Source organism: Macaca nemestrina, chromosome 15 (genome assembly GCF_043159975.1).
Source record: "Macaca nemestrina isolate mMacNem1 chromosome 15, mMacNem.hap1, whole genome shotgun sequence".
In the NCBI taxonomy this organism is placed as follows: domain Eukaryota; kingdom Metazoa; phylum Chordata; class Mammalia; order Primates; family Cercopithecidae; genus Macaca; species Macaca nemestrina.
In genome coordinates, this window is record NC_092139.1 from 13,989,597 (window position 1) to 14,051,408 (window position 61,812).

The following is a 61,812-nucleotide window of genomic DNA, read 5'->3' on the forward strand; positions in this document are numbered from 1 at the left end:
CACAGGGCAAGTTTCCAGATGCTCCCTGAGTGTCGCGTTTAGCCTTACGGCAGAGCTTCCCCGGCCTTGAGAAGCGAGAGGAGAGTGACTTAGTTGGAGGGCGAAGGAATGTTCTCCCTTCCAGGTACTGAAATTGTGTCCCTACTTGTTTTCTCTGCCTCTATCTAAACAGTAAGTGGCGGAAACTACTGGCCCGATGCAGGGACATTAGAGGTCCCCCGAGGTATGAGTTTCAGTGCTGTCCATGGATTCTCATTCACTGCTCTCAGCTACCTCTGGGTGTTACAGGTGTTACTCCTCATCCAAGACCGCTGGGGCCAGATGTGTTTCAGAATCCGAACTCTTTGGAGTGTAGAAGGCTAATACAAAGTACATACAAGTCCCAGGGGAGCTGGGGCAGCATCCTCTTATCTAATCATATTTCTCAGAAAAATATGTGGATATTCACCTTAATTGAGCTAAATAAAAGCCTTAAATAACCCCCCATCTCTTCACCTCAGTGAATTTCTGCCAAACTGATGGGAAAGAGAGCTAATGGTTTTGGCGTTTCCTGGATTTCAAAATTATAAAAAAAGAATTGACTTGTTTTCCAATCCCACAGCTGAAGAAAATGAGGCCTTCACACATAACCATGAAGTGGAGCGGTTGAGCTTTGCACCTATTATATCACATAGAGATAGATCAGAATCTTCTAGAAAATTGCTAAATACCCTAGTAAAAACCGTATTCTTTAGACTACATGAGACATTTGTTTTCTTGTTTCAGAAACTTGTGTTTTTGTTCATTAAGATTCTAAGAACTTCTTTCTCTCTTCTTTCATTAAGATTCTTTTTTTTTTTTTTTTTTTTTTTTTTTAATAAAACGAGGTTTCACCATGTTGGCCAGGCTGGTTTCAAACTCCTGACTTCATGTGATCCACCCGCCTAGGCCTCCCAAAGTGCTGGGATTACAGGCATGAGCCACCGCAACCAGCCTTTCATTAAGATTCTAAGGACTTATTTCTCTCTTTTCTTTCTCCCTTTCTCTCCCCTTCCTTCCCTCCCTCCCTCCCTCCCTCCCTTCTTTCCTCCCTCTCTGCCTTGCCTTTCTTGCCTTGACAGGGTCTCACTGTGTGGCCCAGGCTGGAGTGCAGTGGCACTGATCTCGGCTCACTGCCGCCTGGACCTCCTGGGCTCAACCCATCTTCCCATCTCAGCATCCCAGGTAGCTGGGACTACAGGCACGTACCACCATGCCCAGGTAATTTTTGTAGAAACAGGGTTTCGCCATGTTGCCCAGGCTGGTCTCGAACTCCTAAGCTCAAGCCATCCTCCCACCACAGCCACCCAAAGTGCTGGGATTACAGGCATGAGCCACGACACCCGGCCTTTCATTAAAATTCTAAAGACTTCTTTCTTTCTCTCTTTTCTTCCTTTCTCTTTCTTTCCTTCTCTCTCTTTCCTTCTTTCTCTTTCTTTCTCCTCTTTTTCCTCTTCTCTCTCTCTCTGCCCCTCTTTCCTCTCTCCCTCTCCTTTCTTTTCTTTCTTTTTTTTTGTAAGATGGAGTCACTCTTTCACCCAGGCTGGAGTGCAATGGCACAATCTTGGCTCACCACAACCTCTGCCTCCTACATTCAAGTGATTCTCCTGCCTCAGCCTCCCAAATAGCTAGGACTACAGGCGCACACCACCAAGTCCGGCTAACTTTTTTTGTATTTTAGTAGAGACAGGGTTTCACCGTGTTGCCCAGGCTGGTCTAGAACTCCTGAGCTCATGCAATCCACACACCTCGGCCTCCCAAAGTGCTGGGATTACAGGTGTGAGCCACCACACCCGGACTTTTCTCTTCATGCCTTGACAGGGTCTCAGTCTCTTTGGCCCAGACTAGAGTGCAGTGGCACTGATTTCGGCTCACTACAGCCTTGACCTCCTGGGCTCAACCAATCCTTCCACCTCAGCCTCCCAGGTAGCTGGGACTACAGGCACACACCACCATGCCCAGCTAAATTTTGTAGAAACGGGGTTTCACCATGTTGCCCAGGCTGGTCTTGAACTCCTGAGCTCAAGCCATTCTCCCACCGCAGCCTCCCAAAATGTTGGGATTACAGGCATGACCCACCATGCCCAGCCTCAAAGGACTTTTCCATCTTTGGAGTCCATGGCAAGGCTGTGTTCTTTGTAAATGAGGTGCTGCTCTATATGAAATCTGCAGTCATACCAATAACATAAAAAACTGAGCCAGGCCTCTGGTTGTAACAGTGGCCAAAAGCAACCACATTAAAAAATTTAGCAAAAAAAAAAAATTTGTTAATGCATTTACCTGCATGAGGATGTGGGAAATCTTGTTTTCAGCAGTTCATGTGACAAACACAGATCTTTTAAAGGGACTCTGAGTTCAATTTAAGGCAATGAAATAATATAGCTGATATAAAGCAAATGGGAATGAGGATGTTTACTTAGAAGAACACCGCATGCAAAACAGAGGGCCAAGAAAGAATGACCCTGGCTCTGGGACACCCCCTTCTGGGTACAGAGAGTGGCTTTGGGAGGGAGCATTGCATAGGACTAACTACACAGGTCCTAGACTCAAACTGCCTGGGTTCGAATTCTGGCTCCCCACACAGAATGACTGTGTGATCTTGGTGGAGTTACTTAACTTCTTTGTGCCTGACTTTCCTCTCCAGTAAAATGGCATGATACAACTCAAAAGGTTGCTAAAAAGATTCAACGAGGCTAGGCATGGTGGCTCACACCTGTAATCCTAGCACTTTGGGAGACTGAGGCAGGTGGATCACTTGAGGCCAGGAGTTTGAGACCAGCCTGGCCAACATGGAGAAACCCTGTCTCTACTAAAAATACAAAAATTAGCCTAGCATGGTGGCAGGCACCTGTAATCTCAGCTACTCAGGAGACTGAGGCCTGAGAACTGCTTGAACCTGGGAGGCAGAGGTTGAAGTGAGCGGAGATCATGCCACTGCACTCCAGCCCAGGTGACAGAGCAAGACCCTGTCTCAAAAAAAAAAAAAAAATTCAATAAGAACAATCTCATTATGTACGCTGCTTCAAACAGTGTCTGGCAAAGAGTGAACACTCAATAAATACTACATTTTAAGTGAAATTTTGACAAACTAGGATGTTTTCAAGGAAGGGCAAAGAGGATGGCCAGATAAACAAGAGAGCAGGTGACACTGCCAGGCAAAGTATTTGCCATTGTTAAATCAAGATTAGCCTAAAGCTGCCTCCTGACATATTTTAAGTTCCGCTTAAAGGTTTCTCTGTACATGGTGAATAAATGGAGGTGTTGCCTGGGCATGGTGGCTCACACCTGTAATCCCAGCACTTTAGGAGGCCGAGGCGGGAGGATCACTTGAGGTCAGGAGTTTGAGACCAGCCTGGCCAAACATGGTGAAACCCCATCTCTACTAAAAATACAAAAATCAGCTGGGCGTGGTGGCAGGCGCCTGTAGTCCCAGCTACTCGGGAGGCCAAGGCACGAGAATCGCTTGAATCCAGGAGGAGGAGGTTGCTGTGAGCCAAGATCAAGGCCTGGTGATAGAGTGAGACTTCATCTCAAACAAAACGAAACAAGGCTGGGCACGGTGGCTCAAGCCTGTAATCCCAGCACTTTGGGAGGCCGAGACGGGCGGATCACTAGGTCAGGAGATCGAGACTATCCTGGCTAACACGGTGAAACCCCGTCTCTACTAAAAATACAAAAAACTAGCCGGGCGAGGTGGTGGGCGCCTATAGCCCCAGCTACTTGGGAGGCTGAGGCAGGAGAATGGCGTGAACCCGGGAGGCGGAACTTGCAGTGAGCTGAGATCCGGCCACTGCACTCCAGCCTGGGGGACAGAGCAAGACTCCGTCTCAAAACAACAACAACAACAACAAAAAAAAAACAAAAAAACGAAACAAAACAAAGCAAAACAAGGCCGGGCGCAGGGGCTCACACCTGTAATCCCAGCACTTTGGGAGGCCGAGGCAGGCGGATCACAAGGTCAGGAGATCGAGACCATCCTGCCTAACACGGTGAAACCCCGTCTCTACTAAAAATACAAAAAAAAAAAAAAAAAGCCGGGCGTGGTGGCACGCACCTGTAGTCCCAGCTACCTGGAAGGCTGAGGCAGGAGAATTGCTTGAACCCGCAAGCCGGAGCTTGCAGTGAGCCACGATCGTGCCCCTGCACTCCAGCCTGGGTGACACAGAGAGACTCCGTCTCTGGCCAATCAAATGTCGCCAACTGTTTGAACCGTGTTCAAATAAAGCAAACGCTGAGCTGTAACCAATCTGATTGTTTCTGTACCTCACTTCCATTTTCTTTTTTCTTTTCTTTTTCTTTTCTTTTTTTTTTTTTTTTTTTTTTTTTTTTTTTTTTTTGAGACAGGGTCTTGCTCTGTCACCGAAGCTGGAGTGCAGTGGCGCAATCTCGGCCCACTGCAACCTCCGCCTCCTGGGTTCAAGTGATTGTCATGCCTCAGCCTCCGTGCAGCACCACACCCAGCTAATTTTTAGTAGAGACAGGGGTTTCACCGTGTTGGCCAGGCTGGTCCCAAACTTCTGGCCTCAAGTTATCCATCCGCCTCCCAGAGTGCTGGGATTACAAGAGTGAACCACCACTCCTGGCCACCACTTCCGTTTTCTATCAGTCACTTTCCTTTTTCTGTCCATAAATCTTCCACCATGTGGTTGTGCTGGAGTCTCTGAGCCTATTCGGGCTTGAGAGGCTCCCGATTCACAAATTGTTCATTGCTCAATTAAACTAGCTTAAATTTAATTCAGTTGAAGTTTTTATTTTATCATCACCAACTGTGCATCTGGGTCTGTTGAGAAACTGAATATGAAGTCATCTCATGTTGGCTGGGCACGGTGGCTCACGCCTGTACTCCTAGCGCTTTGGGCAGCTAAGGCAGGAGGATCACTTGAGCTCAGGAGTTCAAGACCAGCCTGCTCAATATAGTGAGACCTTGTCTCTATTATTTTTAAAAACTTTAAAAAGAGAAAAATTAAAACTAAAGTCATGTCACGTGGTGCCAGTTTGAAGAAGCTGGAGCTGTTTTGCCTGGAGAAAGCTTGAATGATCTGAAGGAAGATCATGAGGAAAAACAATTCAGTGAGTTCTATGAGGCTTCTAAGGAAAGAAGTCCAACTGATCCAGAGAGACAAAAGCCGTAGAAGCACCATTGTCGTGGGTGTGCAGGCTGGTCGCCGCACCACTCATATAGATGACCATCTGAGTGGCATCCCTTGGTGCTGTGCTACACAGGGGCTGAGGGAAGTGGGATTCCAAAATGGCCCCCGAGATTCCTGCCCCTTGGTGGACATGCCCTGTATAACACCCTCCCCCTGGGGTGGGCTGGATCAGTGGATACATGGGATATCACTCCTGAGTTTAGATTCCTGACAAGCTTATTTTGAGTTACTCAAAAGGGAGATTATGGCTGGGTGCAGTGGCTCATGCCTGTAATCCCAGCACTTTGAGAGGCAGTCAGGAGGATCGCTTGAATTCAGGAGTTCAAGACCAGCCTGGGAAACATGGTGAAACCGTGTCTCTACAAAAAATACAAAAATTAGCTGGGTGTGGTGGTGCACGCCTGTAGTCCCAGCTACTTGGGAGGCTGAGGTGGGAGGACTGCTTGAGCCCAGGAAGTTGAGGCTGCAGTGAACCATAATTGCACCACTGCACTCCAGCCTGGGTGACATGGTGAGACTCTGTCTCAAAACAAAACAAAACAAGCCGGGCGTGGTGGCTCACGCCTGTAATCCCAGCACTTTGGGAGGCGGGTGGATCACGAGGTCAGGAGATCGAGGCCTTCCTGGCTAACACTGTGAAACCCTGTCTCTACTAAAAAATACAAAACCAAATTAGCTGGGCATGGTGGTGGGTGCCTGTAGTCCCAGCTACTCGGGAGGCTGAGGCAGGAGAATGACGTGAACCCGGGAGGCGGAGCTTGCAGTGAGCCGAGATCGCGCCACTGCACTCCAGCCTGGGCGACAGAGCGAGACTCTGTCTCAAAAAAAAAAAAAAAAAAAAACCAAAGATTATCCGGGGTGGGTCTGACCTAATCAGGCAAGCCCTTAAAAGAGGGTTTAGAGGTGGAGGAAGGCAGAGAAACAGGCCTTTGCTGGCCTGGAAGAAAGGGAGCATTCATGCTATGGCCTACCCTTGGGGGCCACATGGCAGGGAGTTGCAGGTGCCTCCAGGAGCTGAGGTCCCGAGACCTGCAACTGCAGGAACTAAGTTCTGTCAACTACCTGAATGCACTTAGAAGAGGCCTGGAGCCTCAGACAGCCCCAGCCAACACCCTGATGACAGCCTTGTGAGACCCTGAGCCAAGGACCCAGGTAACCCGTTCCAACACCCCTGACCCAGGGACACTGAGATAACGTGTGTGTCGTTTCTTTGTTTGTTTCTTTTGAGATGGAGTTTCGCTCGTGTTGCCCAGGTTGGAGTGCAATGGTGTGATCTTGGCTCACTGTAACCTCTGCCTCCTGGGTTCAAGCGATTCTCCTACCTCAGCCTCCCAAGTAGCTGGGATTACAGGTGCCCACCACCACGCCTGGCTAATTTTTTTTGTATTTTTAGTAGAGACGGGGGTTTCACCATGTTGGCCAGGCTGGTCTCGAACTCCTGACCTCAGGTGATCCACCTGCCTCAGCCTCCTAAAGTACTGGGATTACAGGCATGAGCCACCGCACTTGGCTGATGTGTGTCATTTTAAGCTGCTAAGTTTGTGGTGATTTGTCAGGCAGCAGCAGAAAACAAATACAGAGGCACTGCCAAAAGGAAGCCAACTTTACCTGGAAATAAGGAAAAGGGTGTCTAAAGGTGAAATGGCCAGGCGCAGTGGCTCACGCTTGCCATCACGCTGAGGCGGAAGAATTCCTTGAGCCCAAGAGATCGAGACCAGCCTGGGCAACATAGAAAGCCCCTATCTCTACTAAAAATTAAAAAAAAAAAAAAAATAGCCAGGCATGGCGGTGTGCACCTGTAGTTCCAGCTACTTGAGAGGCTGAAATGAGAGAATCGTTTCAGCCAGGGAGATGGAGGCTGCAGTGGGCTATGTTCATGGCACTGCACTTCAGCCTGGGTGACAGAGCGAGGCCCTATCTCAAAAATAAAAATAAAATAGTCTTGGTGCGGTGGCTTACGCCTGTAATCCCAGCACTTTGAGAGGCTGAGGCGGACGGATCACTTGAGTTCAGTCGTTCTAGACCAGCCTGGCCAACATGGCGAAAACCTATCTCTACTAAAATTACAAAAATTAGCTGGGCATGGTAGCCTGTGCCTATAATTCTAGCTACATCGGCAGGCTGAGGCATAAGAATCACTCGAACCCAGGAGGCAGAGGTTGCAGTGAGCCGAGATTGTGCCACTGCACTCCAGCCTGGGCAACAGAGTGAAACTCTGTCTCTAAGTAAATAAACGAATAAGTAATGGCTGGGCATGGTGGCTCACGCCATAATCCCAGCACTTAGGGAGACCGAGGCAGGCAGATTACTTGAGCTCAGAAGTTCAAGACAAGTATTTTCTTTGCAAGGATGTAGAATAGAGTTCCAGAGGAAGTTCACCAGAATAGCAATCCCGTGAAGACAAGAACGGCACTGGTCTTGTTCAGGGCCGTGTTCTCACCATCTGGCAGAGTAGAGTTGACATATTTTGAATGAGTAGAGTTTATGAATCATTCTTAACAGCTTCATTGAGATATAATTCACATACTATACAATTCACCTATTTAGAGTGTACATTTCAATGGTATATTTAGTACATTTGTGGAGCTGTGCAGCCATCATTTTCATGCCCCCAAAAAGAAACCCCACACACCTTATCATCACTCTGCAACCCTCCCATTCCCCTATACCTCCAAGGCAACCACTAATCTACTTTATGTCTCTAAGGATTTGGCTCTTCTGGATACTTTCATGTAAATAAAATCATATACTATATGCCCTTTGTGTTTGCTTTCACTTACTGTAATGTTCTCAAGATTTATCCATGTTGTGGCCCGTATCAGTACTTCATTCCTTTTTTTTTTTTTTTTTTGAGACAGTCTCACTCTGTCACCCAGGCTGGAGTGCAGTGTCACCATCTTGGTTCACTGCAACCTCTGCCTCCCGGGTTCAAGCGATTTTCCTGCCTCAGCCTCCTGAGTAGCTGTGATTGCAGGTGCGTGCCACCACGCCTGGCTAATTTTGTTTTACAGAGTTTCACTCTTGTCCCCCAGGCTGGAGTGCAATGGCACGATCTCAGCTCACTGTAACCTCCGCCTCCTGGGTTCAAGCGATTCTCCAGCCTTAGCCTCCTGAGTAGCTGGGACTACAGGCACAGGCCACCATGCCCGGCTAACTTTTGTATTTTTAGTAGAGACAGGGTTTCGCCATGTTGGCCAGGCTGGTCTCAAACTCCTGACCTCGAGTGATCCACCTGCCTTGGCCTCCCAAAGCGCATTACAGACATGAGTCACTGTACCTGGCATCCTTCTATATTTTATAAATCTGTGCAGTGAATATATATTACTTTTGCAAGGACAAACATTAATCTGTTATTTAAAAAGTTATTCATTATGAAATACGGGTGGTATTTTTGTAAAAAGGAAGCATCCTCTATTGTCTTATCCCTCTGGAAGTATTAATCAATTGGAAATAGTGAGGAAGCTGTTTACAAATAACTTTACACAAAAAGAAGCAGGAGGGGAAGTTATAAACCAACAATAACCAGTTAGGGGACACAGTGGTAAAAATACCTCCTTCATATGAGAACAAAGACCAATCCCTAGAAATATTCCTAACAGGAAATGTATAGGAGCCTGAAGAAGAAAACTATGAAGAAACATAAAAGAAGAAGAAATGGGGAAACATCATATTTGCTGAAGAGAAGGCTCCACTTCATAAAGCTACCAGCTCTTCCTGAAAAGAATCTACAAATTTAGCCTGGGGCAGTGGTTCACGCCTGTAATCCCAGCACTTTGGGAGGCTGAGGTGGAAGGATTACTTGAGGTCGAGAGTTCGAGACCAGCCTGGTCAACATAGTAAAACCCCATCTCTACTAAAAATACAAAAATTAGCCAGGCGTGGTGGTGGGCACCTGTAATTCCAGTTACTCGGGAGGTTGAGGCACGAGAATTGCTTGAACTTAGGAGATGGAGGTTGCAGTGAGCTGAGATCCCACCACTGCACTCCAGCCTTCTCCTGCCTTGGCCTCCCAAAATGCTGGGATTACAGGTGTGAGCCACCATGGGCGACAGAGTGAGACTATGTCTCAAAAAAAAAGGAAAAAAAAAATCTACAAATTTAACAAGATCACAAACTAGACCTGCAGTGGGATTTTTCTTGTATAATGTAAAGACATCCCACAGTTGATCTGCTGAAAGAAGCATGCATTATCCTATTGGTTCTAAGACCCTTTCCTTCCCCTACATTTTAACATTTTTGAGCTCAACTTGCATCTTAGGTTTAGTGAACTTAGCTGTCAAGATTAGCCAGCAAAGTTTTGAATAAGAGTAATTGAAATCACAAAATTATAATAATTACTCCTCTTACATCATGACTGATGAAGAGGACAGAAATAAGTAAGAATGTAAAAGATCAGAATCCTACAAATATTTTAAGCTGAGAACCTGGAAAATATACAACATACTCTGCCTCTCAAGTACCAATGGAACAGTCCCAAATACTGACCCCACAGTGAGCTATTTGGAGGAAAATTCCACAGAATGAAAATAGCACAGATAGCACTCTGTGATCACAAAGCAATGATACAGGGCAGTTCTTAAAATACCATAATAACGGGACTTTCTTCTTTTCTTGCTTTTTATGACAGGGTCTCCTTCTGTCCCCTAGGCTGAGTGCAGTGGTGCGATCACGGCTCAGTGCAGCTTCATCCTCCCGGACTTAAGTGATCCTCCCACCTCAGCCTCCCAAGTAGCTGGGACTACAGGCATGCGCCACCATGCCCAGCTAATTTTAAAGTTTTTCTTTTGCAGAGACAGGGTTTTGCTATGTTGACCAGGCTGGTTTCGAACTCCTGGCCTCAAGCAATCCTCCTGCCTCAGCCTCCCAAAGTGCTGGGATTACAGGTGTGAGCCACCCCTCCTGACCAAGACTTTCTTAAAGAGGAAGCACAAAGCAAAGTTGCAGCACATTAAATAAAAATAATAAAAACACAACATATAGAACCTGTGGGGTTCAAATAAAAATGTCCTCAGATGAAAATTTATATCCTTAAAAACCTACATGAGTAAATAAAGAACAGAAAGCATAAAATATAAAGAAATAAGAAAAGAATAAAATGAATCAAAGGAGAATGGAGGAATTAATAAAGATAAAGCCAGACAGTATTAAAATAGAAAATAGCGGCCATGTGCAGTGGCTCACGCCTGTAATCCCAGCACTTTGGGAGGCCGGGGCAAGTGGATCACGGGGTCAAGAGATGGAGACCATCCTAGCCAACATAGTGAAACCCCCTCTCTACTAAAAAAAAAATACAAAAATTAGCTGGGCGGTAGTGGTGCACACCTGTAATCCCAGTACTTTGGGAGGCTGAGGCGAGTGGATCACGAGGTCAAAAGATGGAGACCATCCTGGCCAACTTGGTGAAACCCCATCTCTACTAAAAAAAAATACAAAAATTAGCTGGGCATGGTGGCATGCACCTGTAGTCCCAGCTACTCGGGAGGGTGAGGCAGGAGAATCAGTTGAACCCAGGAGGTGGAGGTTGCAGTGAGTTGAGATTGCACCATTGCACTCCAGCCTGGCGACAGGGCGAGATTCCATCAAGAAAGAAAAGAAGAGAAGTTTTTCCATGGCCAAAACAACTATACTCATATTCTAAAATAATATTAGAGTCACAGAAATGTTCTGTGTCTTGTGTTGGTAGTTACATGGGTGTATTACATTTGTCAACATTCATCAAACTGTACTTTCAAAGCACATTTTATTATTAACATAAATCATACCTCAATAAAGCTGATTGTTAGGAAAGTAATATGATAAGATGGGGGAAAAAGACAAAAGAAAAGTAATATGATAAGATGGGAAAAATATTTGCAAACACATATCATAGTCAAAGTAACATGACAAGCTGGGAAAAAAGTATTTCCCAACACATATCATAGTTAAAAGTTAATCTCGTTTGGGCTGGGTGCAGTGGCTCATGCCTGTAATCCCAGCACTTTGGGAGGCAAGGCGAGTGGATCACAAGGTCAAGAGATCAAGATCATCCTGGCCAACATGATGAAATCTCGTCTCTACTAAAAACACAAAAATTAGCTGGGTGTGGTGGTATGCACCTGTAGTCCCAGGTACTCCGAGGCTGAGGCAGGAGAATCGCTTGAACCCAGGAGGCAGAGGTTACAATGAGCCGAGATTGCGCCACTGCACTCCAGCCTGGGTGACAGAGCGAGACTCCAACTCAAAAAAAAAAAAAAAAACTTTCTCTCTTTCATATTTAAAAGGCTTCTAGAGGCCAGGCATGGTGGCTCATGCTTGTAATCCCAGCACTTTGGGAGGGCGAGGCGGGCAAATCATGAGGTCAGGAGTTTGAGACCAGCCTGGTCAACATGGTGAAACACCATCTGTACCAAAAATATAAAAATTAGCTGGGAGTGCTGGTGGGCGCCTGTAATCCCATCTACTTGGGAGGCTGAGGAAGGAGAGTCACTTGAACCCGGGAGGCGGAGCTTGCAGTGAGCCAAGATCACGCCATCGCACTCCAGTGGGGACGACAGAACAAAACTCCATCTCAAAAAGAGAAAGAAAGAAAAGATAATTCAAGTAGCTCATAATCATATAAAGAGATGTTCAATCTCATTCCTAATAAGATATATTTTATTTTTAGATGAAGTCTTGTTCTGTTGCCCAGGCTGGAGTGCAGTGGCATGATCTCAGCTCAGTGCAACCTCTGCCTCCTAGGTTCAAGCGATCCTTCTGCCTCAGCCTCTGGAGCAGCTGAGACTATAGGTGTGTACTATCATGCCTGGCTAATTTTTGTATTTTTAGTAGAGACGAGGTTTCACCATGTTGGTGAGGCTGGTCTCGAACTCGTGACCTCAAGCAATCTGCCTGCCTTGCCCTCCCAAAGTGCTGGGATTACAGGCGTGAGCCACCACAGACGGTCATAAGATACATTCTTCAACCATCAGATTAGTGAAAATCCACAGGATTGGCAAAGCTGTGGGGAAACAGGCACTCTTGTCTTTGGCGGATGGGAGTAGAAACTGGTGCACCCCAAAGAGGACAAGTTGGCAGTATCTATCAGAATTAGAAAGTCATATGCTTTTGGACTCAGTAATCCCTCTTCTAGGAATGTATTTCCACATGTGCAAAATGACTTCTCAATACAACCACTGATTGCCATATAGCCCCTCCCTTCCCCCAGGTCTTCCGTATCACTCTCTCCCAGCCTGCAGGCCTCACAACCAAGCTACCTCCTCAGAGAGGTCCTCCCTGATCCCCTTGGCTAACGTGGCCTTGCCCCTCACCCGTATCCTTCAAAGAACTCATCACGGTTCTGACTGTCTCATTCATCAGTTAATCAAGTATCCTTCTCAAGAATATTAGCTCCAGAGGGCAGGGAGTTTTTCTGTCTTTAAAACAAAAAAATTTGGGGGGCTGGGCACATGCCTGTAATTAGGGGTTACGCCTGTAATCCCAGCACTTTGGGAGGCTGAGGCGGGCGGAACACCTGAGGTCAGGAGTTCGAGATTAGCCTGGCCAACACGGTGAAACCTCGTCTCTACTAAAAATACAAAAATTAGCCGGGTGTGGTGGCCGGCTCCTGTAATCCCAGCTACTCAGGAGTCTGAAGCAGAATCGCTTGAACCCAGCAGGCGCAAGTTGCAGTGAGCTGAGATCACACCATTGCACTCCAGCCTGGGGGACAAAGCAAGACTTCATCTCAAAAAAATGTCACCCAGGCTGGTCTCAAACTCCTGGCCTCAAGCGATCCACATGGTGTGAGCCACCATGCCCGGCCTGCTTGTTTTTAAAGAGTGTATTTAAATGAAAAGAGACAAATTTAAAGGACCCTTGGTTTAAATAGAGCAGGTTGGAACCACCCTCACGGCAGCCCATGGTCCTGGCTCTGCCATCCTCCAGAACCACCTGGAGCCAGGCGGGGACACCCAAGGTGTCTCCATGCAGAGGACAGCGGCCTGATGGACAGACGATGAGTGCCCTGATTTCTGATTTAGGAGAAGAACAAGCAACTCCTTGGGAAGCCCCAGTGTCCCCTGCGGTCCACTGTCCCAGGACTGCAGGCAGAGGGACGCCTCCTGCCCGCAGACCAGTCAACAGCAGGCACGGGAGTGAGGACCGGCGTCCAGGGAGGCCACTTCCCTCTGTCTGTCAGTCTGCAGCCCTGGGTCCCAGCCCACTCCACTGGCGTTTCCCCAGATAAAGATGACTCATGAATTTCTGTGAATTATCTAGAGGGCGTTTTAATTCAAATGGCCCCATCACTGCCCCGTCACCACTCCCACCAGCCATGTTAGGGGTCAGGCAGGGGTCACCTTGAAGACAAAGTCTCTCTTTGGGAAAGAAGCGGTTTTTTTTTTTGAGACAGAGTTTTGCTCTTGTTGCCCAGGCTGGGGTGCAATGGCACAATCTCGGCTCACCACAACCTCCACCTTCCAGGTTCAAGCGATTTTCCTGCCTCAGCCTCCCGAGTAGCTGGGATTAGAGGCATGCACCACCACGCCCGGCTAATTTTGTATTTTTAGGAGAGATGGGGTTTCTCCATGTTGGTCAGGCTGGTCTCGAACTCCTGACCTCAGGTGATCCAGGTGATCCGCCTGCTTCGGCCTCCTAAAGTGCTGGGATTACAGGTGTGAGCCACCACGCCTGGCCGGGAAAAAAGCCTCTTGAGGCCACTATGGGGGTGGCTGTGTATCAGGGTGCCAGGTGGGAAGGCAACTGGGGCCTGCCCAAGCTGGGGAAGAGAGCGTGGGGAAGTAGGGGGTGATGGGGTGGTGGGAGGGAGCCAGGGAAGCTGGGCCTCCAAGAAGCATAGGCTGACTTGGGAATCCCATCTCAAACGTGCCCCACCCTGGTCTCCAGCTGTAGGAGCAGTGATAAGGATGGGGACAGGCAGGAAGGGCTGAGGTGAGGTGAGAGCAATTGGGGACTGCAGACAGACCCCTGACACTGAGGGAGTGAGGTAACCTGGTGGTTGCTGTTCCAGGCCAAGCACCTTTGTTCAACTGTCAAAAACTGGAAACAGGCTGGGCACGGTGGCTCGTGCCTGTAATCCCAGCACTTTGGGAGGCTGAGGTGGGTGGATAACTTGAGGTCAAGAGTTCGAGACCAGCCTGGTCAATATGTTGAAACTCCATCTCTACTAAAAACACAGAAATTAGCCAGGCGTGGAGGCACATGCCTGTAATCCCAGCTACTCGGGAAGCTGAGGGAGGAGAATTGCTTGATCCCAGGAGGCGGAGGTTGCAGTGAGCGAAGATCGCACCACTGCATTCCAGCCTGGGTGACAGAGCAAGGCTTGGACTCAAACAAACAAACAAACAAACAAACAAACCTGAAGACTGCAATAATGCCAGTGGTACCCAACATGGCTACAGGAGTTGTGCAGTGCCAGGCATTGCTCAAAGAATTCACTCATTGAATTCCTGGTACCCAGGAAGTCTGGCCTTGAGCCTGTGCTCTGCCCCCACTGAACAGACCCCCTCTTTCTAAATCCCGGACACTGGGCTGGACACATAGGCTGTCACTCACCCCCACAGCTCCACGTGGGGAGGGCACTGTTACCAGTGATTCAAACCCAGGTGGGCTGAACTCCGAAGCACACTTCAGCCAACCACTGGTCACTGGAGTGAACTGCCCCCAACCCTCTGTCATCTCAGAGACAAAACCCTGCCCCCTCCACAGGGCTGGACGTCAGAGCAGCTTCCCTCTACAAAACAGTCAAAAAAACAAAGACAGACTTCCAGGCCTGCCGCTGCCTGGGAGAACCCTGAGGTTCCTTTTTGGAGTGACCTCTCCATAAGACGCACAGGCCATGCATGGGCCCACGAACATGTGAATTACTTCTAGGATCAGAAGACAAAAAATGATTCTTTAGGTCAAAGAAAATGTGTTATTATATAATAGTAATGTATTCATTGTTATAACAAGTTGTAATATCCCCTTCTCCTTTTTTTTTTTTTTTTTTTTTTGAGAGAAAGAGAGAGGGTCTCGCTCTATCATCCAGGCTGGAGTACAGTGGTGGGATCACAGCTCATTGCAGCCTTGACTTCCTGGGTTCAAGCGATCCTCCCATCTCAGCCTCCTGAGTAGCTGGGGCTACAGGTTCGTGCCACTGCACCTGGCTAATTTGGTTTTAATTTGTTTAGAGACAGGGTCCCTCTGTGTGGCCCAGGCCAGGGTGCAGTGGTGTGATCATAGCTCACTGCAGCCTCCAGCTCCAGGGCTGAAGCGGTCCTCCCACCTCAGCCTCGTGAGTAGCAGGGACTACAGGCGTGAGCCACCACACCCGGCCCTATTTCTTATTGGAAGGACCCCTGCAGGCCAAGATGCTCGGTGCCCAGGGAAGTAGGAGAGCATGACCCTGCCCTTGACCCCTCCCAGCCCTCCTGGGAATCTGTCTCCAGCCACCTCCAGGCCACAGGCTCCTTCCCCATCTCTTCCCCACCCAGGAGCTGTGTTACACAGATCAGCTTAGCGTTTCCCTTGCTAAACAACTGAAACTGAGGGTTTTATCTCCCACTCTCCTTGCTCCCAGTTCAGCATGGCCACTGGCCTGGCCGAGACAGAGCCACTGGAAGTGCCCGGCCGGACCTCATGCTTGACCTTCAGCATCTTACTTAACCCTCGCAATGCAGGGCGGTGGCCTCCACTGGGTCCTGCTCAGCCACTACTCCTAGAAACGGTCTGGGGGGTGAGGGTGGGGCCCCCTGGAGAGCCCGTGGACGTGTGTTTGTGCCATCGCAGTAGTACACCCACCCCCTTCTGCTTCCGCAGAGCCTGGCCGGCTCCTCCCCATTCCAAGGAGAGGCTCCTCCTGCTCCCACTTCCCTCCTTTACATTCGGCTACTACTCTTAGGGGTGGGCCTTTGTTTACTTTGCATTTTCCTGATTCCTAATGAGACTAAGTATATTTCCTTAGGTTTACCGGCTTCCCAATCTCCTCTTCTGGGAATTACCAGTTCCTATTCCTTTGTCCAGTTATCTGCCTTCTTCTTCTTGATTCCTGGGAGCGGCTGATAAATCCTAGATGACCATCCTTTCTCAGTTTTCTCCCAGCCCCTCACCTTTTAATCTTATATTGTTCTGTGTGTGTGTGAGTGAGAGAGAGAGAGAAAGGGGGGGAGAGAGAGAGGAGAAAGAGAGTGAGAGAGAGTGAGTGAGAGAGAGAGATACAAGCTTTAAATGCTTATGTGGCCAAATCTGTCACGGGCTTTCCTTCTGTGTTTTAGAGTTTGGAAACTGCTTTCTCAGTCTCTAAGATTAAGTTGCTAATCTGTTAACCACTGGTATCTAATTCCCTGGGGGAGAAGCTTGTCTTCCCAGCCAGGCTGCAAAGTCCCCCAGGGCATGGCTCCATCTCCCCCGCTGAGGAAGGCCTTGGTCAAGATATTCTACTGCTCCTCAGAAATACCCTGAATTTGTCCCCTCCTTCCCACCTCCACCCCTACTCACCAGGACTAATCCCTGCCTCCCCCTTACCCTGTGCCCCACATGAATACCACAGTGACTTTTTTAAAAAGTATATCCATCAGAGGCCAGGCGCTGTGGCTCACGCCTGTAATCCCAGCACTTTGGGAGGCCGAGGTGGGTGTATCACCTGAAGTCAGGAGTTGGAGACTAGACTGACCAACATGGACAAACCCCATCTCTACTAAAAATAAAAAATTAGCCTGGTGTAGTGGCACATGCCTGTAATCCCAGCTACTCGGGAGGCTGAGGCGGCAGAATCGCTTGAACCCTGGAGGTGGAGGTTGCGGTGAGCGGAGATGGTGCCATTGCACTCCAGCCTGGGCGACAAGAGTGAAACTCTATTTCAAAACAAAAAACAAAACAGAAAAAACCTGATGTAACCCAAAGGTCCAACAATAGGGGATTGTTAAATAAATTAAACTGGTTACATATTATGAAGCTACAGCAAAGAATGGGGATAAAATGGATGCGGTATTCTGGACTAGGTCTTGGGCCAAAAGAAAGACATTAGTGGAAAACTAGTGCTATCTAAATAAAGTCTAAAATGTAATCAATAGTGAGCTGGGCACAGTGGCTCACGCCTGTGATCCCAGCATTTTGGGAGGCAGAAGGGGAGGATCACCTGAGCCCCGGAATTAGAGACTACCCTGGGCAAAATGGTGAAACCCTGTCTCTACAAAAAAAAAATTAGCTGGGTGTGGTGGTGCAGGCCTGTAGTCTCAGCTACTTGGGAGGCTGAGGTGGGAGGATCACTTGAGCCAGAGAGGTCAAGGCTACAGTGAACTGTGATTGTACCACTGCACTCCAGCCTGGGTGATGGCGCGAGACCCTGTCTCAAAATAATAATAATAATAATAAAAAAATCTGGTGTTTTGAAGGAGAAAAAGACACACATATCCCTGCAAGTGTGTACATTAGAGCAACCTTTCTGGAAGGAAATTGGATCTATTCATAAGCCACTCCCTCCCTTTCCAAACAAATGTGTACGCCTTGACCTAAAGATTCCTTTTATTCTAAGGAAATAATTGGACAAGGAACACAAGGATGTATTTACAAAGTTGTTCACCACAGCACTGTTCATGATGGTGAATGAATGAAAGCAGTTCAGAATAAGGAATTGGTTTTACAAAACGATGGTGCATCAATACAGTGAAATATGATGAAGCCATTATAAATGATGCAGAGCCATATTGACAGAGAAGGGTATGTGCAATATATTGTCCTCTAAAGAAAGCAAACTACAGAATAATTTTATAGGTCTAATATGAATATACATTTGATGTGCACATGTGCTGAAAAACTTGCGTGGTTATCTCTGAATAGTAATTTTTTTTCTCTAAAATTTCTCCTAGGCCGGGCGCGGTGGCTCAAGCCTGTAATCCCAGCACTTTGGGAGGCCGAGACGGGCGGATCACGAGGTCAGGAGATCGAGACCATCCTGGCTAACACGGTGAAACCCCGTCTCTACTAAAAAATACAAAAAACTAGCCGGGCGAGGTGGTGGGCGCCTGTAGTCCCAGCTACTTGGGAGGCTGAGGCAGGAGAATGGCCTGAACCCGGGAGGCGGAGCTTGCAGTGAGCTGAGATCCGGCCACTGCACTCCAGCCTGGGCGACAGAGCGAGACTCCGTCTCAAAAAAAAAAAAAAATAAAATAAAATAAAATTTCTCCTAAAATCACATATTACTTCTGTGGGCACACAGCTTCCTTAACTTGTTTACTTTTCATATACAATATTTATATATACAAATATACATTTTTCCTTTCCAGGTATGTCTCCGAAGCTCCGAGTTAAACCTTCAGGCCCAGACATGAATACAAAAAGCCCTGGCCAGGTGTGGTGGCTCACGGCTGTAATCTCAGCACTTTGGAGGGCCAAGGCAGGTGGATCACAAGGTCAGGAGTTCAAGACCAGCCTGATCAAGATGGTGAAACATGGTCTCTACTAAAAACACAAAAAATTGGCTGGGTGCGGTGGCTCACGCCTGTAATCCTAGCACTTTGGGAGGCCAGGGCAGGCAGATAACGAGGTCAGGAGTTCGAGACTGCACTCCAGCCTGGGCAACAGACAGAGACTCCGTCTCAAAAAACACACAGACAAAAAAAGCCCTGCCTACAACTTTTTTTTTTTTTTTTTTGAGACTGAGTCTCGCTCTGTTGCCCAGGCTGGAGTACAGGGGCGCCATCTTGGCTCACTGCAACCTCCACCTCCCGGATTCAAGCAATTCTCTGCCTCAGCGTCCCAAGTAGCTGGGACTACAGGCGCCCGCCACCACGCCTGGCTAATTTTTTTTGTAGTTTTAGTACAGACAGGGTTTCATCATGGTCTCGATCTCCTGACCTCATGATCCGCCCACCTCGGCCTCCCAAAGTGCTGGGATTACAGGCGTGGGCCACCGTGCCCAGCGTACAATTTTTATTTTTGTTGCCTATTGATAAAAACATCTAGGAATGAGTACTCAACAAGGAAAAAGTAAAAACAATTAGCCTTAGGAAGAAAAGAGTAAAAATAAGCACAATGTCAGTCTGCCAAGGAGACACAGTGGTTCCACGTTCTGAGAACCCCTAATTGAGAGCGAACTGCTGGCCTGGAAATGAGCATCGACTGAGGAATAAATTATGTATGGCCGCTGTTAAATATTTTATCCATCCTTTTTTTTTTTTTTTTGCGACTGAGTCTCTCTCTGTTGCCCAGGCTGGAGTGCAGTGGAGCGATCTCAGCTCACTGCAACCTCTGCCTCCCAGGTTCTAGCGATTCTCCTGCCTCAGCCTCTCGAGTCGCTGGGATTAGAGGCATGCACCACCACACACGACTAATTTTATCTATCCTTAACCATTATTTGTCTTCACAAAGCAAAAAGAGGAAAGAAGAAGAAAATACCCACATCATAAGCATTATCAACTTTGTCATCTCTCCTCCACTGCAAAACAGCCACACAAACTCTCCTGAAGAGGACAAACTTTAACCAGGTTTGAAATACAAGACCAATGTGGCATTACTACTGAGGAATGTCAAGGTGGCATTGCCTCGTCCGTCAGGTTTGTCATCCTTCAAAATCATGAACGTTTTGCTCTACGGAACATGCTGGTCTAAAAACCACATGGCCAGGCCCGGTGGCTCAAGCCTGTAATCCTAGCATTTTGGGAGTCTTGAGCCCAGGAGTTCAAGACCAGCATAGGCAACATGGTGAGACCTTGTCTCTACAAAAAATTTAAAAATTAGCCAGGCTGCCGGGCACAGTGACTCATACCTGTAATCCCGGCACTTTCAGAGGCCAAGGCTGGTGGATCACCTGAGGTCAGGAGTTCAAAACCAGCCTGACCAACATGGCGAAATCCCGTCTCTACTAAAAATACAAAAATTAGTCGAGCATGATGGCATGCGCCTGTAATCCCAGTTACTCGGGAGGTTGAGACAGAGAATCGCTTGAACTCAAGAGGTGGAGGTTGCAGTGATTCGAGATCGTGCCACTGCATTCCAGCCTAGGCAACAGAGTAAGACTCCATCTCAAAAAAAAAAAAAAAAAAAAATTAGCCAGGCGTGGTGGCACATGCCTGTGGCACACAGCTACTCAGTAGGCTGAGGAGGAAAGATTGCTTGAGCCCAGGCGGTTGAGGCTGCAATGAGCCGTGTTATTTGTGCTGCACCCAGCTTGGGTGACAAAGCAAGACTGTTTCAAAAAATAAAAATAGGCCAGACATGGTGGCTCACGCCTCTAATCCCAGCACTTTGGGAGGCTGAGGTGGGTGGATTACTTGAGCACAAGAGTTTGAGACCAGCCTGGCCAACATGGTGAAACCCCATGTCTACTAAAAATACAAAAATTAGCTGGGTATGGTGGCAGGTGACTGTAATCCCAGTTACTCAGGAGACTGAGGCGCAAGAATGGCTTGAGCCCAGGAGGTGGACACTGCAGTGAGCCAAGGTCGCGCCAGTGCACTCCAGCCTGGGTGACAGAGTGAGACTATCTAAAAAAAATCAAATTAAATAAAAATAAAAATAAACTGTGTGGTGTATGGATTCTTGGTGATGCCCAGGCAGAGGGAGCTTGTATCCCCCTGGTATCCACACAGCGAGTGGTGAAGGACAGCTGGGATAGCTGAGGCCTGGTCAAGGGCTGATGTCGCCCATTCAGCCTCTCCCATTTGGCCAGCTTCCCAGCCACTCTGCCTGCTCTCCTGGCGCGTCTCCCTGTACCGTTTATTTTCTCCCTCTCTGCTGGCCCTGTCTGCTCAGCTGTTGGAAACACATGCCAGCCCCACTGGGCATGGGCCCTGTGAACATGAGCCAAGGCACCCTGGGGGTGGAGGAAGGACACTGAGGCCAGCTCACCAGAAGAACCCTGATGTGTTCCAATTTAATTGCAGAGGTTTATAAACCTCTCACCCTCCAAAGGGGACTGAAAAATTATTACAGTTTGTCAGTTTCTAGTGGGATTTGTGTGTAATCACTTTTCCCATATTGTCTGGCATTGTGTATATGTGTGTGCTCTAGAAGTTTAATTTCACATCTAGGTAGATCAGATTTGTGTGTGTGTGTGTAATTGCATATGTCCACTTTAAAATGAACTAGTCAAAAGTCATGTGGAGGCCAGGCACAGTGATTCATGCCTGTAAACCCAGCACTTTTGGGAGGCCGAGCCAGGCAGATTGCTTGAGCCCAGGAGTTTGAGACCAGCCTGGGCAACATAGTGAAACTTCATCTTTACACAAAATACAAAAATTAGCCAGGCGTGGTGACACACACCTGTAGTCCCAGCTACTCAGGAGGCTAAGGTGTGAGGCCACTTGGACTCAGGAGTTTGAGGTTGCAGTGAGCCATAATCACACCACTGCACCCCAGCCTGGGCGACAGAGCAAGACTCTATCTCAAAAAAAAAAAAAAAAAAAAAAAGTGGGGTGAGGGGAAGAAAAGAAAAAAAGAAAATTAGCTGGGTGTGATGGTTCGTGCCTGTAGTCCCAGCTCCTTGGGAAGCTGAGGTGGGAGGATTGCCAGAATCCTTGAGTTCGAGGTTGCAGTGAGCCATGATCGCACCACTGCACTCCAGCGTGTGTGCAAGAGAGCAAGATCTTGTCCCTTAAAAAAAAAGAAAAAGTGTGTGGGTGTGTATTTTGAAAGTCAAGGAGCTTTTTCCACATTTTCTTGTTTTACCAGATAAGGAGTCAAACAATCGAAATCAACATTCTTTGTAAGCTACCCTACGTGGATTGTTGCTCCTGAGAATGACTGATTTGAGATTCTTGGTGATTCTAGGGTCCGTCACTGGTCCACCGGAGAAGCAACACCGTTCAGCGTTGCTGTACTCAGGCAGTCGTCATCACTGGCATTACTGGAAGGCCTATGTTCTAAGTCTCTCCTTGATTTCCTCCTTACCCGTGCACATATTTACCAAGTTAATGATTTAGTTTCTGAGTCACTAAGCATACACATTTTTGCCTGAATCAATTTGGTTTCATACCTGAGACAGCAGCTGAAGGCCTCTGGGAATGCAGGAGAAAACCTGATATGCAACTTACCTACCATTTATTGAAGGGTATCACATGCTGGCAGAGAAGCAGCCTGGGAACAAAACTCTTTTTTTTTTGAGACGGAGTCTCGCTCTGTCGCCCAGGCTGGAGTGCAGTGGCCGGATCTCAGCTCACTGCAAGCTCCGCCTCCCGGGTTCGGGCCATTCTCCTGTCTCAGCCTCCTGAGTAGCTGGGACTACAGGCGCCCGCCACGTCGCCAGGCTAGTTTTTTGTATTTTTTAGTAGAGACGGGGTTTCACTGTGTTAGCCAGGATGGTCTGGATCTCCTGACCTAGTGATCCGCCCGTCTCGGCCTCCCAAAGTGCTGGGATTACAGGATTATTGGCCGCGCCCGGCCAACAAAACTCTTATGTTCTATAAGAACAGTGCTGGGTTTGAGTGTAACCTGCTCCAGGTCTTAGAAACAATGGTATGAATGCTGTTTCCTTGTAGTTGCAAGCATTGCTAAGAGACTGAGTGAAAGAGGAGTGCTGTGCTGATACAATCTGCGGGGTGGAACCGTTCGTCAAATTCTAGCCTTTCTTGTCCTTTCTTCTGGTAGATAACCTATAGCACAAAAACTCTGCCTGAAATTTTCAGAGGCTCATTTTCTGCACACATAAAAGGATTTGTGTGAGGAGTTACTGACTTCGATCAAAACTGCAATTCTGATGAATCAGAGTTTACCAATTTAGGAAGTGGGATTCTCGATCAGGCGCGGTGGCTCGTGCCTGTAATCCCAGCACTTTGGGAGGCCGAGGCGGACCGATCACGAGGTCAAGAGATTGAGACCATCCTGGCCAACATGGTGAAACCCCGTCTCTACTAAAAATATAAAAATTAGCTGGGTGTGGTGGCACATGCCTGTAGTCCCAGCTACTCGGGAGGCTGAGGCAGGAGAAGTGCTTGAACCCAGGAGGCAGAGGTTGCGGTGAGCCAAGATTGTGCCACTGCCCTCCAGCCAAGGCAGCAGAACAAGACTCCGTCTCCAAAAAACAAAAAGGACATTTCATATGAAAATATGGATTTCTGCCATCTTCTGAAAAGTTAGATGAGCAGGGCCGGGCATGGTGGCTCACGCCTGTAATCCCAGCACTTTGGTAGGCCAAGGCAGGTGGATCACCTGAGGTCAGGAGTTCAAGACCAGCCTGGCCAACATGGTGAAACCCCATCTCTACTAAAAATACAAAAAATTAGCCGGGCATGGTTGCAGATGCCTGTAATCCCAGCTACTCAGGAGGCTGAGGCAGGAGAATCGCTTGAAGCTGGGAGGCAGAGGTTGCAGTGAGCCAAGATTGTGCCATTGCACTCCAGCCTGGGCAACGAGAGCGAAACTCAGTCTCAAAAAAATAAAAAAAAGAAAAGAAAAAAAGTTATAAGAGCTGACAACACTGGGCCCACACATACCAAAATGACAACCTGACAGCCATCGAATGTGGTGGCCCCTGCCTCGTTGGGGACAGGCATCTCCTACTTACCAGCCCCACCTGCCCTGCCCACTCTGGCCCTTTGGGCATTTGAATTTTCAACTTCCTATCTGAGACCCATGGTCCTATGATTTCTATACTTTGAAAGCAATAGAATTTGAAAATTTGAAACTGCCATTTCAGGTTGAAGTTTATATTGCATTTATATATTCTTTATATATTCAATTTGTGTCAGATTTATTTCATATATATATATTTATATATATATTTTCTCTTCTTTTCTGTTTTTTAGAGATAAGTCTTGCTCTGGCCCAGGCTGGAGTGCAGTGGCATGATCATAGCTCACTGCAGCCTCAAACTCCTAGGCTCAAGCAATCCTCCTGCCTCAGTCAGCCTCCTGAGTAGCTGGGACTACAGGTGTGCACCACCATGCCTGGCTAATTTTAATTTTTTTTTGGAGAGGTGAGGTCTTGCTATGTTGCTCAAACTCCTGAGCTCAAGTGATCTGCCTACCTCAGCAGATGTATTTAAAATAGAATCAAAATAAGCAATAACACTTGAAAACAGAAGTCCTAGTATAGTCACTATTAGGAGTTTTAAGTTTTTCCTTTAAATGTGGAACACTGCCACTGGTCTCTATATTTAATTTCCACCCTTACCACTTTACTTTGATAGAACACTGCTCTCTTGTCCCCAGTTTACCTCGTGCAGGACACTTTATAAAAAAATGTATCCCCAAATACTCTTTAAATCTACAATGCAGTGGGAGCATTGCTTGAGGCCAGGAGTTCGAGACTAGCCCAGGCAACATAGTGAGACCCTGTCTCTCCAAAAAATATTAGCTGAGTGTGGTGGCATGCACCCATAGTCCCAGCTACTCGGAAGGCTGAGGTGGGAGGATTGCTTGAGCCCAGGAGTTTGAGGCTGCAGTGAGTTATGATCGCACCACTGTACTTCAGCCCAGTGACAGAGCAAAAGAAAAAAAGAAAAAAAGCTGCAAGTGATACCCACTGTGCTCCCTCCCCTGTAGTTCTTCCTCTTTCTTGTGGTAACAGAACCCTGATCCCTAATTTTTTTTTTTTTTTTTTTTTTTTTTGAGATGGAGTTTTGCTCTTGTTGCCCAGGCTGCAGTGCAATGGTACAGTCTTGGCTCACTGCAACCTCTGCCTCCCAGGTTCAAATGATTCTCCTCCCTCAGCCTCCCAAGTAGTTGGGATTACAGGTGTCTGCCACCACACCCGACTAATTTTTGTATTTTTAGTAGAGACAGGATTTCACCATGTTGGCCAGGATGGTCTCAAACTCCTGATCCCCGGTGATCCACCTGCCTCGGCCTCCCAAAGTGCTGGGATTACAAGCGTGAGCCACCATGCCTGGCTGATCCCTGATTTTTCTTTAGGGGACCATCCCTCCCTCAATAGGTCCAGAATTGGGCCCATGACTCAGGCTAGGACAATTAGGAGTTACAGGGATTGGGTTAGGGATGGGCACATGACTGAGACAGGGCCAGTGAGGGTGGTCTCTGGGCTTTGGCTGCCATCCTGGGGAAGACAGGCTCCCTGTCAGGTGGTTGGTAATGTGACAGAAAGTTGCCAGGGTTGCTGGAGGCCATCTTTGCCACCATAAGAAGGCACTTGGCCTAAGGGAAAAAAGATAACGGGGGAAAACAAAAGCAAGAAATGGAGAGGGATTCCAGTTTGTGCTGTAAAATAATACAGTAGCCACTGTCTACATGTGGCTGTTAACATTTAAATTAATTAAAATGACATGTAATTTGAAATCCAGTTTTTCAGTTGCACTAGCTACACCTCAAGTATGCAGTAGCCACATGGGGGCTAGTAACTCCCCTCTGGACAGAGCAGAAAGTTCTATCAGATAGCACTGTGTCTGATCTGTGCTGAAATCTTAGCCCTGATTTTTCAGTTACACGAGCTAATCCATTCCTTTGTATCTAAGTTGGAAGTCAATTGGAGTTAGGTGTATTCACAACCCAAAGAATCCCAAGGCAACAGCCTCCCACTCTGAACACTCTGACTACTGACCAGCCCCATTAGTCACAGATTTAGGTATCATTTGGGTGCTTTCCTTTTATTCAGACCAATGCCAGAGAAAGTCATTACTGAGTTCAGAAATGTAGCTAAGCAAACAACATTCGAGAATACTGGTGCCAGGTCACCATTTTCTATTGTTTCTTCAATAGGAATGCAATCAAAGATGCGGAACATGTGGATATAGAAAACACATGTCTTTCATCTGGATCCATTCAGGTTTTCTTTTTCTTTCTCTCTCTCTCTTTTTTTTTTTTTTTTTGAGACAGAGTCTAGCTCTGTCATCCAGGCTGGAGTGCAGTGGCACAATCTCGGCTCACTGCAACCTCCACATCCTGAATTCAAGCAATTCTCTTGCCTCAGCCTCCTGAGTAGCTGGGATTACAGACGGCTGCCACCACACCCAGCTAATTTTTGTATTTTTAGTAGAGACAGGGTTTCACCATGTTGGCCGGGCTGGTCTGGAACTCCTGACCTCAAGTGATCTGCCCCCCTCAGCCTCTCAAAGTGCTAGGATTACAGGTATGAGTCACTGCACCTGGCCCCATTCATGTTTTTAATCAGGACAAGAATAATTATAACATATTATTTATTTTTTGAGATAGGTCTTGCTCTGTCACCCAGGCTAGAGTGCAGTGGCACTCATAGTTCACAGCTCACTGTCGCCTTGACTTCCTGGGCCCAAGCGATCCTCCCACCTCAGCCTCCTCAGTAGCTGGGACCACAGGTGCATGCCACCATGCCCAGCTAGTTTTTGTATTTTCTGTAGAGACAGGGTCTCCCTATGTTGCCCAGGCTGCTCTCAAACTCCTAGGCTCAGGTGATCCCTCCAGCTCAGCCTCCCAAGTGCTGGGGTTACAGGCATAAGCCACCACCTCTGGCAATATATTTTATTTTATTTTTGCCAAATCACTTCTCACCTGATAAACCAATATTGAATCAAACTGATATGATGTACCTGTTGACATGGTGAAATGAAGATATAACATCACCTATGTAATATTCCTGATAAAAATGCAAACTTGAATCTATTTTTTTTTTTTTTTTTGAGACAGAGTCTCACTCTGTCATCCAGGATGGAGTGCAGTGGTGCCATCCTGGCTCACTGCAACCTCTGCCTCTTGGGTTCAAGGGATTCTCCTGCCCCAGCCTCCCAAGTAGCTGGGATTACAGATGTCTGCCACCACATCCAACTATATTTTTTGTATTTTTAGTAGAGACGGGGTTTCACCATGTTGGGCAGGGTTTTGAACTCCCGACCTCAAGTGATCCACCCACCTTGGCCTCCCAAAGTGCTGGGATTACAGGCGTGAGCCACCGCGCCCAGCCACTTGAATCTAATTATGAGGAAACAGACAAACCCCAATGAGGGACAGTCTATGAAACAGTTTGTCTTTACTGTTCAGAAATGTCAATATTATGAAAGGCAAAGAAAAGCTGAAGAACTGCTCCAGATTAAAGGGACCAAAAGAGATGAGACAACTCAATGTGATGCCTTATTCTGGGTTGGATCCTGGATAAAAGAAAAAAATTTCTGTAAAGGATATCATTGGGTCAGTTGATGAGATTCTAGTATTGCTTATATATTAGATAATATTGTAGCAATGTTAAATTTTTTGAATTTGATAATTGGGGTTGTATAAGAAAAAATATAAAAAATGTAAGAGAATGTCCTTGTTTTTAGAAAATATATGCCTAAGTCTAAAGGGGATAAAAGGGGAGAATCTCTTTAACTAATTCTGAAGCGGTTCAGGAAAAAATACACAGATAGCAAATGTGGATATAACCTGGACAAAGGTTATGCTTTTCATGCAGCTCTTTTCTACATTGGAAATTATTTCAAAACAAACAAACAAAAAAGCTAGCAAGCAGATAATACAGTACCTTTATTCTCCTTTAGGGAAAAATATGCTAGTCTTTCCCATGGCAGATATCTCAAGTGAAAAGTAAAGTGCTTCACAGTGTTTTTCAAACAGTGCATCCTGACATTGTTTTTGGAATGTTCCAATACACATCCTACACAAGTGAAATAGAAAATCAGAGCATTTTTCATTATTATATGAAAACATAGATGTGCGTGTCCTGGATTATAGTGTTCAATGCATTTCTCACTGTGTATTGCAGTTTTTTAAGAACAATTTTGAGAGCCCCTATAATAGGGTGACCCATATTGCAATCTACCAAGACAGATCCGGTCCGAGCCTGTTCTACTGGCATAGTTCATGGCAAACCCATTCATTCTCAAAAGTGTCCCAATTTGGATTATAAATTATAGTCACTCTTATTTTAAGCCACGATTCCTTTTTGTAACAGAATACGGTGTGGATAAATGTGCATGGTACTGCCAAAACACTTCAGCTTTTTCTGTACTTTTTTTTTATATGGAGAACAAATTTGCACATTATTTATACGATTGAAAATTATTTTTAAAAAGTTATCTTTACATACTCATACTGTATTATCTTGTTATCCATCCCTTGGGATTATAATGAACTAGATAATAAGGGTATTAAATTTTCTTTATTTTCTATTACACAGAGAATACTACTTTTAGAGTGAACTTCATTCCCAAAAGAGAGCTTTTATAAATGGAAAAACACCTAAATATAGCTTGTAAATAAAATACAAACTCCATTGAATTTTAATATTAACTTATAAAATACAATTGTGCTGTAAAGCAACTGGATAAACACATTAGCTTTTAAAATATTATCTAAGTCTTGTTTTTAGGGGAGAATTTGGTAGATTACTACTTATTAAGGATCTTTTAACCGATTAATTTCCTTTATATTTACCTTCTAATGCCCAGACATCTACCCAATGACAATCATTTGACTGCACATATACTTCCTTTGGGCAATGAAGGCTTATTTTGGTTTCCAAAATATCTTTTCTGACAGTACTTAAGTAGCATGTTATGTGATCATAGCTAGGAGGCACTGGGTTTTGCTTTACCCTACAGATAACAGCCACCATCACCACGATAAGTCATCACAAGATAAAAACAAAGGCTTTCCAAGTTTAAAAGCAAAACACTCCCAAAACTGTGCTTAGAAGAACTCAGCTGCCAAGTCGCTGGTGTACATACTTCCAAGTTAAATCCTGCATCAAACTAAAAGAAGGGAAACACAATCAAAAGTGGTTCTATCAGTTGCTGTTAAACACGAGCACCTAAAGGCAGGACAGAGAGGTTTGGTTTTTGATAAATTTTTGTAACTTTAGTTTTCCCTCAAAATCAAATTTGTCAGGCTCTTATTCAGCACTGGAAACTAGGATGCAAATTGCATTGGGGTCATTTTTTGGGAATGAAAGGGATGTTTTAATTCTGCATCGTTTCACGGACCTAAAACCCAGAGATGAATATCGGGTACCAAATGCAACCCAACCAAAGGTGTGAAGAGTTCTATGTGCATGATGTTCCCTTTATACTCAGGGGATTTCCAGTGTTTTTAACTTGGAGGGAAGGAATTAGGATTGTCCTATTGTCCTCTAAACTTGTTGGCAGAAGAGTTAGTGCAATGATCAACTAAGCCAGTGGCAGGGTGGCTAATTTGGGATTAGAAATGGCTCAGGAAGGGTTGTTGTTTTCCTCAGACCTTTTTTTTTTTTTTTTGAGACGGAGTCTCACCCTGTTGCCCTGGCTGGAGTGCAGTGACGTGATCTCAGCTCACCAAAACCCTCGCCTCCCGGGTTCAAGCGATTCTCCTGCCTCAGCCTCCCAGGTAGCTGGGATTACAGGCGTGTGCCACCACGCCCAGCTAATTTTTTTTTAAATTTTTAGTAGAGACAGTGTTTCACTATGTTGGCCAGGCTGGTCTCGAACTCCTGACCTTGTGATCTGCCTGCCTCAGATTCCTGAAGTGCTGGGATTACAAGCACGAGCCACCGTGCCTGGCCTTGTTCTCAGACCTTTTAAGTTTTTCAGTATAAAATGAATTCAATCCACATAGGCCATACTATATAGATAGTATTAATAAGTGAATTTGAATTTCAGAAGATAAGCTGTCACATTACAAACTAGTTTCAAATAGTCTTAAAGAAAATTTTGGGTCAATAGCTTGCATAACCTTTCACACTATCAGAATTAACTACATTTTACAAGTTACCTTCCAACCCATAGCCATATGGTCATACACAGTTGCAATAAGTGCACATACAATTTGGGGTTCATCTTTTACCAATTAAAAGTTAAGGAAGCAAGGATCTTGTTAAAATTCAGGGGTTTTTGGGAGGCCGAGACGGGCGGATCACGAGGTCAGGAGATCCAGACCATCCTGGCTAACACGGTGAAACCCCGTCTCTATTAAAAAACAAAAAACTAGCTGGGCGAGGTGGCGGGCGCCTGTAGTCCCAGCTAGTCGGGAGGCTGAGGCAGGAGAATGGCATGAACCTGGGAGGCGGAGCTTGCAGTGAGCTGAGATCCAGCCACTGCACTCCAGCCTGGGCGACAGAGCGAGACTCCGTCTCAAAAAAAAAAAAAAAAAAAAAAAAAAAAAAAAAAAAAAAATTCAGGGGGTTTTTCTCCCTACCTATTTTATATAATGATATAATGGGCACCTGGTATGTGTGGGCAGCTTTTCATATAACTTCAAACAAGAAAGTAGCCTTTATACAAGTCTATCTTTATTTGTAAAAAATAACATACAACTAAAGCTAATTTGATTTTTAAAATCAAAGTTCATTTAGTGATAATGTACACTTTATAAAATTGTAGTAAAATACTGACATTTGATAGTTATAAACAAAGTATCATTCATGTAAAAATCATGTTATAGCATGTAAAATTTAATTAGAAAATTCATAGCTCACAAAAGTACATATATTTTGTTGATAGCTCGAGAACATTATCATAAATTTACTTAAGATACAGAACAAAATTCACAGTGAGGCTTGACATTTAGTACTATAAAATGTTATGCTGGATCCACTGATACTTTTGTTAATAAGGTGCACTTGAAATAATTGATTGAGACAACCAATGAGCTGATATTTTATCGTATAACCAGGATCTATTGGTTTTACAGTATGTCTAGTAATCAATTATTTCACCAATAATTTAAGAGTCAGAGATCTAGTTGAAAATACTATTGACAGATACCCTTAACACGATAATTAAAATAAAAAGCACTAGCAGCTTTGATTTCCATTTCCATGAACGTGTACAAGATAAATCTGTATTTCAGTTAAAATTTGTACAAAAAGTCAAGCCCTGAAGTAGTTTTTCCCCCAAAAGTTCTGATGTTAAAACTTTAAAAAAAAAGAGAGAGAGGTAGTGTGTAAAAATATTTTTACTTAAAATGTTGAACCCCTGCACCACTTATATTATAAATGAAAGTTAACCTTCTACATACTAACATTATTTTGCCATTCAAGAGTCAAATTTATAAGACTCACAGAATGTTAAAGCCGGAATGCCATTAAAAATAGTATATAAATGGAAGAACTTCGGTGATTTCAACAAAAAGTACATCGTATTACATAGTGTTGTGTAGTCAGTTAATAGTTTACTGATAATATGCTTAGTGGTAATGTGAACAAAATACATTGAAGTATTCTGAGTCAAGCGATATTCATGTAATCAAGACTTCTTCATATATTTTACCATATAGAGAAAACATCCTTCAAAACGGAGTCATTTGAATCTTCATTGTTTTAATAGCACACAATTGTTAAAAAGATATTCATACTAGCCCTACCATAAAGTTAATTAATAAATAACTCTCCATAAGCCATAGGGAACTTATGTACTTCATAATATTTTTAGTTTCTATATACAAGCATACCATTGTGCTTGTGCACATTGTACAATAAAATCAGGCAAGGAATTAAAGTTAGCAGCCTTACTCTTAGCTTGTTCTAAGTGGATGCACTGGAAAGTAATAAATAGCCTCATAAAATTAACAGTGATAAACTCTACCTGTCACAGGTGAATACTATGTAGTTTTCATAAAGTGTAGGCAGTGTTTCTAGAAATCCCATGAAGGAAAACCCAATTTTTTTTTTTTTTTTTTTGGTATAAAAAGTGCACAAGTTTGTCCTATGTGTTAAAACCTCTTAATTTGGATGCATTTTTTATCCAAAATGATGCATACTTGAATGCATTAAAAGCACACCAACAAAAATACACACACTAACAACAAAATGAATGATTTCAAATGAGACTGGGAATGGGAACGAGAACAGGTTAAAGGAGAGACTTCCATGTTTCCAAAGTCAAGAGAACTGCCTTTTAAAACATAAATTATAGCCATACACAATTAATTTGCAAATATGAAAGCTATAGGAAGGACAAACACCAACTTGAACAACTGTTGCAGAGTTTCATAACTCAAGAAAAGACAGCTTCCTGGCCGGGCACAGTGGCTCATGCCTGCAATCCAGCACTTTGGGCGGCCGAGATGGGCAGATCATTTGAGGTCAGGAATTCGAGATCCGCCTGACTAACGTGGTGAAACCCCGTCTCTACTAAAAATACAAAAAAATAAGCCGGACGTGTTGGCACACACCTGTAATCTCAGTTACTCAGGAGGCTGAGGCAGAAGAACTGCTTGAATCTGGGAGCTGAGATTGCACCACTGCACTCCAGCCTGGGCGACAGAGACAAAAAAAAAAAAAAAAAAAAGAGAGCTTCCTGAGCTTTATAACATGGGAAGCAACTCCTAAAAACAGCCACGTGGTTTGATTCTTAGAAACTGGAAATGCACTTGAGAACATCATTTGTTACAATTTATTAGAGAGGAACATTAAAAAAACAAAAATCAAAATAGGCTGGGCATGGTGGCTGTAATCCTAGCACTTTGGGAAGCCGAGGCAGGACTGCTTGAGCCCAGGAGTTCAAGACCAGCTTGGGCAACATGGCAAAACTCTGTCTCTACAAAAAATACAAAAAGTAGCGAGGTGTCATGGTACGTGCCTGTGGTCCCAGCTACTCAGGAGGCTGAAGTGGGAGGATTGCTTGAGCCCAGGAGGTTGAGGCTGCAGTGAGCTGTGATCATGCCACTGCACTCCAGCTTGGGCAACAGAGTGAGATCCAGTCACTAAAAAAATAAAAAATAAAAAATAAAATAAAATATTGGGAACATAAGACCTTTAAGAGCTGAGGTCCCCAGTGTACCAAAAGAGAGAATCAGACTTCACATTAGAATTTTAAAAATACAGTTAAAGGAAAAATTAACTGGGCTCTGCACAGCAGGTTAAATATGCAACCACTTCCAACAGAAATGATCTAGTCTTCTCGCATAGTTCCAAGAATGTGCTTTAACATCTGATTCTCCACAGACAAAAAAGTAAAAGCACATAACTTCATCAGCAAAGGTCCCTTTGTTTTGGACTTAAATTCACCTCTGATCCACCAAAGTTTATATTAACAATTATCAGACTACTACTTTAGTAATATTGTAAGCTTGCAACGTTACTCGTCTCATGCCTATTCCACGTCACTGGTCAGAGGTATATATGCTTTTAAACTAGCCAAATGTACAAGTTCTCATGGCATCCTCACTCTGAAAACATTCAAACAATGGTTTCATAATGTTATGATTGTTCCATCTTCTTCTAAGAGTTTTTGATCTGGAGCATGTGTTTCAAATTCCGTGTTTGAGCCACTTGCTATGGGTGCTAAGCTCACTTCATTAGAGGGAATAAAGCCATTCTGTCCAGACTCAAAGCTTAGCTCTATCTGTGTTAATGACTCCAGGCTCTCGGTATTAGGAACAGCTTTTGGAATCTGCTGTGGCACTCCATTGTCTTCAATGATAATGTCATCTTCATCGCTGTCTTCATCCTCTGGCTCACAGCTTGGTTCAATGTGCTGTGGGGAGCCAAGAAGGCTGTTATCGGTAGACTGGCCAGAACTGCCAGAAGTCCGACTGTTCCTCACAACATTATTCCTCTGGTTTGCCGGTCTCACTGTTATGATGAGGTTACGGCTATTTGCAATCATCATGTCTGTTACTTGATCAAGGCTCTTCCCTGAAACTTCTATGCCATTAACTTCTAAAACTTCATCATTAACAGCTAATAGTCCTGTACTTTGAGCCAGACCTCCTGGGACAAGCCTGGATATAAAGATCCCTGGAACCTTTTCCAAGCCATGTGGTGTTACCCTGACACTGGAGCCATCCCGGATGTAGAATCCTAGGGGTTTCTCAGTGCCATATTTGTAAAGACGTACCCTACGATGTGTTTCTGGAAGAATATCCACGTCTATAATAGAAGACACAGGTCTAAAGTCTTGGGGCATACTAATGACTATATGTGGCTTTTTTCTATGGTTGTCAGGACGCAATACGTTGGTTAAAACATTCTTCTTCTTTATTAGCGTGTCTGTACCAAAGGCACTGTAGTCTGCTTCTTCTGTTTAAAAATAAAACAAAATAATTATAGAAATGCTGTAAAAATATCTATTCACTTGCGGCAGAATCTGTACAGAAAGGATAACTCAAAATATATTTGGTATATAAACAAACTAGCTAATAAGCTTATTTGCTAATCAGATCATAATCTAGTACAGTAGTAAAATGCCATACCAGAAAAAACCACTAGGTGGCCATCTCAAATACACATCACAAAATAAACCAATGTTGAAGTTAAATTTGATAGAGCTCAATCACTATTAAACATTAAATATGGCAAATGAAATTATGATAGATCTTACGTATTCTTTTTTTTTTTCTTTGAGATGGTCTCGCTCTGTCGCCCAGGCTGAGTGCAGTGGCGTGACCTTGGCTCACAGCAACCTCTGCCTCCTGGGTTCAAGCAATTCTCCTGCCTCACCCTCCCGAGTAGCTGGAACTACAGGTGTGTGCTACCAGGCCTGGCTAATTTTTTTTGTATTTTTAGTACAGACAGGGTTTCACCGTGTTAGCCAGGATGGTCTCGATCTCCTGACCTCGTGATCCGCCCACCTCGGCCTCCCGAAGTGTTGGAATTACAGGCGTGAGCCACCGCACCTAGCCAGATCTTACATATTCTTAAACATCATTAAATATATATGTATTTTTCCTTTTTTTTAAATAGGGTCTTGCTGTGTTGCCCAGGCTGGTTTTGAACTCCTGGCCTCAGGAGATCCTCTCGCCTCGGCCTCTCAATGTGCTAGGAGTACAGGTGAGAGCTACTGTGTCTGGCCTTAAAACATGATTTTAAACCAGCTTTTTTTTTTTTTTGAGACGGAGTCTTGCTCTGTTGCCCAGGCTGGAGTGCAGTGGCCAGATCTCAGCTCACTGCAAGTTCCGCTTCCCAGGTTCACGCCATTCTCCTGCCTCAGCCTCCCGAGTAGCTGGGACTACAGGTGCCTGCCACCTCGCCCAGCTAGTTTTTTGTATTTTTTAGTAGAGACGGGGTTTCACCGTGTTAGCCAGGATGGTCTCGATCTCCTGACCTCGTGATCCGCCCATCTTGGCCTCCCAAAGTGCTGGGATTACAGGCTTGCGCCACTGCGCCTGGCCAAACCAGCTTCTTAAAATACATTTTTCCTTCATTTGTTTAAAAAACTTGTAATGTGGTTGGGCGCGGTGCCTCACGCCTACAATCCCAGTACTTCTCTGGGAGGCCATGGTGGGTGGATCACTTGAGCCCAGCCTGGGCAACAGCGTGAGACCCTGTCTTTACAAAAAGTAAAAAAAATTAGCCAGGTGTGGTAGTGTCTGCCTGTAGTCCCAGCTTCTTGGGAGACTGAGATGGGAGGATGGCTTCACTCCAGGATTCAGGTCTACAGTGCACTATGATCACCGCACTCCAGCCTGGGTGACAAAACAAAAACACGCCTGCAATTTACATGTTTATCATATGCAACTCAAAGACTTGAAATGGGATATCTGATTCTCAAAGTAAATCAAGAGAGTAAAATCATAAACCAGTATCAGAGGCTGAGTGGGCAGATAATGTAATTGATGCTGGTGCATATCAAACACACACTTAGGAATTTTGGTCTTTTGCTGATAAACACTCTCCCTCAGTTTTCTGGGGGAGTTCTTTTTTGTTGCTATTGTTTGAGACAGAGTCTCGCTCTGTCATCCTGGCTGGAGTACAGAGGCATGATCTCAGCTCACTGCAACCTCTGCCTCCCAGGTTCAAGCGATTCTCCTGCCTTAGCCTCCCAAGTGGCTGGGATTACAGGCATATGCCACCATGCCCAGCTAATTTTTGTATTTTCAGTAGAGATGGGGTTTCACCATGTTGGCCAGGTTGGTCTTGATTGAACTCCTGACCTCAGGTGATCCACCTGCCTCAGCTTCCCAAAGTGCTGGGATTACAGGCGTGAGCCACTTGCCCAGCAGGAATTCTTGATCTCTCATGTTCATTTTGAAAGAAGCAAAGGTAGAGTTTTAAGTTTTTTCTTTACTGTGTGAAAAACTATGCATAAAGTGCAATGATATTTTGTCCTCAGTGGTGGTGACACAGACAATAGGAAGTAGTAGGACTCTGGCAAACTGGAGAGCTCCTGCCTCATTTAGATGGCATAGCTGCTTCTCAGTTCCTGGCAGATTTTCTTCATGCCAGAAAGTCTTGCTTTTAGGCAAAATCTTCCCATCTTTAAATACTGCCACCTAATTAAACAATAAACTAAAAGGGAAAACAGAACACCTAACACCAGATATGGTTAAATTTATATGGCTGAAGGAAGATAGTCTATAAACAAAACATTTCATCAGAGAATGAGAGGTAAAAGGGAAAATGAAACTAACAGCAGAAACAAAAGTTAAAATAGTATTTTCAAAAATAACTACAACGAGGATAAACTAAAAAGTGAAATTTACATGAATTTAAAAAAAAAAAAAAAACTTCAATAATGCCTCTCCCTGGTTTTCTAGGGGCTAGGCAAAAAAAAAAAAAAAAGAAAAAAAGAAAGAAAAGAAAACAAACAAACAAACAAAAAATAAATGGCTTCCCTCCTCCACAAAAGAAATAGTTGAAAATCCTAGTCTCAACTGCTGCCACAGAAACACCAATCTCACCATCCTGCTTTTGTATAGTGCTTCAATTCATATTCTCTTGCTTAATCCTGAACCCCCTCATTGCTAAACTATTATCATCTTCACTTTATAACCAAGAAATTAAGGGTACAACGTTAAGTTATAGAGAAAGAACTAGAGTCCAGGTTTTCTTACTAGACTAGTATCTTCCAAGTCACAATAATGAATGCCAAGTATCAATTATGTCAGAGCACAGGGAGCTTTAGTATTCTTTTCTGATGCTGTGTGAACACTTTTCAAAACCTGGTTTCAGATAAATATATAAGGTTAGGGGTACCCTATTTTTTTTGGCATTTTTCCCCCTTGTGGACACTTGTCATCATTTATAAAGTATTTGCACTGGGCTCTTACAGAGACAGAAATGTATTTATAATATGGCTTTGGATATAAATTCATTGGTACAACAATCTTTTTGGCAAAAAAACCTATCAAGAATAGTCTTCTGGTAATGTGTTTTCTCAAAATCATACACATTTCTGTTTTAAAACAATCAATAAGGAAAGCCTACATAACATTTATAAGGGAAATTCCAGACCGTACAAACTGAGAACAATATTAAGTTGCCTACATACCTACTCATGGGAAACCTAACCAAAAAAACCCCAAATCTGCATAATTTGGCATCACATCCAGACTCCATTTGAATGCTCTCTGCTAAATTCTCAAAAGCAATATGCCCCAGTACAAAGCCACCTTTGTTCTCCCATCTAGCTAATCAGTTTCCAGGCACTGGGAAAGAAAATATTTTGGCAGAAAGCCAGGGTTCAGGATGTTAAAGTGTAAAGGTGAATGTCCACAAGGAATTGGAGTTGACTTTCTACCTGAATACTATCAGAGCATTAAACTCAGAATGAGATGAAAAGTTTGAAAACTTGAGCATAGCCATTGTCCATTTGTATAATTTCACTTATGCAACAGTACATGATATAGGCTGATACAGCAGCACCACATTTATCCCAAGCCTTTTCTTCAGTCAATGATCTCGGCTAACTGAACAGACAAGGATCCACCTAGAAGGCCTCTAAATAGTCAAGCTGGACGTCTTACTTTCTTACACACAAATAGTGGCTGTTCTTCACTCACCCCGCAGGGCCTCCCTCTGAACCTCTTACTCTTTAAACATTAATTCTGAAAAGCCTAGTAATCTCATTCCTTTGCTCATAGAGGGTCATAAACCACACATTCAGAGCAAAGGGTAAGGATCCACTTGTGGGTGGCAGGCAGATATAAGACATAAAAGCTTTACAGTGAGTAAAAAGCAAATCTAGAAGAAAAAAACTTCTACATAAGCTCCATCAGCATCCCCATACAGTAACAAAACAGCAACCGTTATAGTACAGTCATCAACAAAGTTCAAGATTATGCCCCATTTGAAGTTCAGAGGAAGAAATCAAATAATGAAATAATTTTTTAAAATGTTCTAATCCAAGGGTTGACAACCGTTTTCTGTCAAGAGTCAGACAGTAAATGTCTAGGTATTACAGGCCATATAATCCCTCTTGTAAAAGCAACCACAGACAATCCATAAAAGAATATGTGGCCAGGCATGATGGCTCATCCCTGTAATCCCAGCACTTTGGGAGGCCGAGGTGAGAGGGCTGCTTGAGCTTAGCAGTTCAAGACCAGCCTGGGTAACATAGCAGGACCCTGTCTCTACAAAAAAAAATTTAAAAATTAGCCGAGTCGAGCGCGATGGCTCACGCCTGTAATCCCAGCACTTTGGGAGGCCAAGGCGGGTGGATCACGAGGTCAGGAGATCGAGACCATCCTGGCTAATACGGTGAAACCCCGTCTCTACTAAAAATACAAAAAATTAGCTGGGCGTGGTGGCGGGCGCCTGTGGTCCCAGCTACTCGGGAGGCTGAGGCAGGAGAATGGCGTGAACCCAGGAGGCAGAGCTTGCAGTGAGCCAAGATCGTGCCACTGCACTCCAGCCTGGGTGAGAGCAAGACTCCAACTAAAAAAAAAAAAAAAATTAGCCGGGCATGGTGGTCTGTGCCTGTAGTTCAAGCTACTTGGGAGCCTGAAGTGGGAGGATCACTTGAGCCTGAGAGGTCGAAGTTGAAGTAAGCTAAGATGGCACCACTACACTCCAAAACAGGCAATAGTGGACCCTGTTTCAAGAAAATTTTATATGCAAAAACAGCCAGCAGGCCTTAGTTTCCCAACTCTTGCTCTAATATAAAATGGTTAAATGAGATAGATCTGGTAACGTTTTTTGAGACGGAGTTTCGCTCTGGAGTGCAGTGACACGATCTCGGCTGTGTCACTGCATGATCTCGGCTGAGTGCAGTGACAATATCCAGAAGAGGGAGGGCCAGACAGACAAAGAAATCCAATACAGCTAGAACACAGGGTGAAAAGTGGGAGGGAGGGAGGGAGGAAGGGAAGGAGGGAGGAGTCAGGAGCTGAGTCAGAGGCAGCCAGGGGCCAAACAGACAAACAGGGCCTCCTAGGAAGTACCAAGGTTTACAGACTTTAGCCTAAGGGCAAAGGGAAGAAAACCAAGGATTTTAAGGGAAGACAGAGATGGTAAGCTCATCTGGTTTTTCTACAAAGCTCACCCTGGCTGCAAGTTGGAGAAGCATGTGAGGGGGAGGACAAGAAGCTACTGTAGCCAGCGCAGTGGCTCACACCTGTAATCCCAGCACTTTGGCAGGCCGAGGCTGGGGATCACCCAAGGTCGGGAGTTCGTGACCAGCCTGACCAACATGGAGAAACCCCATCTCTACTAAAAATACACAATTAGCCAGGCATGATGGCGCATGCCTGTAATCCCAGCCACTCAGGAGGATGAGGCAGGAGACTCACTTGAACCCAGGAGGTGGAGGTTGTGGTGAGCTGAGATCACGTCACTGCACTCTAGCCTGAGCAACAAGAGCGAGACTGCTTCTCAGAAAAAACAAACAAAACAAAAGCAGCAGTTACTTCAGTAAATTAGGATAGCACCTGGCCTGGAGCAGAGGACGTGGAAATGGGGAGACAAATCTGCAAAATAACTAGAACACAGTTTTAACAGGCTTGGTGACTGACTAAAAAATAGGTATGTGTCAAAGGTGACACCCAGGTTTCTGTTGTGAATAACTGGTGTCACATACTGAGATGTTACTCCACAATTTCTTTTCTTTTTTTCTTTTTTGAGACAGAGTCTTGCTCTGTCGCCCAGGCTGGAGTGCAGTGGCGCGATCTCGGCTCACTGCAAGCTCTGCCTCCCGGGTTCGCGCCATTCTCCTGCCTCAGCCTCCCAAGTAGCTGGGACTACGGGTGTCCACCACCACGCCCAGCTAATTTTTTGTATTTTTAGTGGAGACACCTTGTCCCAGGATGGTCTTGATGTCTTGACTTCATGATCCACCTGCCTCGGCCTCCCAAAGTGCTGGGATTACAGGCCATAATTTATTTTTTTCATTTCTGGGACGTATCTTTTGTTAAAACTACAATTTACAATTCACTACTAAAACGTATGTTCCTTAGACAATTTTAAACTAAACTCTGATTCGTAAAAATGTAACCTTAAAAAACATCTACAAAATAATGTCCAATGCACAAAGTCTAAGAGATGATTTAGATGCCCAGTTACCAGTATCTGGGCCACAAAATCATGCCTGTGTGAGGGCATGCCCTACGTGAGACCAAGTTTAAAGCAAAGCCTTTCTAGTGTTTCCAACAAAACTAGAATAAATTGAAGAGTTAAACATATGTGTCTGGTGTCAATCAAAAATAGACTGTGTTATAGCAAGAAGTCTGGATGTAGAGATTCTGACTAGATCTGGAGAGGGGTCTGCTGTAGCACCTCAACAGATCCTCCACCTGGCTGATTATCAGGACTGGCTGGGAAGCTTTTAAAAATACACATTTCCCTGGCTGAATTCCAAACTGACAGGAATGACCTGAGTATTTTTAAAAGGCGCAAGCTTTAAACATTTTAAAAAAATTTTTGGTGCACAGCAATAACCTCAACAATGACAGCGGAAAAGTCTATTCTGTACCTTCTCTTCCCCGTCTCCTGAATCAATTAGGATAAACTCTCATACTCTTAACAGGGAATGGCGGATTGGGATCCTCCTCATGAAAATAACTTTTAAGATACCAGGTTTCTTGTGTTCTGTTTTTGCTCCCATGATAACTGCTCTAGGAATAGAGTATGGGATTTTTCTTCTAACAATAAATTGTTATAAAAATTTTTCAAGATATCCAACAACACTATCTTAAACTTCAGACTATAAAGTAGTTCACATATTGAATTGTAAGCTTTCACTTTAAAGGAATTTTAGTAGAGTATTAGATGTTAAAAGATCACATAGTTTTAAATTTTTAAATGGTTTTGCAATTTGCTTTTCAAAAATCACTTGGGGGCCAGGTGTGGTGGCTCATATGTGTAAACCCAGCACTATGGGAGGCTGAGGTGGGTGGATCACCTGAGGTCAGGAGTTTGAGACCAACCTGGCTAACATGGTGAAACCCTGTCTCTACTAAAAATACAAAAATTAGCCAGGCATGGTGGCACACACTTGTAGTCCCAGCTACTTGGGAGGCTGAGGCAGGAGAATCGCTTGAGCCCGGGAGGTAGAGGCTGCAGTGAGTGGAAATCACACCACTGCACTCTAGCCTGAGTGACAGAGTTAAGACTCTGTCTCAAAATAAATAAATAAATAAATAAAATAAAATAATTGGGGCCAGGCACGGTGGTTCCCACCTGTAATCCCAGCACTTTGGGAGGCCAAGGTAGGTGGATCACTTGAGGTCAGGAGTTTGAGACCAGCCTAGCCAACATGGCAAAACTCTGCCTCTACTAAAAATACAAAAATTAGCTGGGCGTGGTGGCATGCACCTGTAGTCCCAGCTACTCGGGAAGCTGAGGCACAAGAACCCAGGAGGCGGAGGTTGCAGTGAGCCAAGGTCACGCCCCTGCTGCATTCCAGCCTGGGCGACAGAGCAAGACTTAAAAAAAAAAAAAAAAGAAAACACTCGGTACATATTAAGTGTAACTTCTGCCTTACTGATGCCTAATTGAAATCAAAAAGCAAAGAAAACAGAAAATGTGCTGTATTCAAGCAGTAAAATGTAACTATACTTAATGTCATATTTTATATTAGTTTCTTGAGTTAAATGTTCATTAAGGTTTACAAAAAATCAGATTTCTAGTTAAGCATCGGCTTAACTTTGCTTAAAAGAAAAAGTGCATACATTATAGTAAACTAAGTAAGTCTGCCAGATTTAGATGCTGGGACCTGATGGTAAACAAGACAGACAGGAAACAAGTTAACATATTCTTAAATAAGATACTTCCAGGTCTTCAGAGGATGATGTGATAAAGGTGGGAGGGTGGAGGGCTTTAGTTAGGGTAGTCAGATGAGACTCCTCTGACAAAGTTATCTGAGCTAAGTAGGAGGAGGCAGAAGTGGGAAGAGCTGAGGGTGAAGTGTCCTTAAGAATAACCAAGCATAAGAGCACAGAAACAGAAACAAGGTCACAGCTGGGTGCAGTGGCTCACGCCTGTAATCCCAGAACACTGCGAGGTCAAGATGGGTGGATCACCTGAGGTCAGGACTTTGAGACCAGCCTGGCCAACACGGTGAAACCCCATCTCTACTAAAAATACAAAAATTAGCAAGTCATGGTGGCGCGCACCTGTAGTCTCAGCTACTCAGGAGGCTGAGGCAGGATAATAACTTGAATCTGGGAGGCAGAGGTTGCAGTGAGCCGAGATTGTGCCATTGCACTCCAGCCTGGGTGACAGAGCAAGACTCCATCTCAAAAAAAAAAAAAAAAAAGAAAAAGAAAAAGAAAAGCTCACCAAGTCTGAGGAACAGGGAGGAAGCCAATGTGGCTGACTGGGATGAGGGAGTGAGAGAATGAGGGAAGATGAGGTTGGGAAGTCCAAATCAGAAGGGATTTTATTCTGGTTGCAATGGGAAATCATCAGAGGGTTTTAAGCAGGAATGAACTGACTACCTACTTTCATTTTTGCTGAAGTCATATTTGTATTACATTTATATTTTTAAAATATAAAATATTTCTGTTGAATTGCCTATTTCTAAATCAAATTCTAAGGGTTATCAATTATATAGGACATTTTACCTCTACTATTAATACACAGAAAGCATTTGCACATAGAAACGTATTTCTAAGTTGTAATTCCTATGACAATAAAAACCGTCAAAAGTCTCAATAAAAATTACACCACCAATAAATAAAAACCAAAAAAGGAAATAAAACATAACCACCCTTAAAAGATGTTAGGATTAATTCCATAATCATGCAAGGGTATAATTCCATTAACAAAACATGTGGTGGTATAACCCAACTGTCATAATCTTTCTAAGGGGATAATCCAACAAAAGTCTGTCAGATGGCAACACTTTAAAAACCCGCTCTATATCTGAATGCACATTCCAAACAGCAACTAACTTTTTAACAAAAATTACAATTGCTAACAAGAAAGGCCTATTATTCAACCATAATTATTTAAATTCTTCCTCCTTTTCCAGCACTCTATATATAGCTTTCCAAGGTTCTATCCATGGTCTTCATCTCAGGTGGCCTTTATGTCTACTCCCAAAATTTTAACTATCACTTTTCGAAAAGCTTGCAAATCTAACTAGTTTTTGGATTTCTACCCTGAACTCTTGTCTACCATTTCCAATCTCCTGCATGATTGGTTAAGTTTATTTGTCCTAACACAAAACTCATAATTTTCTTTTCCAAATCAATCTACTCTGCTTGTTCATGACACTGTCCCAGCTGTCAGACTCAAACCATCAAGGTATGCTCTGCTGGACTCTCCTTCACTGCAAAGCAGCCAGTGAGTGCAATGACTCCCAAGTATTTCCCCTCCTATCTTCCCACCACTGCCTCCTCCCCCCGGGCCCCGCTTCCCTTCCCTCTACTTCTGGGCCAGTCTCCTCACTTCTTTACCGCCTGCTCCTGGCTCTCTACTGTAAGGCTGCTGCCCACTCCAATTCATTCTGAACAGCCAACTGAATCTTCCTAAGATCATATTCTCATTATATCGCACCCCTGTTAATTACCTACAAGATCCATCTCAGGAGACTTTAGGAACATTAATTTGTGTGTGAAAGTATTTTGTAAAATAGTCAAGTGATATAGGCAGAGGTTATCCTTGGAGGTTTATTTTGTTGGTGGACTTTAGTTCCTGAAACCCAGGAAAGCAAAGATACATAATCAGTGGAATTCCAGAGCCCTGGGAGTGGTCTAATGCTTATCAACTGATTAGAAATAGTTTTCACCTTCAAAGGTAATCCCTACCCATTCTCTCAAGCTACTTTCTTTTTTAAAAAAATTTTTTGAGAAGGAGTCTAGCTCTGTCACCGAGACTGGAGTGCAGTGGTGCGATCTCGGCTCACTGCAACTTCCGCCTCCTGGCTGATTCTCCTGCCTCAGCCTCCTGAGTAGCTGGGATTACAGGCATGCGCCACCACGCCCAGCTAATTTTTGTATTTTTAGTAGAGACGGGGTTTCACCATGTTGGCCATGCTAGTCACGAACTCCTGACCTCAGATGATCTGCCTATCTCAGTCTCCCAAAGTGCTGGGATTATCACGTGAGCCACCATGCCTGGCTGCTCTCAAGCTCCTTTCTGGGTTGGCTTATAAATACTGTAAGTCTTTAATTTATCCCAATACTAGGCTCAATGCTCTCATGCTGGCTTCCCAAACCACTTCATTTACAATAAAGGAATAAATGGTACATACCATAATAAACCCTACCCTGCCCATCTGCAGACACACATACATACACACACAGAGGCTACGAGATTAAAAAAAAAAAAAGTTTTAGGACTCAAAATACATTTGAAAATTCTTGGCTGAGCATGGTGGCTCATGCCTGTAATCCCAGCACTTCTAGAGAGGTGGGGACTGGAGGATCACAGGAGACCAGGAGTTTGAGAAGAGTTTGGGCAACATAGTAAGACCCAGTCTTTACAAAAAAAGAAAGAAAGAAAGAAAGAAAATTATTGCCAAATACCGATTTCAATTTTTTTGGAAGACTAATTAATATCCGTGTTTACATCCCTCCGTAATAGTAACTTCCCACCTCATTTTCCATATAATTAACTAGTTTTATACGATTTCTTTAAAAAGTATCCTAAAAGTAAAAGAAAATATTTACTGGGTGCCTACTATAAGCCAGGGCACTGCACTTAGCTCATTTAATCCTCATAGTAATTCTACAATATATTATAATCTTTCTATAGGTGCAGACATTGAGACTCAGAAAGATTAAATGGCTTTGTTTCTGGTATTTATTAACTGATAAATACAGCCCTTGAAAGTTGGTTGCCACCAAAAATCAGGAATGCTTCAGATTCCAAAGTCACACTCTTTTCACATTTTTCTGAATGGAGAATAATCCATTTGATAAAGTGAAGATTCAATAAATTCTCAATATTCAGTAAATTCCCAATTTCTACTTAAGGAAAAATAAAACCAAAGAGGTTAACACAAAAGTAACTAGAAATATAAATTTTCTAAAGTACACTTAGTGAAGCATAAAGATATTAATTAAACCAACAATATCACAAATGTTTTAACCTACGTGTTAGTTAAAAGAAGAAGATTCACACAAAATGTTTATTCACTAAGTTTGTGGCAAAGTCTGGGTATCCTTTCAGTGGGGAAAATACATTATTTCTATTTCTAACACAATTTTTCTGAACAGTGATACTTACCCTTCTTTTGTATAAATATCCTAAGCAGTGGATTGGCCGTTGAAACAGCTTTGTGATAATTATCATCATTATTTATAGGTAGTAAGTCTCCATGGATGTCTGCATAGCCTACCAAAACGTCAACATTGGGGATCTTATGAACATGTTGTAGTAATCCATAAAACTCCTCAAATTTTCCAGGTTTTGATCTTTCCAGCGAAAACCGACGAAATTCAGCTCCAAACTATAAACATAACAAACATATGACTTATATTAAAAAAAAAAGGTAAAAGGACCCAATTTGAAAATGCATGCAATAAAAAAATTAACGAGTAGAGCAAGTATTTTTAATTAAGGAAAGAAGATTGTCTACTGTCAGGAACCTTACTATCAGGGATTTTAAAAAGCCTAAGAAAGGCATAAGAATGTGCCTCCTGACTGCTGTGTCTCTGAAGAGCATTCCTTTCAAGAGAGGCAGGCTCAACTCAATCCCTGGGGTACCTAGGCGTTACTGCGGACTGTTCTGTATAGTGACTCAGCTCAAACCCTGTCTGGAGCCCAGACTCTGATGACAATGCTCTCCTTACTTGCATCATGGGGTACCAAAGACTTGTCCAAGTCTTTATTTCGACCAAAGGAAAGCATTTAAGTGTCCTCCCCCATAAATGGAACTAGGATTTCATGGGATGTGGTAAGAATCAACAGCAAAATGTACAAAAAGAACTGTGAGCTACGTGGCATTAAGGTATGATCTTCCCTATGTTAACGCAGAAAAAAGAAGCTTTAGTAATACATCAAATGTATGTCCTATAACTATCCAATTAACACACAAAGTGTTTATGTGTTTGGCACAGTGCTAGGCCCTAGAAAGCCTTGAGCCTGCTCCAGAAGCTCACCAATTAGTGGGTAAAGAGAATAATTACTTCAGGGAGGTATTAAGAGATCACATAAATGGGGCAGAATGGGGAGGAAGACAGCCTCTATCATGCCCAATACTTATGTTCACAGTTCTGATTCTCAGTCTGTTTCCCTACACCTCTGTTTTCCCAATGTCAAATAATTAAAAGTGACTCTTATTCAACACTAAGAACTGAGGCCGGGCGTGATGGCTCACATCTGTAATCCCAACACTTTGGGAGGCTGAGGTGGGAGGATCATAAGGTCAGGAGTTCGAAACCAGCCTAGCCAACATGGCAAAACCCATATCTACTAAAAATACAAAAATTAGCCAGATGTGGTGGCACATGCCTGTAGTCCCAGCTATGCAGGAGGCTGAGGCAGGAGAATCTCTTGAATCTGGGAGGTAGAGGTTGCAGTGAGCCAAGATCGCGCCACTGCACTCCAGCCTGGGCGACAGAGCAAGACTCCGTCTCAAAAAAGAAAAAAAAAAAAAAAACAAACCAAAACACTAAGGACTGGCTCCATCCAGTCCATAATAAACAGGATTTATAACTTACTGTGGGAATAGCATGACATTTCCTCAAACGTGGAAATCTAAGAAAAGTTAATCAGCCTTCTTCAAAAAGTGTCCCAGTCATATAAGTTTGAGAAATGCTACATAATTATGCTCTTGAGAATCACTGTGGAGACCAGCACTTTAAAGGCTCATTTAAGCCCTATGTTGATTTTTTAAAATATTTAAACAAACATTTGCCAAATGTGTTTAACCACACTGAACTCATATTTCCTCCATGTATCTATTACTAGCAAGAAATACTAATATAAAAATATTATGTCCCAGAGAAAAAAAGAGAAATACTAATGTACTGTTGGGGCAGCCTTAAGTATCATGTTGAGAAAGCCCCATCATAATAATTTGAGTTTACAAATATGTCAATTCATTTACCCAAAGGCCCCATGGGACATCTGGATTCACTGGTTTTGCTCTATCTAAAGTTCATCTGCCCTGCTTACACCCATACTCCTCAGTGGTTTTAAAATCAAAACTCACTAAAAACACCTCTTACTTCTAACAAAAAGTTAAAATAGTTCCCAAAACACATTCCTGAAACATAAACACTAACATCTGTCAAGAAAATAAGGTGAGTCATACCTAAGGCTCTCAAAAAGTTTAGTCACACCTTCACATTTCGAAGTAAATAAAAACTCAGGGAACACCCTTCATATCAGAGTTAGTCTTATGATGTTATCAAAAGTCACAGTTTCTCTTCCATTTTCTTTATTCTGGTATCACAACATGAAGTTGCTAGTGCTTTCTGATTCATCTACAGGGTTTATCACTTCCCTGATGTATGAATGGGAATAACACCTGATCATTTAACATTTTAGGGCTTCAATGTTTTTGTTAAAGCTTTTGGATGAAATTTCTTCGCTCAAGATTTTCTCTTGCTTAACTGTTATGATAAAAACAATAAAAAATTGTATGGCTTCATGGTATATGTGCACTTTTGCCAATGTTGGTATGGGAAAAAAAACCAAGAGAAATTGTTATGCTTCTTGCAACACAACAATAGGATTAAGAGAACTTTTTACATGAACAAAAACACTGAGAGACAAAATTAAGATTCAATCAGCAATTATTCACTATGTGAACCATTTACAACTGTTTTATCGCCTAATCTAGTTTGCCCTAGTCATCCAGAATGCATATGGACTCCCTTCCCCCAGTGTCTGTTGGTACATTCTAGAAATGCAAACTTAATTTTCATGATCTATTTGCCTATGAATAATAATTAGGAAATTTTATGACTTAAAGACTGTTCCAGGGTTATTAAAGGACATCACCATGATTATTAAGAATCTTCCCAACCCTAGAGATACAATTAGGAAGATAAATCAGTTACCAAAGAAAAGTCACATACTAGCTGGTACCACAAATTGAACTATAGGTATATTTACATTCTTCATTCTTTTATTATCATTACTATTTTTCCCTTCCACGTGTGAAGATAACAATGTTGACACTACTGCTTTATTGCATTTTTTTATTTTTTTGAGATAGAGTCTCCCTCCCTCTGTCACCCAGGCTGGAGTGCAGTGGCTCAATCTCGGCTCACTGCAACCTCCACCTCCCAGGTTCAAGCGATTCTCCTGCCTCAGCCTTCAGAGTAGCTGGGATTACAGGCATGCGCCACCACACCCAGCTAATTTTTACATTTTTAGTAGATACAGGGTTTCACCGTGTTGGCCAGGCTGGTCTTGAACTCAAGACCTCAGGTGATCTACCTGCCTTTTCCTCCCAAAGTGCTAGGATTACAGGTGTGAGCCACCGTGCCTGGCCAACACTACTGCTTTACATGAAGAAAAAGAGATCCTAAAAATGGACCGGAACCCAGTGTGGTGGCTAACACCTGTAATCCCAACACTGTGGGAGGCCTAGGTGGGCATATCACTTGAGAACAGGAGTTAGAGACCAGCATGACCAACATGGCAAAACCCTGTCTCTAAAAAGATAAAAAAATTAAAAATAGTAAAACAAAAATGGACCAGCTAGGTGCAGTAGCTCACACCTGTAGTCCCAGTACTTTGAGAGGTGGACGCAGGCGGATCACTTGAGCTCACATGTTCAAGATCAGCCTGGGCAACATGGAGAGACCCCGTCTCTACAAAATAAATAAATAAAAATAAGCTGGGTGTAGTGGCGCACGCCTATAGTCTTGCTACTCAGGAGGCTGAAATGGGAGAATCGCTTGAGCTCAGGAGATTGAGGCTGCAGTGAGCCGAGATCGTGTCATTGTACTCCAGCCCCGGTGACAGAGCAAGATCTTGTCTCAAAAACAAAACAAAACAAAAAGGACCTGCACACTACCTAGTTTTGGTTATAAACTCTTAGCAATCAGTTTCGTAAAAAGCTGTGATATCACTAAAGCAATGTCAAAGAAAATACTGTTTCAAAAATCTGTCCAAATATTTTTTAAATATGTATCAGCAATATATATTTGAAACATATAAGGTGTCACAGACACATTAGAAACACTCCCTACCTATACCTTGCCTATTTGTCAACAGCTAGAATAGTGGGACCGACTTCATTCAGCACATGTTCCTAGAATCAGTGTATGATTCTATTTAAAAGACACAGTTCACTAAAAGCGCAGTATGGTAGTTCAAATATACAACATGTAGTTTAGAAGTAAGTGAAAGATTCACAAGTCAGTTGACAAGAGAAAGGCAAAAAGCCTGAAATTCCAGTTTTAAAGCACTCAAGGTTTTCTTAGTACTAGAGATAAATTACTGTTTGATTGGCCGGGCACGGTGGCTCAAGCCTGTAATCCCAGCACTTTGGGAGGCCGAGACGGGTGGATCACGAGGTCAGGAGATCGAGACCATCCTGCCTAACACGGTGAAACCCCGTCTCTACTAAAAAAATACAAAAAACTAGCCGGGCGATGTGGCGGACGCCTGTAGTCCCAGCTACTCGGGAGGCTGAGGCAGGAGAATGGCGTGAACCCGGGAGACGGAGCTTGCAGTGAGCTGAGATCCGGCCACTGCACTCCAGCCTGGGCGACACAGCAAGACTCCGTTTCAAAAAAAAAAAAAAAAAAAATTACTGTTTGATTGTACTGATCAGTTTACTTAGAATTCCTACTCATTTTTTTCTATGGAAAAAAATTAAAGACTTGCTACCAAGATTAGTGCTATAAACTTAAAATTTTAAGATGATGCAATATCACAAGTGTTTTTCTTTCCATAACCTCAACACCCACAAATCCAAACCAGACTTATAACAGAAATGCCGTAAGAAGGTTCAACCACTGGGCATGGAACCACTACTGCCACTATACACCGCTAGTGGAAAAGCTCTGCTATATATTTTGGGTCATCTTAACGCTATAGCTCAAGCAAGTCACTTCAATTTGCTATGCTGTGCACAGAGGACACATGGACGTGCACATTCCTTAAATTGCTATAACTACACTTCTATTCTTACTAATTCTGAAACTAGTGCCAATCCTCATATGAGTTAAGTGCCAAATCTTTTTTTTTTTTTTTTGAGATGGAGTTTTGCGCTTGTTGCCCAGCCTGGAGTGCAATGGTGCGAACTTGGCTCACTGCAACCTCCACCTCCTGGGTTCAAGCGATTCTCCTGCCTCAGCCTCTCAAGTAGCTGGAATTACAGGCATGTGCCACCACGGCCGGCTAATTTTTTGTATTTTTAGTAGAGATGGGGTTTCACCATGTTAGCCAGGCTGGTCTGGAACTCCTGACCTCAGGTGATCCACACGCCTTGGCCTCCCAAAGTGCTGAGGTTACAGGCGTGAGCCACCGGCGTCCTGCCTCAAATCGCATTTTTTTAATGATGTTACAAACGAATGTAGATTTTCTCGATGTGATTCTCAGTTACAGAAACTTAACAGAACTTGGCTTATCAACCCTAGACAACAAAACCATTCTACCCAGACGCTCTAGGAAGCTTTCCTCACTCCACTGGACCTCACTCAAATCACTCCTTCATTTTACATACTCCTTGGTAGTCTTACCATCTACGATGCTCCATTACATTTTTTTAACTGATGTACTTTCAATTTTCTCCTTTTCTGTGTTTTGGCCTTCTCAATTCTATTTTAAATGTTCTCAGGGCCCAGCCAGTGTCCTGTTTTGTATTCTGCAGTGCCTAAAAGTTATTGTTAAAAAGGCATGAAGGCTTTGCAAAAAGCAGCTTGGGGAAGTCATAACCTTTCTGAGCCTCAGTCTTCTCAGAGAATTGGACTAGATTATCTAAGCTCCTTTTAACTCTTTAACTCAAGAAACGCTTGCTGAAAATGTTCCCGTGGCTGCCCATCACCTTCAAATTCCACCTCAAAACCCCCTTTGGAAGGCATTCCCTAACTAATCCCTCTCTACAGACTACCCTGCTCACCGAGCCTTGAGACTTAGAAATTCAGTGAATACCGCAGTAATCAGCAGCAGACTGGCATACCGTTGGTCAAGGGGAAAAGTACTTGATGTGAGTAGGTAGCAGGATGGAATGAAAAGAGCATCTAGACTCAAACTGTAAAGTGCTACTCCAATGTAAGGTGATAGTGCTAATTTTACAGATTAAATGCATACCAAAGTTAGTGCTAGAAAGAGCGCCAGCAGGAAGCAAAGCGAACTTTTAAAGGGTTGTTTAGTTCACTGGGTTCTCTCCTTCGCCGCTCGATGCGCCCCTGAACCACAGAAAGTGGGAACAACGGGGTGGTCCAGGGCCCACACTCACAGCCCAGCAGGCAGGATTCTCCTACACCTTTTGAGCCGCCTCGCATTCCACTCAGTGTGTGCCATCCTCGGGTATACCTTGGCTCCTACTCCCGTCCGTGAACACGGGAATGAGATTTACGGAATGAGATTAAATGCTGGACTAGGTCTTCTTCCTGCCGGGGCCAGGGGCGGACACTAGCGCCCCCCGATCCCCGCCGCCCCCTCCTTGGCAAGTTTATTACCCACAGTCTCCCGCCCGCACCGTCCAGACCCCGGGGCAGCTCTGCCCGTCGCCTCCCACAGCGCTTCGAGCCTGGCCCAGCCTCTCCCAGGCCCCGGCCCCCCAGGCCCGCCGCTCCGCCCAGCCCGGGCCCCGCGCACCTTGCTCTTCACCTCCATGGTGCCCAGGCAGCCGCTGCCCGCCCCGTGCCGGTGGCTGCGGTTCATGCTGAGCGCCGAACTCCGCGACGGCCTCCTCCGGTCGGGCGGTCCCTCAGGAGCGCGGGGAGCGAGTGCGCGACCGGAGGTCTCGGAAACCGGCTGCGGCCCGGGCGCCTCCTCACAGGCACCTGCAGAGGGGGCGGCCGCAGCTCCTGCGTCTGCACTGAGCTCCACTCCGCCAGCTACTCACACAGCGGGACCGAGGGTCGGACTGGCGGCGCGGCAGGCGGGGAGGCAGCTCCCTCCCTCCGGGCCCCAGCGGCGACGGCGACAGCGCTGGAGGAGGAGGAGGGGGCGGAGCGGAGGCCACAGGCGCCGCAACCTCTCCCTCGGCCACCTCCCCCGCGAGCCCGCGCGCGCGCACCCGAGCCAGCCACAGCCGCGGCGCGCGCGCGCGCTCACCTGCAGCTGCCGAAGCTGCCGCAATCGCTCGCGCTCCGCCCACACCCAATAGGAAGCGCGCACCTGCGCCCGCGGCGCCAACCAATCGATACACGCCTCGCGCGGTGCGTGGGCGGGCTGCCTCCTCAAAAACCCCGCCTACCACCGCACCATTGGTCCTGCGCTACGAGGGAGGGGCGGGATCACCTGAAGCTGTGGACCTCCGCCCCGCATCAAGCCGGAGAGACAGAAGGCGCATGCGCGGGTTCTGGAGTTTCCGCCCCGGGAAGGCACGCGGGGAGGCCGGCCGGAAGCGCGAGCGCACCTGAAGAAGGGCTCGGCTGAGTGGGCCTTTTGCGCACGCGCGGGTGCGCGCCTCGTTGCCCGCGCCGCCGGGGGCTCGCGCCGCTTGGCGCGCGCCAGTCACACGCACTGCCCGGGGATGGGATTCGCCGCGCGACCGATTGCAGAGGCCCCGCGGGGCTGTTCCGTTCCCGCCGGTCACCCTCACCGCTTCCAATTTGGGATGCTGCAGCCCCCAACGACGCCCCTCCACTGCCCCTTATCGTCGCTTAGGCGTCCCGCTGCAACTCTTGGTTACAAAATTCAAGTTTTCCCGCCTCTGCAGCAGTTGCTGGGGGAGAAGCTTAGGGCTCTCTTGGCTTGATTTTATCCGAAGAGACACCCTGCACACCCTAAGTCCGTCAGGTCGAAAGGGAAGGAAAGTGGGCTGAGGCGCGGGAAGGCTCCTTGCAGGCCCAGCCTCTACTCCGGTGTTTCCGGGGTTGTTTTTTTTTTTTTTTTCTTTAAACCTATTAAGTCTTCCTCTTCCCTTCTCCCGCCATTCCTTGGCCATTCGCTGTTTCTACAAATGACAGCCTCTAGGTTGTGTTCGTTTCCCGGAGTGACCAAGCTGTGTCCCAGAGCAACAAAACGCTGAATCCTCCTCTCTGAACGTCCCAAAGCCCGGCCTCTCTTCACACAGACCCTGTTGGTCATGGAGAGGCGAGGAGAAGACTGAAGATTTTGGCTGGAGGAGATTCCTAGGTCCCAAGGGCTCCCTGTGGGACCTGGGAATCCAAGAGCTGTTGAAACGTGCAAGCCGGGAAGGGGGCTGTGGAAATGGAGGTGGAGGGGCAGGTCCAACCTGAGATGTGGCAAGAAGAGTGGTTAGGATACCTTCCTCCCCTCATCTCCCTTCCCACCCCGGATGCCTCCCAACACTTGTACCCCTGTTTCCCAGCACTTGTGACAAGTTCCAGGTTTCCCATTTTTGTGTGCATCTGAGTTTTGTGAGTAATCCGCCTCCATCCTAGAATGAAAGCTCCCAAAGGCAGGGACCGCTTGTGCTTTGCTGGCATTGAGTAGCACAGAACCTGGCTCCCAGCGGGTCCTCAGACGTGTCTTTGCTGGGTGCTGCAGCTGAGGGTGTCCGTTCTGCAGGCTCTTTGCGTCACCTGGGTTCAAAGGTGAGAAGCTCATTCCCCCCCCCCCGGAGGATTTAGGTCACCAGACCTTTATGGGGGAATTTAAGGTTTTTCTGGCCACCTGTGGCAGCACAGGTGGAAAGGACACCAATCCAAGCTGAATAATAAATAAGCAAGCTGCCTCCCTAGGCAGCTTCGAAAGCACATAGGAGGTGACTAAAGCTCAGCCGGAAATAAAGTGCGTGTCAGGGAAACTGCAGGGCCTGTAACTCCCCTGTTTGGACTAGCACAGCAGTTCCCAACTTTTTTGTTTTCAAGACCCCTTTACACTATTAAAAATCATAGAGGACCCCAAAGTACGTTGTTCATGTGTTATGTCTTTCAGTATTTATCTTAGAATTAAAACGGATGTATCTAAAACATGGGAATACACAAGCATGCATTCCAACTGTCATCAGAGTGATGATGTCATCACATGTCTCGTCCCTTCTGCAAAACTCTATCGTATACTCATGAGACAATGAGAATGTGGAGAAAAAATGATGTCTTAGTTTTGTGAAAGCAGTTTTGGCCTTTCAATGACCCCCGTAAAGGGGTCTCAGGGACTCCCAGAGACCACACTCTGATCATGGCTGGACTGGAAACCATGTCACCACCTTTAGAGAGCTCTGTTCTTAGGTCTCCTCCTCCTCTCCCTGATTGGCAGGGCCACACCCTGGGAGCAGTACCCCAGTTCTGTGTGAGTGAGTGTTGGGTGGTTGAGTTTTACTCCTGTTATCAGTACTGATTTATCAGGTCCTCTTGAAAAGGAAGTTCGTGGGTGCCAGTGCACCTGCGTGGGCCCTGCATTCCTGGAGGTGTTGTCACATCCTCTCTCCCTTCCCCGGGTGTGGCATCCCTCTTTACTTGGACTTTCCTTTCTAGAGGGAGGGCCAGGCCAGAGCTTCCTGGATTTCCTAAGGAAAATTATTTCAACCCGTGCGCCTGGGTTGTATAAGGAAGAAATGTGGAAAATAGTTGGAATTTGATAAAGGTATTGTGAAGGAAGAAAACCCTTTAATTCTGAGAGATGTTAAGGCCACAAGTGTGTTCACTGGGCCTGAATTTCAGCCATTCTTGAGAAGCATGATCAGCACAGACAAGGATATTATATTCCCGTTTCTTCCATTTGAAGGCTAACCCTAACCTTATTTCTCTCCATCATCCCTCTCCACCCGCAAATCCTCAAGCTAAAGCTGATCAAGACTTACATGTGGCCTGAAAAGCTAGTCCCTTGCCTGGGAGAATTAATACTCAGTGGGTTAGGGAGATAAGTAAGGTGAACACATGACATTCGGGACTCTCTAAATTATAGGTTCACAAAATTGTTAGTCCAGAATGGGCTACCAGAGATAATCATGCCCATATACTGTCAGGCCTCTCCACTCTCTGAAAGAAGTTAGTGAAGTTTACACTCCTGCTTTCTGCTCCTTTTCAATACTCTGTGTCTTTAGGTTCTACAAACACCCTGTCATGTTTGTCTGAAATCTACCTTGTGAGGTGAAAGGAGTTTGTAATTTTCCACAGTTAGTTTTCTTAATTCGTTATCGTGGAATGATTCTTCTTCCCTTCCTTCTTCCTCCAACTCTTAGGAAAAAAAAAAAAAAGAGGTGGCAAGAAGTCATCTGTATTGCTGGTAAAAATTTTTTCAATAAATTTCTCTTGCCAGCTCTTTTTCTCCTTGATTGCCCAAGTTCCAACTCGATGGAACTGGTTAATCATTCTTTGAAAAAGAGTTGAAGTGTATATTTACGAATATCAGACTACTCACCGAAGCATTTTAAGCATTTAGCAGAGGCGGAATTAAGTCACATGATCAATTTTCTGGTTAATAGCTTACAATACGGTACTGCTTTTTGCGCGGGGCCGGGATGGTGGTGCTCACAGAGAGACAAATGAATTATTTTCTGTAGCCTTTAGGATGTGAGAGCCCTTTTAGGTAAAAACTCAGCTTTGCAGGAGGCTGTATGTGCCAGGCACGGTGCCTAAGCCTTGCCCTTGGCTTGGCCTGCCACGGGTTTGCTTTCTGACCCCTCTCTAGGACTCAATTTCTCCATCTGTAAATGCAGGACCTGATGAGATCATCTCCACAACCCCTTCCAGCTCTTAACATTCTGTGGTACTCCAGGGATAATGGAGATTGATCATTATTTCAACATTACCAGGGATGAACTGGAATGAAAAGAATAATCTTTCCAAAAGGGTCAACAGACAGGCTGCAGTCATCAGCCAAACTATTCCACTTCCCAGGAGGTGCTGATGAAGAGAGTTGATAGTTAACATTTATGAGACCTACCAGGTGCCAGAAACTGGCTAAGCTGCTTTCTATTTACTTATTTAACTTTAAGTTGCATGATAGAACTTTGTATTTGGAGGCACTCAGATCTTTGTTTTTTAAACTGATAGACATTTATTTGAGTCATTGCTCTGCTCCTTGCTGTCTGGGTGACCTTGACCCTGTTCCCTTAACCACTCAGAGCCTCAGATTTCTCCTCTGTTCCTCTATAAACAGAAGTAGACAGCAATGCCTACCTCACCAGATTGTTGCAGGGCTCAGATGGTACAGATATTAGTGGGTTTCATTTAACAAATAATGTTGCCTGCCAAAGCCTTTGAAAGGAATTCCTTGAAATAAAATGGAAATGTGTAATAAATAAATGCTTCTTTTTGTTTTCACACCGGGTAACCTCTCAGTAGACATCCCTCAGAGAGGCCAAGAGCAGTCATTAAGAGCATGACTCAAGCCAGATACCTATAGTTGAGTCCTGCCTCTGCCATTTTCTAACTATGTGACCTTAGGCAAGTTCTTAACTTCTTTGAGCCTCTGTCTTCTCATCTGTAAAATGAGCATAATAAGACAATGAATTGTCTTAATTCACATACAAAGCACTTAGGATAGTGCCCAACAGAGAGTAAGGATGCCCTAAGTGTTACATATTATTGTCATTATTGCTAATTATTTTTATTACCTACTGTCATAATATAATTCATTAATGTAGCATGTATGTAATGAGCCCCAACTCTGTATATAACGTTGTGCATGGAGATAAAGGAAAACAACAACGAAAGAATGATGCTGGGATTGATTCCTGCCATTGAGCACTGGGCCCTCCATGGACAGACTGCTCCAACAAACTTTCCTGGAGCACCTACCATGGATCAAAGAGACAGATGTGAACGCGACAGAGTGCTTGCCTCCAAGGAACTCAGAGTCGAGCTGAGAAGTCAGACCTATGGAGAGGGAACCACAAACCCCCCTGGAGATGGCGGGCACTAGACTTGACCATTCAGGGGTCACATGTGGTTCTGCCACCATCCTGCTGTGGAACCCTGGACACCTGTCTCAATCTTTGTTTCCTCAGAGTAAAATGAAGATAGTAATAGTATCTACCTTCTTTGATTTAATAATTATTGATTGAGGCTGGGCGTGATGGTTCATGCCTGTTTCCTAGCTCTTTGGGAGGCCGAGGCATGAGGATTGCTTCAGCTCAGGAGGTCGAGACCAGCCTGGGCAACATAGTGAGACTCTGTCTCTATTCTTTTTCTAAAAAAAATTATTATTATAAGGCCGGGAGCAGTGGCTCACACCTGTAATCCCAGCACTTTGGGAGGCCGAGGCGGGTGGATCACCTGAGGTCGGGAGTTCAAGACCAGCCTGACCAACATGGAGAAACCCCATCTCTACTAAAAAATACAAAATTAGGTGGGTGTGGTGTTGCATGCCTGTAATCCCAGCTACTTAGAAGGCTGAGGCAGGAGAATTGCTTGAACCCGGGAGGCAGAGGTTGCAGTGAGCCGAGATCTCACCATTGCACTCTAGCCTGGGTAACAAGAGCAAAACTCTGTGTCAAAAAAAATATATATATTATTACTGATTGAGTACCTATTATGTACCAGGTACTAGTCTATTTTTTTTCCTTTTTTTTTGAGACAGAGCCTCATCCTGTTGTCCAGGTTAGAGTGCCGTGGTGTGATCACAGCTCACTGCAACCTCTGCCTCCCAGGCTCAAGTGATCCTCCTACCTCCAGCACACGTTCCAGCCTCCCAAGTAGCTGAGACTACAGGTGTGCACCACCGCTCCTGGCTAATTTTTAAATTTTTGTAAAGACAGGGTCTCACTGAATGGTGTGAACCCAGGAGGCGGAGCTTGCAGTGATCCGAGATCGTGCCACTGCACTCCAGCCTGGGGGACAGAGCGAGACTCCATCTCAAAAAACAAAGCAAAACAAAACAAAAAGACAGGATCTCACTATGTTGTCCAGGCTGTTCTCAAACTCCTGGACTCAAGCAATCCTCCCGCCTTGGTTTCCCAAAGTGTTGGGATTACAGGCACGACCCACTACACCCAGCCCCATGTAGTATTCCAGATGTTAAGGAAATTGTAGTTTAAAAAAAGGACAAAATCCTGGAGCTGACATTTGCAAATAAATGAATTTAAGTATGTAGTGTGTTAGCGATAAGAGCCATGGAGGAAAATAAAGCTGGGAAGTGGGATGGGAGGCCTGGGGTGGTGGAGTGAGGAGTGAAGGGAGAAAGAAAATTTAAAGTAGGGTAGCAAGATGGCTTCTCTGGGACATTGGAGGTGAGAAAGTGAGCCTTGTGTTTCTGCAGGTTTAGGGGGCCGGGACTCAGGATGGGCGTGAGGATTAAGGGAGATAAAGCTCACTTGGTGCCTGGCACACAGCAGGGCTCAGAAAGCACCAGCTACTATTTTAAGCTATTACTCAGTGCTAAGGCCAGGGGATGAAAGGAGAGGAGTGGGAGCAGAAGAGAGAGAATGACTAAGTCAGCCCCGGGGCGGGGGGGTCTGGAGTGTTTCACGGTGAAGTGACTTAGCGCTAGGGCTGAAGAATGAGTAGGAGTTTGCTAGAGGCACGGCGGGGAGGAGGCATTCCAGGAGACGAGCTTCACAGGCAGTGGTGTGGGGGCAGGGAAAGAACATGGTGTATTCCCCAGCCAGCAAGTAGGGTGTGGGCGCGTGCTGGGTGGGGGCCCTCTCTGGAGATCGGGACTGGAAAAGTAGGTGGGAAGCAGATTGAGAAGGGCCTCGGAGGCCATGGTGCAGAGTTTATGCTGGGAGACTCCACACATTTAAAACTGGGGAATGAAATAATCAGATTTGTGTTTTAATAATATCTACTGAGGAGGCAGGCAGTGGCGCAGCAAATTAGTAAGTCTTGCAAGGAAGGCTGTGATTAAATGGCCAAATGAGTGGTGTGGCCTGGGGGGTTTAGGGAGGAGGGAGGGTATGAAATACATTCATGTATTTTTTCATTCATTCAGCACGTATTTATTGAGGTCTAGCTAAGAGCCAGGCACAGGCTAGATGCCCAGGTTACAAGGGTGACAGACAGTCAGCAAGTGCACCAATGTGGGGTGGAAGGAGAGGCTGGGTGGGGACTCAAGGGGACCAGAGCTTCTGCCCCACAGGAAGGACTTACCTCCAGTCCATATGGCTGCAGCTGCATGGGAAGGAGGGCTTTGAAGTAGGCAGATCTGATTCTTTAAGAGAGGCTGGATTGGTTTTGTTTGTTTTTTTCAGAGACAGGGTCTTGCTCTATTGCCCAGTCTGGAGTACAGCGGTGCAATCAAAGCTCACTGCAGCCTTGAAACCCTGAACACAAGCAATTCTCCCACTTCAGCTTCCTGAGCAGCCAGGACTATAGGCGTGTGCCACCATACCTGGCTAGTTTTTTACTTTTTTTTGTAGAGATGAGATCTCACTATGTTGCCCAGGCTGGTCTGGAACTCCTGAGCTCAAGCGATCCTCACTCCTTGGTCTCCCAAAATGTTGGGATTACAGGCATGAGCCACTGCATCCAGTTAGAGACTGGACGTTTTTATATGAACCTTCCTGATTTTTAAATGTTGGCAACTGATCAAACCGGGTACAGTGACTGAAATGAATGGAGCAAGTGTGTGTGTGTGTTGTGTGTGTGCTTGTGTGTGCACGTGCATGCGCACGCACATGCGTTCTGCTTAGGTAGAGGCATGAGCCACTGTACCTGACCAGGCCTGGAGCTTCGAGTGAAGGAGAAGAATGGCTTAAAATGAGACTGAAGCTGGACATGGTGGCTCACACCTGTAATCCCAGCACTTTGAGAGGCCGATGGCAGATCGCTTGAGGTCAAGAGTTCGAGACCACCCTGGCCAACATGGTGAAACCCCATCTTTGCTAAAAATACAACAATTAGCCGAGCGTAGTGGCACACACCTGTAATCCCAGCTTCCTAGGAGGCTGAGGTGGGAGGATTGCTTGAACCCGGGAGGTGGAGGTTGCAGTGAGCCGAGATTGTGCCACTGCACTCCAGCCTGGGCGACAAAGCAAGACTTCATCTCAAAAAAAAAAAAAAAGAGAGAGAGAGAGACTGACTGTGGCCGGATCATGCAGCCTCTTGCAGGCTATGACAAGGACATTGAATTTTATTCTGAGGTCATTGAGAAGCCATCTCAGAACAATTAGAAATAATTTTAAGATCTGTGGCATCTGAATCAGACCGAGATGATGGGAGTTAAAGGAAGAGGTGTTCTGGGCAGGAGAATAGCAAGAACAAAGGTTTGAGCAGAGGTTGATCAAGGTGAGGACAGTGAGGCAGGCTGTTCACATGGAGGGATGTAAAGACAATGGGAAGCCTTGGGAGATGACATTTGAACGGGCAGGCTGGCGCCGTTTTACAGAGATCATTGAGGCAAGATCTTTAGTCTCTTCCAGATTTTATCTCGTAGGCCTGAGTGTCCCAAATGTGCCTGAGGAAAAGAATTGTCTTGGGTACTTATTAAAAATGCAGATTCCAAGCGCCTCTTCTGTGATCTCATGTCTGGTAGTCTGGAGTGCGGCCCAGGAAACCTATAATTATTCTTATTTTTTGAGACAAGTTCTCACTCTGTACAGTTGCGCAATCACTACTCACGACAGTCTTGCCCTCCCAGGTTCAAGCAATCCTCCTACCTCAGCCTCCTGAGTAGCTAGGACGACAGGTGCGCACCTCCCCACCAGGCTAATATTTTGTATTTTTTGTACAGATGGGGTTTCACCGTGTTGCCTAGGCTGATCTCAAACCCGTGGGCTCAAGCAATCCACCTGCCTTGGCCTCCCAAAGTGCTAGAATTACAGATGTGAGCCACCACGCCCAGCAGTGAACCTGTAATTTGGACTCTCATCCTAGTGATCCTTATCTCAAGCAAGTTTAGGAAACGCTAATGTAAGTATTCAGGTGTCATCGCAGGTTTTTGACCTGGGAGTCAGAAATTGGTGTGTTAAGATAGATCTGAGGACAGAGAGCTGCAGGCAGGCCTGCATTTGAAGAGACCCTGGGAAGAGGAACTTGCACAGAATGTGAAGGTCTGGACTTAGGTTGTGGAAGGGAACTGTATTTGTTTTTTTGAGTGTTTTGTTTTGTTTCTGAGACAGAGTCTTACTTTGTTGCCCAGGCTGGAGTGCGGTGGTTTGATCTCGGCTCACTGGAACCTCTGCCTCCTGGGTTCAAGCAATTCTTGTGCCTCAGCCTCCTGAGTAGCTGGGATTACAGGTGTGCACCACCACATCTGGCTAATTTTTGGATTTTTCATAGAGACAGAGTTTCACTATGTTGCCAGGCTAGTCTCAAACTCCTGACCTCAAGTGATATGCCTGCCTCGGCCCCCCAAAGTGCTGGGATTGAGCCACTGTGCCTGGCCAGGAGCTGAATTTGTTCACAAAGTACCACACGCTGGGTGGCTTAACACAACACAATTTTGCTGTCTCACAGTTCTGGAGGCTAGAAGTCTGAAATCTAGGTATTGGCAAGGTTGGCTCCTTCTGGAGTCTCTGAGGGACGGGCTGTTCCGTGCCCCTGTCCCAGCCTCTGTGGCTGCGAGCAATCACTAGTGTTCCTTGACTGGCAGCTGAATCACTCTGATCTCTGCCTCCATCATCACGTGCATCATGTGGTGTTCTCCGTGTGTGTGTGTGTGTGTGTGTGTGTGTGTGTGTGTGTGTATCTGTCTGTCTGTCTGTCTCTGTGTCTATTTTTATAAGGGTACCAGTGATTGGATTTAGGATTTACTCTAATGGCCTCATTTTAATTTTTTTTTTTTTTTTTTTTTGAGACGGAGTCTCGTTCTGTCACCGAGGCTG

At 45.1% G+C, this 61,812-nt stretch overlaps 1 protein-coding gene across 1 annotated transcript; it reads right to left on the reverse strand.

The window, feature by feature from the left end:
• Positions 1–30,227: 30,227 nt before the first annotated feature.
• On the reverse strand, positions 30,228–52,175 carry LOC105470680 (par-6 family cell polarity regulator beta). The gene is made up of 3 exons (XM_011722867.3): positions 51,789–52,175; positions 45,288–45,510; positions 30,228–33,977 (listed from the first exon to the last, which is right to left on the reverse strand). Exons 1-3 carry the CDS (start codon positions 51,852–51,854, stop codon positions 33,148–33,150), a joined length of 1,119 nt encoding a protein of 372 aa, XP_011721169.1. The 5' UTR covers positions 51,855–52,175; the 3' UTR covers positions 30,228–33,147.
• Between the last annotated feature and the right edge of the window lie 9,637 nt (positions 52,176–61,812).

Excerpts from the sequence above, each read along its gene's own strand:
- LOC105470680 (XM_011722867.3), bottom strand. The coding sequence starts at position 51,854 with ATGAACCGCAGCCACCGGCACGGGGCGGGCAGCGGCTGCCTGGGCACC. Across the intron at positions 45,511-51,788 it reads CCATGGAGGTGAAGAGCAAG|TTTGGAGCTGAATTTCGTCG; the intron begins GTGCGCGGGGCC and ends TTATGTTTATAG. Across the intron at positions 33,978-45,287 it reads GATATTTATACAAAAGAAGG|AAGAAGCAGACTACAGTGCC; the intron begins GTAAGTATCACT and ends ATTTTTAAACAG.